The 53859-nt window shown below is 36.4% G+C and overlaps 1 protein-coding gene across 1 annotated transcript; it reads left to right on the top strand.

The window, feature by feature from the left end:
* Positions 1-15121: 15121 nt before the first annotated feature.
* On the top strand, positions 15122-53659 carry LOC140152084 (ATP-binding cassette sub-family C member 9-like). The gene is made up of 32 exons (XM_072174383.1): positions 15122-15309; positions 19844-20502; positions 21434-21718; positions 22317-22490; positions 23459-23617; positions 24943-25098; positions 26093-26227; positions 26537-26699; positions 30059-30099; positions 30581-30811; positions 31368-31535; positions 31740-31818; positions 32042-32153; positions 32693-32809; positions 33011-33176; positions 33345-33482; positions 33591-33840; positions 34391-34596; positions 36456-36619; positions 37109-37178; positions 37552-37709; positions 38389-38481; positions 41210-41312; positions 41877-41993; positions 42403-42514; positions 45084-45211; positions 45501-45579; positions 45715-45823; positions 52149-52252; positions 52743-52876; positions 53293-53355; positions 53522-53659. The coding sequence occupies exons 2-32, from the start codon at positions 19900-19902 to the stop codon at positions 53657-53659; spliced, it is 4755 nt and encodes a 1584-aa protein (XP_072030484.1). The 5' UTR covers positions 15122-15309; positions 19844-19899.
* Positions 53660-53859: the final 200 nt, after the last annotated feature.

The raw sequence follows: 53859 nt of genomic DNA, 5'->3' as shown, positions 1-53859 counted from the left end.
TAGGGCACTCTGGTAGCTTTGCTTTCACCTGCCATTATTTTAACTATTGCTTACTATACACTCTAAATTACAGGGATTTGAATTCAAATCCAAAAGACTTACTTTCAAAACTTTCAAAGACTGTAGTTAGGACCAATCAATATAGGATTAAAATAAGTCTTTACAAAGTTTTATCAATTTCAGTCCCACAGGGATTTAAAAAATAAAACTTTCAGATTAAAAGTTTAAATTTACAAAGAGCAAATGTTAATACTTCAAAGACTTATTTTCAAGTTTAAAGATTTAATTTTTAAATCCAAGGCGGCCTGTAATCAGTGACAAAACCTTTGGATTAAAAAAATAAGACTATCCTTAGACTTAAAATGTCAAATCCTTGAAAGATTAAAAATGCAAGTGACAGCAAGTCCATTGGATTTAATATTCAAGTCCTTTAAGATTTACTTTTAAGCATATCTGGGATTTATTTCAAAATAATATAAATCTTTATGGGGATTTAAATATCGATATTAAATACAAGTCTGTGTGACTTCTTATCAAGTAATACGTCTATTCACAGAAGTAATACCAAGTCAGGACTACTTCTTTCATAAAGTTCAAGCAATAGTCTGCAGTGCCATGATAATTCCAGTGTCACTGCAGTGGTCGAGTGTGATCCTTCATGGAAATAAGCTTACCCATTTATAAATTATATATGTGTATAGGTAAGCTTATACAGCAGAAGCACAGACCCCTTCTGTGCACAACAATGTAAGCTTTTTCATGGAAGATATAGTCACTGACATTGGCAATTACAGCATTTGGGATGCCATTCTGCAAAACAAATTCGTCCATATCACTTCATTCATTCGCTCGCCACCACACAAAATCGCAAAAGAAAGATGGCTGCTGAGCAGTCCAGGAAAACGTTTCGATTTGATCACGTGCACGCACCATCGCGTTGTGATTGGTTTAATGTTTAAGTTTTTCGAAAGATTTAAAAATAGATTTTCATTTCCCGATCCCAAAAGTAAAATTTAAATCCAACCCCGCGTAAAATAAATCTTAAAGACTTAAAAATTTACAAGTCTCAACTAATATTTTAAGTCTTTCTAATTTAGAGTGTACACCAATCACTGTCACTATTATTCAAGTTTTTGCAATAACCTTTCAATTCCCACTGAGCCCTTCCAAAATCATATTAGCCATCAATCCTCTCATACACACATTCCTGGGCTTGGATGACGAACAGATGATAATTGCATTTTGAGAACAGGGTATGAGTTTTTGTACCCATTATTGTCAAAGGTTATTCAATGAATATACAAATATATTGGGGTTCAAGAACTGTGCCCTGATAGATGAGCAAAAGAACATGTGCAATTTCACTTTGTTGTAGTTCGCAACACAAACTTAAACTAGAGGCAAATGGTGGTCATAGACCACAAACCTAGCTGGGGCATGTTAGTATTTTGGAGGTATCTGACCCCTGAAAGATGTTCCAAAAATGTTCCCCTGGTCATGAGGTTTGTTGTCACGAGTTTGAGTCTTGTACTCCTTACAAATGTCCAGAAAATATAATTCTAAGATTTGACCCCAGATAACCTTTGACCTGATCCCTGCACAGTGTTCCAAAGTGTTCCCCTGGTCAGTAAGTTTGTTGTCACATAGTTTGAGCCCCGTACCCCTTACAGATGTCAAGAAAATGCATTTCAAAAATAAATTTGACCTCTGCATGACCTTTGACCTGACCATTGCAAAATGTTCCCCATGGTCATGAGATTTGTTGTCACTGAGTTTGAGCCCCGTACCCTTACAGATATCCAGAAAATGAAATTATAAGATTTGACCCCAGTTAACCTTTGACCTGACCCTGCAAAGTGTTTCAAATGTTCCTTTGATCATTAAGTTTGTTGTCACCAAGTTTGAGCCCGTACCCCTTAAAGTTGTCCAGGAAAAGCATTTCTAAAATTTGACCTCTGTATGACCTTTGACCTGACCGCTGAATTTGAATAACTTATCCTTCCCTTTTAAGCAATTTATGAACAATTTTAAATTTTTACACTTTCGCTGGGATCCATGAATGGGTCTTTAATGACCTTTGACCCCAATTCCGTGTGCAAGTTATGGACACTGGGTAAAGCCGATGCACATGTGTAAGTGACGTCATTGTGCTATGTAATATGTGGCAGAAGGAGCATTTCGAAGGTATTTGGTTATATACCGGAAATGCCCCCTTAATGACCTTTGACCCCAATTCGTCGTCCGTATTCCATAGTGGCGTATAGTGGGGCGCCGCGAATAACCAACTTTTCGAGAAAATCGGGTTTGAAGAAATGCCAATTTAAAATCGAGTTGTGTAAATCAGACATTCATTACATTTTGTAAATGATGTGAAATTTCTGTAGTAAACTAAATAGATTTTATTGTTATATATTTTTCAAAAGAAATAAATACATACTATTGCTGGCAAACTGACAATAAAACTATGCGTCACTATGGAAAACGAACAAAACGCAATACCCTAACCTTACGTTAACCGTACGCCACCTCGGTCGCCGTGTAATCCCTATGGCGTTACTTTTCGTCGTTCGTATTCCATAGTGGCGTATAGGCCCGATACGCGTACGCCACTATGACATACGATTTTTTCATTTTTGCCGATATTTCATAATTATAAAATGTGTATAAAAAGTGGCGTATGGTCGATACGCCACTATGGAATACGGAAAATGTCACTTTGTAACTATACGCCACATTTAATTAATTAATTACTAATTAATTAGCTAATTATGACTGATGAGACTTAGAAAAATGAAAGAGAACATCATTAAAGACATATGTGCCAATTTTCAAAAAAATGACCAAAAATCACTATACGCCACTATGGAATACAGCCGACGAATTCTGTTTGCACCTTATGGGCACTGGATATAGCTGATACATATGTGCAAGATACGTAATTGTAGGGTGTAACCTGAAGCATTTTGAAATTTCCTAGTTTTTGTTGCCAGAAGAAGAAAGCAGAATCGGATAGCATTAGAATACCCCAGCTAGGTAAGGGGTGGTGCAATAATTGTGTGTACCCCGGGGGCTGAATTATAGGGGGGGCAAAGATTTTTGGCAGGCCAAAAGGGGGGGCAAGCATTTTTGGCAGGTCGAAAGGGGGGTCAAGCGATTTTTGGCAGGTTGAAAGGGGGGGCAAGCACTTCTTGGCACAGATATTTTGGGCACCGTTTCTAACGTTACGAACACGTTCAAATATACGCTCGCATTAGATGTTAAGACAATTTAAGGTTTTAAATTCGGGTTCCCCAAAATCTTGCATGTGTAAGGGGGGGGGCAAAGATTTTTTGGCACATCAAAAGGGGGACAAAGGTTTTTGGCACGTCGAAAGGGGGGGGCAAAGGTTTTTGGCACGGCCAAAGGGGGGCAGGCAAGCGATTTTTGGCAGACCATTTTGAGAATTCACCCCCCCGGTACACATAATTATTGCACCACCCTAAAGAAAGAAAGAAAGAAAGAAAGGATCGGATAGAAAAACAGAACCTAGCTTGGGGGTTGTAAACCCCCAGCTAGGTAAAAACCTAAATGTACAGAGCAATGTTGAAATAATTACAGTACAATACATAATATGAAATGGAGCTGCATTAATTAAAACATTTTTTATATCTAAACCACAAAATGTAAAAAGATGCACACATTATGATGGTTGGACTTACAGCACTCATTTTAAATTGTTGAATTGACATATTTATGAATATCGACACGTATTGATCTAATCTAAATTTAAGTCATCCACCCAATATTAGAATTACAAAATTAATACAATGAAATCGATATAATTTTCTTACCTTGTTTGTTGCTCATTCAAGATGACAAAACACAGAAAATACAAATAAGTTTACATCAACTAAATATGTAAACAGTTACCGGTTATAATAGAAAATGCTCAAAGTTCGTGAACCCCTTACTCAAAACATTTCAGATTTGGGATTACATCTATACTGATACTTGAACAGAATACAGCAGAACTAAAACTGGTTACAAAAATTTCACAAAGTAATGTCCTTGTGCAGATGGTATGGTACTGAAACGAGAGTGTTGGTGTAGTTGAAAATGGATATGTGATCCCAATAATCTTCAAAATCTGGTTTCTATTTCAAAACCAATTTCACTGTTGACCCCGTTCTTATCACAAGAGTTTATAAAATGTGGTGTTTTTCTTTCAATCATAAAAAGGATAATTGACCAGACAATTCTTGGGGACCATAAATTTGGTCAGAAATGTTCCTTTTTTTATTTATTGTCTTCGCTCAGAGCAGTAGTGACCCACTAAAAGGCATAATGGGTCGATGAACTGGTATATGCCCCTACGAGTGTACTATATCTGGTATAATTTATTATAATAATGGTTGTAAACTGACATATTTTCTGTACAGAGATGTAAAATAGGGCACTCTGGTAGCTTTGCTTTCACCTGCCATTATTTTAACTATTGCTTACTATACACTCTAAAATTACAGGGATTTGAATTCAAATCCAAAAGACTTCCTTACAAAACTTTCAAAGACTGTAGTTAGGACCAATCAATATAGGATTAAAATAAGTCTTTACAAAGTTTTATCAATTTCAGTCCCACAGGGATTTAAAAAATAAAACTTTCAGATTAAAAGTTTAAATTTACAAAGAGCAAATGTTAATACTTCAAAGACTTATTTTCAAGTTTAAAGATTTAATTTTTAAATCCAAGGCGGACTGTAATCAGTGACAAAACCTTTGGATTAAAATAAGACTATCCTTAGACTTAAAATGTCAAATCCTTGAAAGATTAAAAATGCAAGTGACAGCAAGTCCATTGGATTTAATATTCAAGTCCTTTAAGATTTACTTTTAAGCATATCTGGGATTTATTTCAAAATAATATAAATCTTTATGGGGATTTAAATATCGATATTAATTACAAGTCTGTGCGAATTCTTATCAAGTAATACGTCTATTCACAGAAGTAATACCAAGTCAGGACTACTTCTTTCATAAAGTTCAAGCAATAGTCTGCAGTGCCATGATAATTCCAGTGTCACTGCAGTGGCCGAGTGTGATCCTTCATGGAAATAAGCTTACCCATTTATAAATTATATATGTGTATAGGTAAGCTTATACAGCAGAAGCACAGACTACTACCTTGGCGATTGAAGATAATGTTCACATTGGCCCTTCGTGCACAACAATGTAAGCTTTTTCATGGAAGATATAGTCACTGACATTGGCAATTACAGCATTTGGGATGCCATTCTGCAAAACAAATTCGCCCATATCACTTCATTCATTCGCTCGCCACCACACAAAATCGCAAAAGAAAGATGGCGGCTGAGCAGTCCAGGAAAACGTTTCGATTTGATCACGTGCACGCACCATCGCGTTGTGATTGGTTTAATGTTTAAGTCTTTCGAAAGATTTAAAATAGATTTTCATTTCCCGATCCCAAAAGTAAAATTTAAATCCAACCCCGCGTAAAATAAATCTTTAACTAGAGATAATTTGCGCTCACAGAGCGCAGACAATCGCCAGGCATGTAACCCTTTAATGACCTTTTGATCTGACCTTTAACCTTAATGTTTAACAGGTCACGAGGTTTGTTGTCATCAAAATTGAGCCTCGTACCCATTGCAGATGTCCAAAAAATGCATTTCTAAAATGTGACCTCTGCATGACCTTTGACCTGACCCCTGCAAAATGTTCCCCTGGTCATGAGATCTGTTATCACTGAGTTTGAGCCCCATACCCCTTACAGATGTCCAGAAAAGAAATTATAAGATTTGACCCCAGATAACCTTTAACCTGACCCCTGCAAAGTGTTCCAATATATTCCCTGGTCATCAAGTTTGTTGTCACAGAGTGTGAGTCCTGTACCCTTACAGATGTACAGAAAATGCATTTCTAAAATATGACCTCTGCTGACCTTTGACCTGACCCCTGTAAAATGTTCCCCTGGTCATGATATTTGTTGTTAACGAGTTTGAGCCCCATATCCCTTATGGATGTCGAGATAATGCAATTGTAAGATTTTACCCCCTTAATGACCTTTGACCCCAATTCTTTGTACAACTTTTAGACACTGGCTAAAGGCGATGCAGGTATGCAAGTGACGTCATCGTATTATGTAATTTGTGGAAGAAGCATTTTTAGTGAAAATCACATTTTGGCCATAATGACCTTTGGATGACCTTTGACCTCGAGTTGGTCATGTAACATTTGTGCCCCTACCCAATGGTCCTTGTGACCAAATAAGGTTACATTGGCCTAAAGCATATGGCTACAATGGCTCGTTAAAAGTTTGACAGAAGAAAGAAAGAAAGAAAGAAAGAAAGAAAGAAAGAAGAAAGAAAGAACTGACCAAAAACAGAACACTCGCAAATTGGAAATTTGCGATTGTAAAGACTTAAAAATTTACATGTCTCAACTAATATTTCAAGTCTTTCTAATTTAGAGTGTACACCAATCACTGTCACTATTATTCAAGTTTTTTGCAATAACCTTTCAATTCCCTCTGAGCCCTTCCAAAATCATATTAGCCATCAATCCTCTCATACACACATTCCCTGGGCTTGGATGACGAACAGATGTTAATTGCGGGCAAAACAGACACATCATTTATCGGTATGCCCTATCTATCTACCTATTGTGCAGAGCTACTACGGTATGGGTTCCTCGTACTAACTTTGTTGCCAGCGGAAGAAAACGGGAAGATTACAGTGGTTTGTTGCCAGCGGAAGAACCAAACGATTACAATACCTAGCTGGGGGGTGGAAACCCCCCAGCTAGGTAAAAAAACATGTGCAATTTCACTTAGTTGCCAGCGGAAGAAAACGGGAAGATTACAGTGGTTTGTTTCCAGCAGAAGAACCCGAACGATTACAATACCTAGCTGGGGGGTGTAAACCCCCAGCTAGGTAAATAGTTTGCAATGCCTGAGATGTGTATGCTGGACCATTTTGATTTAGCAAAGTCTACAATAACATTTTGTTGTCAGTATTATTACATATTTTTGCAAACAATTTTGCAAACTAGTTTGACAACACATATTCTTTAAATAACATTATGTTAAAACTTTTAAGAGCTCTTGAACATAATTTTTTAGAAGTGGCTCTATACCTCAAAAAATAGATTTTTCTGATATTTTGTGCAATGATGCATGTTAGGGTGTTGACTACTTGTGTGACTAAAAAAAATTCAAAAATCGGCTTGTTGCCATGGAAACGGCCAAAACCCAGATTCTGTCATTTTGGGCCAAATTGGCAGTGAAATTAGTTAAAAAACATGTTATTTCAAGTGTTCGCTGCAACTAAGCCATATAATGCTGGTACATTACATTAAGTTCTTGTGAAAGGACATCTATTCATCTGATGATCAGCATATTTAGAGGTCAATAAGTTATTCTTAAGGGTACGTGCAGAGCCCATCTGTCAGGTGTATTTTCACTTTTTCATAAAATGTCATTTTAGCACCTAAAATATCATCATGAAAATCAACAACCCGGTGTTGCCAGGATTTTGTCCACTCTAGTGTGGGTAGTACAAGCTAGGTACTTTACATTTTAGTAAAAATCAGCTTGGGCAAATGTTACTTCTAAATACAGTGTTGCCAGAAAAACCGGTATTTTTGCAAATTGACATTTTGTCAAATTCAGCCTTTCTGTCACAATTATGTGCATTTTGACAAATATTTACCTTCAAGGTGAATCCAAACAACACTTTTTCGTCTTTGTAAATATCTAAATACTGAAAATTCAAAATTAGTGTTGCCAGAATTCTTGATAAAACACCCAATATTAGTTTTTTACTGATAGTATGATTTGTTGTTGATGGTTTGGTTGGGAAATGATTATTTCTAATTTCCATACATCGAATGTACATAGTATAGATTGTTATATGAATTTTTAAACACCTGAGCACAAAGTAAGTGTTGCCAGAATTCTTGATAAAACACCCAAAATCATAATGCCACGATCCAGTCCTCTCACGCTAAAGTTGACAACGTCAAAACTTGGTTTACTATCATCAATAGCTTGTCCTAAAAAGCGTTTTCAAATTTTGAAAACCCCACGGTTCTAGTATTATCTAGTGCAAAGTTATAGCCAGGGTAATTATGGGTATTAATTTTGTTCTTTGTTTTCTATTGAATTTTGAACAGGTCACTCAAGCCTTACTGGACTGGATCAATAATAATCAAAAATATTGATATCAATTTCAGCAATAATTAAAAAATATATAAATATCGTTATCAATAATAAACAAAAAATATTATCATCAATATCAAAAATATTAACATCAATAATATCAATAATAATCAAAAATATTAACATCAATATCAAAAATAATGAAAAATATTAATATTAATATCAATAATAGTCAAAAATATTAATATTAATATCAAAAATAATGAAAAATATAAATATCAATTTCAATAATAATCTAGAATATTAATATCAATATCAATAATAATGAGAAATATTAACATCAATATCAATAATAATCAAAAATATTAATATGAATATGAATAATAATCAAAACTATTAATATGAATAATTATCAAAAATATAAATATCAATAATAATCAAAAATATCAATATCAATAATAATTAAAAATATTGATATCAATTTCAGTAATAATTAAAAAATATATAAATATCGTTATCAATAATAATCAAAAATATTATCAATATCAAAAATAAACAAAAATATTAACATCAATAATATCAATAATAATCAAAAATATTAACATCAATATCAATAATTATCAAATATATTAATATTAATATCAAAAATAATCAAAACTATAAATATCAATTTAAATAATAATCAATGTATTGTTGTATGTGCAATATGGAGATACCGAATAAAATCAAATCAAATCAAAATCAAATCAAATATTAATCAAAAATATTTTAATATTTTAATATGTATAATAATCAAAATATTAATATGAATAATAATCACAAATATAAATATCAATATCAATAATAATCAAAAATATTAATATAAATATCAATTTTAAAATATTAAGATAGTTTTGATTATTGTTGATATTGATATTAATATTTTTGGTTATTATTGATATTAATATTTTGCTTATTATTGATATTAATATTGATAGTTTTGATTATTAATGTTATTGGTATTGGTATTAATATTTTTAAATATTATTGATATTGATGTGAATATTTTTGATTATTATCGATATTGATAGTTTTGATTATTAGTGTTATTGATATTAATATTTTTGAATATTATTGATATCGATGTTAATATTTTTGATTATTATTGATATTAACCCTAGAACTACGAAGTACCACCCCAAGATTTCTTATCCGTCATAAAAAAATGCGCGCATTTACGCCCCGACCTAAACTAATCATAGATCCATCCTTTGCGCTCATATTAGTCAGGCGGCATAGGAAGCGCAACACGTGACGTACGAGGCTGGCGAAGATACAGGGCTGACAGCCCCATTCAAAATACACGGTTAACAATTACAAATGGAAAATTAACATACTTGCAGTGTGGTACACGGTCGTACCCCGACGGTTTTAGAGTAAGATAATTTTGCTTTGACACCACATAACAAATTTAGAATTGTTTATGAAAATGTCATGATTATGTGTTAATCCAATGGCGACCTCAAAATTGGCGACATCGCTTCCATCACCGCCTGATATTAGTGTAAAAATGTTTACCAGCACCTTACCGGGGGGTAGGACCGACTGTCAAAGATGACCAGAGGGCCACCAATGGTTTCTACAGTAAACTAAATTATTTTCATTTCGCTTATGTAAAATTATTATAAGCTATTGACTTTTTACTTGTTAGTTTGTAGAATTTTTATCCGAAAATCAATTTTGCCAATACTTTATGACGTTGTTTGTACTTATTGGTATCACTGGGGTAGAGGAGACCCATAGCTATACATTGATTCCAAATATAACGGTATATGACGTTTATAATTGAAAATTAGGGGGTTGCAACCCCCTTCGTAGTCCGTGTTACAAAATATGGCTCAGTAGTTCTAGGGTTGATGTTAATATTTTTGATGATTGTTGATAATGATGTTAATATATTTGATATTATTATTAATATTATTAATGATAGTAAACCAAATTGATGTTAATACTTTTGATTATTATTTATATTGATATTAATATTTTTGATTATTATTGATAATGATGTTAATAGGCCAATAGGCCTACATTGATATTATTATTAATATTGATGATAGTAAAAGAAAATTGACGTTGGTTCGTGGCACATATAAATATATATATGATTTTGGGTGTTTTATCAAGAATTCTGGCAACACTTAATTTGTACTCAGGTGTTTAAACATTCATATAACAATCTATACTATGTACATTCGATGTATGAAAATTAGAAATAAGCATTTCCTAACCAAACCATCAACACAAAATCACTAAAATGCTAATATTGGGTGTTTTATCAAGAATTCTGGCAACACTAATTTTGAATTTTCAGTGTTTAGATATTTACAAAGACGAAAAATTGTTGTTTGGATTCCCCTTGAAGGAAAATATTTGTCAAAATACACATAATTGTGACAAAAAGGCGTAATTTGACAAATTGTCAATTTGCAAAAATACCGGTTTTTCTGGCAACACTGTATTTAGAAGTAACATTTGCCCAAGCTGATTTTTATTAAAATGTAAAGTACCTAGCTTGTACTACCCACACTAGAATGGACAACATCCTGGGAACACCGGGTTGTTGTTTTTCATGATGATATTTTAGGTGCTAAAATGACATTTTATGAAAAAGTGAAAATACACCTAACAGATGGGCTCTGCACGTACCCTTAAGAATAACTTTTTGACCTCTAAATATGCTGATCATCAGATGAATAGATGCCCTTTTACAAGAACTTAATGTAATGTACCAGCATTATATGGCTTAGATGCAGCGAACACTTGAAATAACATGTTTTTAACTAATTTCACTGCCAATTTGGCCCAAAATTACAGAATCTGGATTTTGACCGTTTCCATGGCAACGAGCCAATTTTTGAATTTTTTTTAGTCACACAAGTAGTCAACACCCTAACATGCATCATTGCACAAAATATCAGAAAAATCTATTTTTTGAGGTATAGAGCCACTTCTAAAAAATTATGTTCAAGAGCTCTTATTATTAAAACGTAAATGCCCTTTATATAACCCAACACTTATTTATATTAAGTTTTCTGTTTGCCGGGAGTCTAGTTTTAGCTATAGTTACCTAGCTGGGGGATTTACACCCCCCAGCTAGGTATTGTAATCGGTCGGGTTCTTCCGCTGGCAACAAACCACTGTAATCTTCCCGTTTTCTTCCGCTGGCAACAAAGTTAGTACGAGGAACCCATACCGTAGTAGCTCTGCACAATATGTAGATAGATAGGGCAGCACCAATACGAAAATGTCATACCGATAAATGATGTGTCTGTTTTGCCCGTTAGTTAGTACGAGGAACCCATACCGTAGTAGCTCTGCACAATAGGTAGATAGATAGGGCAGCACCAATACGAAAATGTCATACCGATAAATGATGTGTCTGTTTTGCCTGTTATTTTAAGTTTGTGTTGCGAACTACAACAAAGTGAAATTGCACATGTTCTTTTGCTCATCTATCAGGGCACAGTTCTTGAACCCCAATATATTTGTATATTCATTGAATAACCTTTGACAATAATGGGTACAAAAAACTCATACCCTGTTCTCAAAATGCAATTATCATCTGTTCGTCATCCAAGCCCAGGGAATGTGTGTATGAGAGGATTGATGGCTAATATGATTTTGGAAGGGCTCAGTGGGAATTGAAAGGTTATTGCAAAAACTTGAATAATAGTGACAGTGATTGGTGTACACTCTAAATTAGAAAGACAGAAGCAGTAATGGCATATTTATATAGGTTTTTTAATAGAAATTTGATTTTGATATGAACCATGCAGGTGTGTTAAAGGCACTCCTTAACAGTAATTGTAGTATAAATTTATGGGTTTAATATTATGTTTACTATTAAAAATACTAGTATTAGGCTCTGGCTTATCTTTTGATTTTGATTTTGCACCCATATTTTACAGACTTTGGTGGTATGTTTGGAAACAGGGGATTAATGAGCCAGGCTTTAAAATGTTTAGCATTTATTTCTGTATGGTTATGTCCGACCTCTTTCTTTGTATTAATGAAAGTGTTCTCTGGCCTCTTTCTTTGTAAGGAATGTGTTTTTGGCTTGATTAGTAATTCCAATGTTAGTACCGGTATATAAAACTATCAGATGTGTTTCCTTTGCAGTAGAAACTTTAATTCTTTCAGTGCCATTATCATGGCAGTTAATATCAAACTCTAACTAGCATTTGTTTACAGGCTCTATGTTTTGTTTAAGTAAATGATTGTTGAGGGATTTTCTTGTCTTCTGATGTTAGGGTTTTTTGTTCTATACTTATATCTTAGAGTATGTATCTTATTTTGTTTGATTAAAAACATCTTGCATTAAGTTTTATATTTGAATCCCAGTTCCTAATTTGTGTGGTTTAAAACATTAACAATTGGTGTTCTTGTATTTTACAGGGAAATTAAACATGGTTTAAGATTATGCGCAACACAAAAATAGCTTGCAAATGGAATAGGCCTACAGGAATGCGGGACATGAATTCATATTTATTCATTTGTTTTCCCTACCTTTTTTTTGTTTGTTTATGAAGTTGGGGAAAATAGTATAAAAGCCTTTAAAAGTCTATAGTAATTGGAAACTGTAAAAGAAGTGCAGAAACCTGTTCATGATACCTCCGAGTCCACTGGGTATTATACTGTGCATGCGGCAAGCACTAATGTGGTGCCACATTACATTTGATGTAGTATATATGTCATGGACTGTAACATTTGAGCTGTTTCAGGGGTCAATTGGTCAGGGTATACAAGTAATATTGTAAATCATTTCTATTGCACAACCTTATGCCCTACAACAAGTTAAAACTGCATTTCCAAAAGGTTTCAGTGTTAGATGAATTGGTCAGTGCATCGTGGTATGATAAATGTTTATAAATGTGTAGAGTTAATGGTACCAGTACATTTTATTGTTATCATGGTTATCACCCATTTGCTGTTTTCTGTAATCATGGTGATCTTGAATGAGAAATACTAGCTAGTACTAACAAGGTAAGACTGATCATAGTTTAATTAATTTAATTCTATTTAGTGATAGTTACAGGACTATTCATAGGTATTGGAATAATTCTGGTAGACAATGCGCACAAGTATAACCCTAACCCTAAGCAACCCCAATTATAACCCTAACCCTAATCCTCACCGTTTACAAACCTAACCCTAATCCTAACCCTAATTTAAATTTAAAATATAAGGGGGCTGTCATTTTCTTTGGAAGGGGGGTCATGAATATACTGGGGAGTGGGGGTCATAGAATTTTAGACCAATTATAGGGGTTATAATTTTCAACACCCAAAATAGGGGGTATAGAATTATTAAGGGCTGGTGACTCAAACTTTTCGCGCGCTGTGCATGTATTCTTGCACACAATCTTTCATTATATAATGCAAATATTTTGCGCATATAGCGCGCCTTCTTTACACACACAATTAAATTTTAGCTCACTCCACACACTTTCTTTGCTCTAAAGTTTTGATGCGCTCCTCGCCTTTGTTCCGGCAATGAATAATTTGTCTTGAGTCTGTGTAGGTGGAAGTGGGGGGGATCATAAAATTTTCGACCCAAGATAGGGGGTCTCAAAAAAAATTGTGCCCGCGATAGGAGGGTCATAAAAATTTTTACTCCGGTCACCGACCCCCCCGACGAAGAAAATGACATCCCCTAACCAAACCCTAACCCTAAAACACAAGGTGCACAGGGTGCACAGGGTAAACCAGAATTATACCTGGGTAATAATAATAATTCCTATTCATGTTTTAGTCCAAGACACAATGTTTATCATCACCGTTCAACATCTTTATTAACCACTCCCGTTTACTAACTGCTCCTGTTTACTCTACTAGCTCCCGCTAGTTTTGAATAAAATAAACACACTATCTGTGGTCATCTTGTGACTCCCTACATTTTGGTCATCAAAAGTATTATGCCCACCCCCGTATTTTTCTTTCCGAAAATTTATGACCCCCCTGTATATTTGGGATCCTCCTTCCAACGAAAATGATAGCCCCCTAAGGGGTATTTACGGGGCTCAAACTCAGTGACAACAAACCTCACAACCAGGGGAACATTTTGCAGGGGTCATGTCAAATCTTAGAATTGCTGCATTTTCTGGCAATATGTAGGGGGTACGGAGCTCAAACTCAGTGACAATAAACATGATGAGAAGAGTAACATTTTGGAATATTTTGCATGGATCAGGTCAAAGGTCAGCTGGGGTCAAATCTTCGAATTTCAATATCTAGACATCTGTAAGGGTACGGGGCTCAATCTCGGCGACAACCTCATGACCAGGGGAACATGTTGGAACATTTTGCAGGGAGCAGGTCAAAGGTCAGCTGGGGTCAAATCTTCGAATTTCAATATCTGGACATCTGTAAGGGGTGCGGGGCTCAATCTCGGTGACAACCTCATGACCTGGGGAACATATTGGAACATTTTGCACGGGTCAGCTCAAAATACATCATTCTGGGGCCAAATCTTAGAATTGCGTTATCTGGACATCTGTAAGAGGTACAGGGCTCAAACTCGGTGACAACTCATGACTAGGGGTGAATTATGGAACATCTTGCAGGGGTCTGGTCAAAGGTCATCTGGGTCAAATCTTAGAATTGCATTTTCTGGACATCTGTGAGGAGTACAGGACTCAAGACTCGGTGACAACAAACCTCATGACAGGGGAACATTTTTGGAACATTTTGCAGGGGTCAGATACCTCCACAACACCAACATGCCCCAGCTAGGTTTGTGGTCTATGACCACCATTTGCCTCTAGTTTTGATTTATCTTTCATGCAGTATGACCTTAAGACCTCCAAAGATTGTGTTCCATGTACTCTTGGTCTCATGCAAACAGGGTGTAAAGTTCAGGCTATATATCGGCAACTTGCAACAACCAACGAGTATTTGCTTCTATGAATATTGTATTAAGGTATATTTAAAAAACGTAGAGGACAGCTCAGGACCAGGACCACAACTTCATGTAATTTTCACGTAAGAGGCTATGCCTACGTGTCTGACAGTATAGCATGTGACCATTATTGCTCTTCAACTTTATATAAACTTGATTTAACCAAGCCGTGCGAATCACAAAAGCTCACAAATCTGCAGGAAAGAGTTGAAAGAAACGTGAGTACAAAAACATCATGTTATTAATTCGTTTTTGGCATAATGGTTGTTTATACTGTTTACAATATATAATAGGCTAATATTATATGAAGGCCTATTCTGAATTTCATGTTAATGTTACTGCACGGATGATAGTAACATTTCTAGCAGACCTACACTGTAAGTGTAAACTTCTCAGAACACCACGGACGCGTTTTGTTTGAAGCGTTCAAGATCAAGAGGAAAATTGTCGAATGTGATTTTATCATTATGAAAGCTGAAAGCTCGTAGGATAAACTCCTCTGGATAAAACAGCGGCATTTAATTGAGTACAAATTCGCTTCTTAATTTTATTTCCCCGGTTTATTTTTAAAACTGGGATCTTGAATAAAATATAGCAACATTTGGGTCTTTGAGTGTAACTATTCCTATAAGGGGTAATGCAATAATTATGTGTACCCCGGTGTGGGAAATTATGGCAGTCCAAAAAAGGGGGGGGGGGGCACTTTTTGGCAGGTCGAAGGTGAGGGGTGGTCATGTGATTTTTGGCAGGTCGAAGGGGAAGGGGCAAGCGATTTTTTGCACGGATCATATTTTGGGCAACGTTTCTTTATATTACGCCCTAAAATTAAAGGTATAGGAAAATATTAGGAACACGTTCAAATATGTAAAATTTCCAAGGGATATTATTATAGTGATGTGATGAAGCAAAATGCGTCAGATGTCGCGAATATTATTAAGTTTGAGATATAACCAATAATAGTATGCAACTTCCTTTATAATTTATTGTTCTGAGCAACACTAAAATCACCATGATACGGTTGTCAGCAAATTAAAGCTATGAAAATGCTACATGTAATGAAATTGAAAACTGAATTTTGATTTTGTCACATGTAGTTAAATTGAAAACTGAATTTTGATTTTGATCGACATCACACTCATTTAGCCTGATCGCACAAGAGCGCATAAAATTATGATCTTATTAATCACCTTATGTCCCCTTAATGTAGGCCTACTTAGGGCAATACTCAGATACGTTTTTGTCCACATGGTCAGCCGCTTCAAAGGTTATGTTTGATCAAAAATGATCAAATATAAGCTATATACAAGATTGATAAGCATAATAACGTTGAAATCTTGATATAAATATGATTAAATAGGCGACCGTGAACTTGAACTTTACACAAACCGCATTGTTACAAGTCGTACTTGACCCAAGGCCAAAATCACCTTTTACCCGAACTCACACGAATGCACAACACAACTACACTGGTTGATTAAGCTAACAAAATCTAAGTCTTTAATTGAAAGTAATGTAGGATTGGTACAATATATGACAACAAAATGAACATATAAAATAATCACACAATCACAATAATGTTTTAAGTTATTGGTAAAACAAGAAGAGTCCTTAAAAAGGACAACGTTCCGCTATGGCCTACTGGTATTGAAAATAAATCAAAATCTACTCTTTCTTGACTCATGGAAACGATTAACATTGATATAATTTAGCTGAACTACTTGCATGGGGGTGTAGAAACACGCAATAAAGCAGTTGTTAAATGGCATGTTGTGGGACCGGTGCACTGGCGTAACAAACAAGTGGTAGAATCCATTAGTTGCTATGACAACGTACCTAGCCCAGTTCGGACAACGACCTTATGAACTTGAGGAGGTCTTTTTAGCTGAATGCATATACAGTAGAGAGAACCAGAGGGAGAACTGTTCATTAGCTGGTATCATGCCCTAATTATAAAGTATAAAACATCACAACGCAGGTTATTAAATTTTTCCAACAGGTCTTTGAGACTATGTCGCCAATATTGTTCACAGATACGTTACCATATTTCTAATGGATAGCAATCTGTCAAAATAACTAGCTATATGAATGTTCTCATATGTGATGGATCAAGCAGGCTCCATAGTTATATTATATATGTGGTACATAACACAATGGTTTCAAAGTAAAAAAAATCAGGTCTATTAACGGCAAAAAATCCCGACGTTACGTTCATGTCGTCACAGATACGTTACCTAAATTCTACTCCCCTCGGAAAAAACGCTGTGATAAATGAAGCCAAATACCATACCAGACTTAAGTACTTTGGGTGATGACTGATCAAGTATGAGTATTAAGTCGGTAAGTTTTACACTTGCACGATTAAGACAAAAGTGTGAAAAGGCTTCACAGATACGTTACCACTGATACGTTACCACCAATGCGTACAAGTAATATTGCTCAAAAATTAAGTATTGTTGAAAAATCACCCATGCATTGTTTTGTGCTCTGAAACTATTAAAGTTTACGATTCTGAATGATTTTCATGAATTCTTCGTGGTTGGAATTTTGCAATTTGCGAGACCAAACTTGGACGCTTTATCGGAGAATGGGCCTAATACAGATTAAGAGTCAATGAACTGAGAACTCGGCCATTGTGATGTAAAACAGCAGAACCAATGAGATGCCTTGTTACATACTAAACTGAGGTGATTGTCTCTGCTGCATCTCCTGGCCTCCGTGCACTTTCATGACTATTAAACCAAGCAACTATTTGACAACCTAGTGTACGAGAGGCAGCATTTTTACCTCTTTACAGTCTCTTTCTCATACATATAATTCACGCTTCAAGTAAGTTTTACAAACAGGATATGATGATAACTGGTACTGGGTGTTTTGATCAATCTGAGCATATCGTTCCTGCGGAACAAAAATAGCCAGCATTCTTCTTCTTGAAGATAACAGAGTTCTTGCAATGTTCTGGACGGCTGATGTATATATCCTTAATCACTTGTCCTGCGAAAATCAGCGAAGTCCGTTGTACACCTGCATTTATAAATCCTTGCATATAAAATCCACACACGAAAATGGTGCTGCTTTCTCCCAAATACTAACTTAACTCCTTGCGTCGTTCTCCAAACACGTTTATAACTCCTTGCGCAGTTCTCCAAATACTAAACTCCTTGCGCAGTTCTCCAAATCTCTTTAATCCTTGCGCCGTTCTCCAATACTAAACTTGGTGCTATTTCCACCTTTCACACAATATCTTCGGGAAGCAGGACTGCGATGCAGTTGTCCCCACTTATTTTGACAGTTGTGTTGCTCCTTTAACCAGACTTCATCAAATCGGCAGAAGAATATATTCCTTTCTTGTAAGAAGTACGTTCTTTGACGTATTCTAGATCTTCTCCGACAACACCGGCAGGTAGTAGTGCATTGACTACTTAAATTAATTCTGGTTAGCAATTTCCTTTCTTTGAAGGAATTGGACTGTAAGCATATTAGCTAGCCAGCCCAGATCAACACTATAAACTGTGACAATAATTGTGTTTACATTTTCTTATATATCAAGCAATGGGAAATCCCAAGTATTAATAGCCAAATGTGATCTTGGGAATTCCCAAGCCTTAATTATAACATTAACCTTTCTCATTACATCACTTCCTTACGGGAATTCCATTACATCATTTTCACTTTACAACCTCATGGGGTTTCCAAATATTCCAAATTAGATATGATTCAACTTGTTTTGCTCAATTTGAGAGGGGAATTCCCCCAAAATGTCATCACTCATGTAACTTTGTAAACAAAGATAAATCATCAAATTAAATTACTGAGGGCACATCACAGCATGTATGTTGAAACAGTTCCTAAAACGAGTTGCAAACCAGCACGAAAGTGTCCATCATCGAAGGTCGCCGGTTCGAATCCGGCCTGATGAGCTTTTTGGGGGGAGGGTCAACGTTTATGTGCGCTGGCTGCTCTGGGGGAAAATTAAAATTTGGTCAATGTCACATGATGCGTGAATGTATGGATGGGTGAAACAGGTTGGCAGTATTAATATTTTACTTCTGGAGTCACTTGCACAGAAGGTTGTACACCCGGGTTCTTCCTCAAACGTTCGAAATTTGTAGTTACCACAACTGAGTCGTTTCATACATTAGCATTACACCTTTAACCTATCTTGCTTGTATTAATATAATAATATTGCAATGTACTTCCTACAGGACAACAAAGCAGTGTCGGACTAAAAAGTACTAACAGTAACAAAACGACTTTCCTGTATAATTGGAGAGCACCGTGGTAATTTGTGTCATTTGTTTCACCTTTGGTCGGTTTGAATATTGAACAACGAACATTGTTGTGTGTTATTCGCTGTTACTATCTTACCATTTGAAAGCAAAACAATTAATTTATATCGTATCAAACTGATCAAAGAGCGTTTCAATTTGAACAAACCTTATCATGCAATTTGTATCTTTGTTGCAGACAGTGAAATACCAGACTACCTTTGGTGGCTCTTAGGAAAGAGTTATGGTCCTCAAAAGTAATACCATGGATATTTAAAAATCCTTCAAATTTGTTTTAAAAAACACATCAAAGTATTCCTCAAATAATCATCCAAAAATCACAGGCATGGACGAAAAATACAAGGCTCATAACAACCGGCGAACCTTACACAAATATTGTACAGTTGCACTAACACTGAACTCCCTCGACGTTTTATGATACAACTTTCATTAATAATAATAATAATAATATAACTTCCTTTTTCAGATGTACCATTCCTAGGAGTACATCAATGAGGCTATCGTAATCAACAGTATTTTGCAATGGCGACTGAAGATGACAACAGGTGGTCCTGGTTTTGTCACAAAACCAACATCTCATCTGAAGCAGGAGACGATGGGGCATACATGAGTGAATGCACAGTCAATTTTGCCGCCTTTTTGCTTCATCTTCTATTTGTGATCATTGCATGTCTTGTTCTTATATGGAGAAGATGGTGCTGTGTTTTCCGTAACGTGACATCACCATATCTTATCAAATGGCCAGGGCATAACGCAAGATGGGTTCTGTCATTTATGTTGATGGTACTAGCTTCCGCTTCATTCGGAGAAGGATTTTTAACCGAGATGGCAAGAAAAGAACCAAGTCCTCAACTGCAATTTTATCTTCCAGCATGTTTACTTCTTATTGCAACTATTATATCAATGTTATATTACCAACTGGCTGAAAACTGGAAATCACCAGGACTACTGTGCTTACTTCTTGCATATTGGTTTTTCTGCATCATTATAAATGTTGTGAGAATAACACATCTCATTCAAGAAAATGTTGCTGGTAGTGATGCAGCTATCCTATGGATCGCAGTTTTGATATTGGTATTATACATATTGTTACTAGTATTGGAACTTTATTTAGTCACTCTTACGGTATGTATCATTATAATGCCGGAATATTAATAAGACACATGAGAATCTCATGGCCATTCCTAAAAATGACTTAATAACTGTTATGTTACGCCATTGTCATAATCTTCGGGGATTCCTTTTTTGTGATGAAGGCACCAGCCGAAATGTCCGTATTCCAGAATGTATGAACATAACTCTGTACTCCCCGGGGAGATGATGTATTTTGCGACACTCATACCCCCTGGAATAGTGCATGATGGGAAAGAGGGAAAAATGTCTATACAGATTTGGTAGGTCGGAAACGGTTAAAAACTGAATGTAACCGTGGTTGGATAATGTGCATAAAAATGTTTTTAAGATGCAGTTGGTCACCTGTTTACTCAGGATAAATATGTTGTTCATATTTGAGCTCCCTGACATGGGACTTCAAAACAAAATAGAATATGTTTTAGATGAGAAGACAATATCGAAGGGTTCAAAAGACACTCAAATGTTAGTGATATTGCCCAGATTTCGACTAAGCCACGTTAATAAGGGTAATCCGTAATGACGTCCTTATTTTAAGCAATAGATGCATCTTGACGTGGAAATAAGATCATCAGTTTGTTAATTACCCTATACGAATGTATACTTACAAAACACAAAAACTGTGCATATGACTTATTCGATTTTAACTTATGAAGCAACAAGTGCTCACCTGATCGAAGTCAACAACCTATGGAAAAGGGTAAATATTTAAGATATTCTGAACATGTATGGGTTTTGTTGTGCAAAAGACACGATACCCAGTAAATCTGCAAGTAGTAGATATTGATTGAATTAGCGACGGGTGGCTTTTTGTGCGCAAATTTGGGTCACCGAGCCTTTAAAAGTATCCGCGGTATCAAATAAATTTGGAGTCATTTCTAAGCTTATTTACTAATCTTTACAGCCAAATTAAAAATCTCAAGAGTTTAGCGGAAATGGGTCACAAATGAACTTTCTCATTATGTTTCAGATATGTCGAATACGCGGGAAACAGTATGATGCCCCCAGTAGCGAATCAAACAACGATGATATGTGGTACACAGAATTCTACGTGTCTTTTCTCTATTATATTACATTTTGGTGGATGAATTGGCTCTTCAAGCTGGGTTTTCAACGGCCTCTCGAAATCAAAGATCTTGGAAGTTTACCTAAGAATCACAGAGCAGAGCACCTGTATGAGATTTTTAAAGTAGACTTCCAGAAAGAATTGGTATGCAGTACTAGTATTATCTTTGTTGTCAAGTTTGTGAATCAATATTGTTGTTTAGTGTTACCATGGTTACTGGTCATGCTAGTGTTGTTTGTTGATGTTATTGTTATTGTTAATTATTGTTTGTTATTGTTGTTGTTGATGTTGATGTTGTACTACTTAAGTCGGTCGTTTACAAAGCACTGTGATTGTGCATGGATTAAAGTAGCTGTTGTTGCTGTTAATGATGATGACATGGGTTTCGCTGGGAGATATTCATAGCGAAAACTTTTGCGGTGACCTATTATTTGTAATAATTTAATAACTGTAATACATATGGAAATATAATATAAATATGACCAGTGGCTTTCCTGAATCATTTGCTATAAGATCAATATATTACTCCGCAGAAATAAACTGTATTATTTACGACCTTATTAATGGTATGTTTTTTGGGAAATTGTTTTAAAAACATTCAATGGTGGGACATCTGCTGCCTTATTTATATTGTATTAATCTTAATATTGTAACTGTTTAAAAACATCTATTCATTGTATTTAATGTTTTATTGCTAGTATAGTAATTGATTGACTTTGTTGTTTTTGACAACTATACACAGGAATACACAACATCAATCGGTAAAAGTCCATCAGTATGGAAAGTGTTCTTGCGAGTGTTCAAGGATGAAATCTTCTGGGCTGGAATTACTCGTCTCATTTACGACCTCATGTGTCTTGTTGGACCACTGGCTCTTAATGGCGTCGTTGCATATGCTATTGCATATGGGGAAGAGGTAAGTGGAACCTTGTATTCTCCCTTTGAACTCTTTGGTATGTCAGCTTTTTCAAACTGTAGCTTTTCAGAAATTGAATATTCACATTTTCTACAAATCGTCACGGTAACTATAGTTTTATAATCGCAAAATTGAAACCTTTAAGAAGTACTTAGAAGTACTGAGGCAAATTTTTTAACATGGACTACGAATGGGGGTGTTGTAACTACCCCCCCATCTGTTAATGTTCAATTATAAACGTTATATACCGTTATATTTGGGACCTTTGTGGATCTCCTCTATCTAGTGAAACCAAAATAAGTACCCCCATCCCCACATTCCCCACATAATGTCACTATAACGTCAAAATATGAGGGCGCCCACCAATGCAAATTTTGGTAATTCTGACTACTACGCCAACATCCGATTTTCACCGATTGTTTCCTACATATAAAGGCATGGCGATGTCTATATCAACCTAATTAAAAAGTCAGTTTTACAGGAGCGAAATGAAAGCGCCCCCTCTATGGTCATCTTTGTGTAAACTGACATGAGCGCAAAGGATGCATGTACGATTAGCTTAGCGGCTTTTTTTTGTAACAAATAAAAAATCTTAGGGGAGTTTGTATCCCCCCCCCCCCTTCGTAGTTCTAGGGTTAAACGGTGCAATACATGGACAGTGAAAACAAAACAAAAAAACATACTCATCCTGGGGAATTCGTACAAGTTGTGGAATTATTTGCAAATTCAACTTACGCAGGAAGTAATTTTAGAAGGAATCAGGTAACTAATTCAGACTAGACTAATTCAGATTGTACGAATTCATATGAATGAATGTGACATTCTTTGTTCTTTTTTAATCTCTTGTACAATACCGAATGGTAAGTGTTAACTTATTTTGTCTCAAACAAGTAAAGTTTTATGCTTCTCTTTGACGTTTCAATAATATAAACAATTAATATATTCGATACATTTCTTTGTTTTGGTAGATAGAAACCCATTACTATATTACAGTCAAAGAGTTTTTCTCCAACGGCTACATTTTGATCGGTGTTATCGTTCTCGCCAATATTTGTCAGTATTTTATGTGGCAACAAAATCTATACTTGAGTAATGTTATAGGAGTGCACATACGGACTTCCCTCCAGGTATGTATCAACTCATCATTCTGATAGTATACTCTTGTTATTTTTTTACTCCTGCATTTTACGTATAGCCTGCAGGTGTTCCATTTTAACTCAGATTATTTTAAGAAAAACATATCGTGGCTATGTTTTGATGGGATTGTCTCACAATATATGCGTACGCGCATTCATAAACATAGGTACTCACACCTCCGATCATCGAAACTCCCCTTACACCTAAATACACCCCTACATCCCCACCCCCACCCACTCCCCCACACATTAAAATGCCCTGAGATGGTATAACTATGTTGACGTCAACATGTTTTGGTATTGTTTTCTAGGTACAGGATTTCCCCCCCAAAATAATTTTGGCTATTTATCAGACGCTTATCAGACCACGACGCACGGACTGAAGCACCCAACACCTATACACATCTAAATATTAACCAATCACTCACAAAGCATAGTCAACCAATACCAAAACTATGCGCTCAGGTGGTACAACAATGTGCCAATGTACTTTGACCAAATACAGGATTTTCTACAAAATATACTTCTTACCAATTTACGAGACGCTCATCCGCGGAAATCCCCGCCCGTACGCAAACCTCGCACTATATTGTGCACCACAAGCACACATGGAAGCACCTACACACAACATACATCCGGACAAACGACAGCGCTATTAGAAAGAACTGAACCAGCATATCTGACACCATTGACTTTCAATGATAGTTTCGATTAAACCACCACATACCCACCCCACATACGAGGGGGTATCCAAAAGTTTTTGACATCACCCAGAAGGAAAAGAGCTATATTGATGAAATTTTATCAGTGTGATCACTGGTCCTTATGTACATTATGGTCCAAAAATGGTCTCATAAGTATGTTTAATAAAGTTTGGAAATTCCTTTTTCAAAAAGCAACAGTACCATATGATGGGCAATCATCACCGTAGATGGCTTTCATTTCATCATAGATTTTCTGAGCATTGTAGGCCTAACCCTCCAAATGCAGGAACTTAATCACGCTGCGTGCCTCAATTTTCACCATCATGCAGGTTATGCGCCTACTGCCCATCTAGCGCCACCTGTAAAGAAAGTAAACATACTTAGGAGACCATTTTTGGACCATAATGTACATAAGGACCAGTGATTACACTGACAAAATTTCATCAATATAGCTCTTTTCCTTCTGGGTGATGTAAAAAACTTTTGGATACCCCCTCGTACACATACCACCATGTACCACCACATACCCCGCATATTCGAGTGTTTGCCCGATATTTGCAAAAGTCGTTAAGTATTATTATTATTAATAGATGTAAAAAATTCTTTTTCTAGACGATGGTATACGACAAAGCGCTACGCCTATCAAGTTATAGCATTTCCGGAGGGAGTATGACAGTTGGAGAGATCACCAATCACATGTCTACAGATGCTTTCAACGTGTTCTACTTTTGTCAAAGATTACACTATCTGTGGGCAGTTCCATTCAGAGTATGTGATATTTTGATGGTCTTTCTTGTTTTTGTTATAATACTAGGATTTAGTGAAAAAATCTACAAACTTAAAGTTGAACATTCATCTAATATCTTTTCGATTTCACAAAACATATTAGAGTGCAATGTTCTTTGCATGAAATAAGTAAGATCAGGCTAATCAATGGAATGAAAGATGTCACGTTTGAAGATATCATGTGCGTATTGCAGTGCGTACAATGGCAGGATAATGGAAATCCGTTTGAACGCAGAGACAAGGAAACTTAAGTTCACAAAATGTCCAGATGCCTTCAAGATTGATTTCTTCAAGGTATCAGGGGAATGGTTACAGAAGAATTTTGCACGGAAGTGGTGCTTGGGTGAAAATAACAGTTAACGATGTCGACGTCTTGCAAGGGCTGGGGACTCATGAGTTTTTATTGCAATGGTAATATGTTCAAGCGGTTGCTCCATAATGATATAATGTCATTTGACTTTTGATGCGATTCAAGGTCATTCGTTGCCTTATAGGACTACTTACATGTCATTTCCTTCTGCGTCGAATAGATTTCGGTATTTCCACCATGTAAGCTATGCAACACGCCCATTTTACCAACACAGCGGACACCTTCCATTCCATTTACTTAGTTTGATCCTACTTATTTTATGCAAAGACCATGTAAGCTATGCAACACGCCCATTTTACCAACACAGCGGGCACCTTACTTAGTTTGATCCTACTTATTTTATGCAAAGAACGTTTCTATCTAATGCGTAATTGGAAATGTACAGGATATTGGACGAATTCTGCTTATTTTTTCAGCGATGTTGTTATACTTTTGGCCAGTGTATGCATAATATAGCAATAGTATAATTCCCATATTATTTTTATTATTATTATCATTATTATTATTAGTGTTATTATTATTATTATTATTATTATTATTATTATTATTATTATTATTATTATTATTATTACAAACAGTAGTCGTTTTAATTATTTATATATCCAGCTTATTACAGTAACCGCTATGCTATATCTTCAAGTTGACCTGGCATCATTTCTAGCTCTTGGTACAATTCTGATCGCCGTTCCTATACAGCTTATAACAGCACGTATACAAACCAAGAAGCAAGAACTTGTCATGGTAAGACTAATTCAAATCAGTGTATTTCCAGAACGCTATAACTTCATCAAAATGAGTATATAAATTGTGGCAATCGTGACCGAATTAAAGCAACCTAATGACTTAAGATGACATTTAACATAAAGGTAAAATGAAAAGTGCGACTTTGCAACACTGTGAACTGGAGCTAATTGACTATTTCATTGGGGCAGAAATGAAAAGAAATGAGAAAGGGGGAGATTAAATAAGAGGACAGCAGGAGAGCATTTATGTGACTGAGCAAGACTGAAATCATGTAATCCTAAATGACTTTTTATTATTTTATTACAGGAAAATTCAGATGAGCGTCTCAAACAATCTAACGAGATGTTACTAGGAATCAAGCTTCTTAAGATGTACGGATGGGAGGAAATGTTTTGTAAGGCGATTGAAGCTGTACGATATCTAGAAATGTCGTCTATTTTCAGTTACAATGGCTGCTACAGCTTTAATGGTAAGCTTTGTGTCCCTGTTTGATGCTGAATTTATACTTGATCACTGAGCAACGACATTGTATCGGGTTCCTAAATAGCAAAACGCACTGACCTTTTTATTAGAAAATTATCAAAATGTAGACATTTTGTGATTTGGACCTGTTTATTGTTAATCTTGTTCATTCCCTTCATTGGTTGGAAGATCAATCTTCATACCACTGAACCAATATCATCTGTATCATCCAATATCATCTGTTTCTGTTCGGTCGCTCCCGCAGCAGGCTGTTCTTGATCAATGTCTAAGCTCTAATACCTTTATCTTGACCTACTTTGACCTAAGGCGTCGGCACGGATGCTGATGCACTCTGCCTTGCCATCTGATCCATGGTGATTCCATGCCATGCCACTCGGTCTTTGGCCAGCCTTCCTGCTGCTGCTACGGAGGTGATGTTTCGAGCTAGGCAGTCTGATTTAATAGTGTCCATCCATCTTTTGGGAGGTCTTCCACGTGGTCTTTTTCCATGTACATTGCCCTCTAGCAAAATTTTGGGGTATCTGTCGTTGCCCATTCACTGTACGTGGCCAAAGACTCTGATCCTTTCTTGTGTGGTTTTATCGATGACTGTGTGCTTCAGCCCAAGTGTGTGTCCCGTATTATGGTGTTTCGTATTTTGTCCAGACGTGATACGCCCATGATCTTCCTCAAGCACATCATTTCAAAGACTAGGAGGCGATTTTCATCTTCTTTCTTAATGGTCCAGGTCTCAGCTCCATACATTAGGATGGAAAGTACTAGGACCCTGTACAGGCTGAGCCAAAAAGAAGTAAACTCTTGTTTGAATGCCTGTAACTAGAGATCTATAAAGAATCTGCTAACAATGAAAATATCATTGGAAAGAACACATTCTACACATCTAATTTAAAAAAAGAATTGTTGGAATTACTCGCAGCAAACTTAAGTTATACTCATTTGAATACAACCACCCATTTTTTGTAGCTGCACACGGTTTCACTTCCCAAGTACCTATTACATTGTTTGGTAAGGCGCGATATTCAAATGCAAATAAAGTTCTGTGGCCGGTGTGGTTTCGATCAATAATTCCCTCATGTTTGGGTTCTTTTCAATATGAATCTTACCTCATTGCACTACATTATTATGAAACGGGCCAATTGACAACATGGCACTACAATTTACCGCACAAGATCGCACGTTTCTATCGACGAAATATCATGAAACTAAGAGTCCCACTGAAGTTCAGCGTCTTTTTCGTCTCCAGTCTTCCACAGCTAATCGGATTCCATGTAAGGGAGCAGTATATAAGAATGTGAACAAGTACAATGTGCATGGGACACTAAAACAGACATCCGGCCGGAAGCTTCACGCAGACCACGAACTGCTAGATCACAAGATTGCTAGAGTTAGACATGCGTTACAGCAAGACCCAAAGATCAGTTCAAGACAAAATCCTTTACCCAACATTCCCCAGTCAAGCTTCTGCCAGATCGTTCGTAAAGACTTGAATTGGTATCCATACAAACTACAGTACCGTCATGGACTTCATCCTGGGGACGCCGTTTGTAATTAATTAAAAGCAAAAGTTATCAATTCAACAATAAATCCTGTTAGTACTTTGTTGATTCGAAATTGAAATGGATGAAAATCAATCGGCCGTGTGCAGCTACAAAAATAGGTGGTTGTATTCAAATGAGTATAACTTTAGTTTGCTGTGCGCAATTACAACAATTCATTTTCAGCAGATTCTTTACAGATCTCTAGTTACAGCCCTTCAAACAAGAGTTTACTTCTTTTTGACTCAGCCTGTATAGCTCGATCTTGGTGGCCCTTTGAATGTCCTTGGCATTCCATATACTGTGAAGTCTTTGGACTAATGCTTTCCCTATTCTGTGTTTGATGTCTTCTCTGCTTGTCCCCTTTTGAGATATGGTGCCTCCCAGGTACACAAACTCATCCACTTGTTTAAGCAGATTGCCATTGATGTTGATGTTAAGGTCGACCTTTTGGCTGCTGATTACTTGTACTTCGGTTTTACCAATGTTAATCTTTAGTCCGAGGTTCGAGCTACTGCGGAAGACGTTGTCCACTGCAGTCTGTAGGGTACTAGCAGAATCAGCCAGCAAGACAATGTCATCAGCGAAGCGGAGATTTGAGATCAGTTGTCCCTGGATCGTTATTCCTATGTCAGTGTCATGGGTTGCATAGAGCATGACAAGTTCAAGAATGATGTTGAATTAAGTTCAAGAATTATGTTGATACCTTTATCATTCATGTGCAATTATACATGCGACCTCATAGCATAGTGTAGTAAAATGATAAGCAGTACCTCCAATGGCCACTAGAATTGTTGTCAGTCAGTGATATAATTTTTATGTGAAACTTTGCAAAAGGGCAATTAAAGTGGTGTGTCAGGTCAATGAAAGTGAGGGGCTATTTTCTTGCATCTTGAAAAGAGTGCTTAAAATTCACTGAAAAATACTAAGCTGTATAGCCAAAAATGTGAAATTTCAGAGTAACATGCAGAAATGACACGTTTTCTACCATTATTTCACCGTTTGGATGAACCCCCTCCCCCCAAAAAAACATCCCTTGCACATCGATTTTCTTACACAGGCGGTGTGCTCCTATCTAGTTCAAAAAGAAGGGTGCACTGTAAAATCGTAGTCTTTACACTTCAGTGGTTTAAAACAAAAAAGTCTCAAGTCATCATATATTGAATCTTTGGTCATTTGGACATTCAACTTTCTACTTTTTGATATGAGAAATTTGATCTTGAATTACCTATTTTCCATTGTAAACTGTGTTTTAGAGAATCAAAATACATGGTCATTCATGCTATTTTATGATATATGTTACAATCATGACAATAGGTTTAAGGTCTCGATCACCCACCTTTGAACAGAGCGCATCAGACACACCAAATTGTATTTTGAATAAGAGCTTTTTTAAAAGTCCTTCTGATATCAAATAATTTTGATTTTTTGATATTCGCTTTAAATACAAATTTTATGGCAAATAAAAACTTGACATTTTTGGCATTAAGTAAACTTTATAAATCTGATATGTACTTAACATGTATTTAGCTGGGACGAAAAGCCGACCATCATAAAAGTTTCAGAATGCAATTTGGTGTGTGTTCTCTCAGGTCCCATCCCTTAAGGAAGCGTTAATTATTTTAGAGATATTAAGGAGCTTTCCGACTAAATGCCGTTATAAGTATGCATAGTCATGTTTGGTTTATTGTCTATTAACAATTATTCCAGTAGTTGCTTTATGAGGGCTTAGTTAACAAGCTTTTAAGGTCGTGTTTGCTTACATAATATTCGAATTTAATAATGTTTTAATATTGTTGTTATCTTCCAGTATTTGTCGTCCAATGTACGCCTATACTGATGAACCTAGTAGTAAGTAGCTCTTTTACCGTTCAATTACTTTACGATAAGTAAAATCTATAACAACAGGAGTATATCCTTTAAGGTTATTCATTATTTAAACTGTTGTGATTTGGTAGTTCACGGCATCTTACGAATGGTAGTGAGCTTTGGCAAAAACTGCTTTGCTCGATTCATAGCGAGCGTGTAGAAGAATTAAAATATCACAGATATACTTTTATAGGTGATGCGGTTCTTGAGTTACGTTGTAAAGAGGGCTGAAACAACAACACTTTTGTAAAACTTACATAACTCATTAACAACAATAAATTAAGCAAGTGTGCAAAGTATACGACTTGTAGAATGAACTTTTGCAAAACATCAAGGTGTTAATTTTCAATAATATATTGATCTAGATAATGCAAATCGATTTTTAGGTTGCTTCGACCAACAATACCTCGTCTACCCTTAATATGCAATTTTCTTGAAAACAAACATTTTTCTTTTATCTCAGGTATATACCTCTTACCCCTACATTACCGGTAAAACCTTGGAACCAAATACAACATTTGCCGCTCTTTCTTTGATGAACTTACTCTTAGAACCGATGTATTTTGTGCCAATGGTCACCTCATTATTAGTGAATGCATATGTTGGTGTACGTAGATTTGAGGCTTTCTTTGCGGCTCCAGAAACAGAAAGGTCTCATGAAATCCACTGGACAGAGTATTTTAGCAAAGATAAGGTAATTCTTTCCCTGGGATAGTCGTTATAGTTTACAAGCACTACATTTCGTTGAGCAGGCTGTCTCAAAATTTGAACGTTTCGTTTATAAGCTTGGGGGAAGTAAGTGTGAGTTTATGAAAATTGCTTGCTGGGTCTTGTCGTATATTACAAGGTTCTCTCATTAATGTTAAGACATAATTATGATGTTGTTCTTATATACATGAACTATATAGAACAGACGCCATCCGAAGATGCGATTAGGATTATCATGGTTATAGACTAATCATTAAGGTTGTATTAAGAGATAGTTGTTACATTTAGGGTTATGGTTGACGTAGCAGCTACTATTTTAAAGTTTCTCTGGGTTTGTGAGTAGGGGAAGATAAGGATTAGGAGTTAGGGTTAGAAGTACAATATCAGGGTTAGGTTGTGTATTATGGTTGCGATGGTTACCAACATAATGAACTTGCGCAAAACTTATTTATGTGTGGTTATTCCATTTATAGTTTGGGCGCCAGTGTACAATACCCTATGTATCAATAACAGTAGTAAATGTAAACTTGTTCTTGCTTCAGAAAAAGCCTACTGATAGTGTGCACCAAAGGAATCAGCAGAACCACTGTGCCAACGAGAAAACTCCCATTCTCCATGCTAATGGTACCGATTATGAGAGTGTTTTGTCCCAAACTGACCAAGAAGCAACCCGGTTAACACGAGGATTAAAGTGTAATTACGCGCTTAAGGTATGTTGAAATCAAAATCAGATAGCTAAAAAAACAACAGGAGATCAGTGAATGAAATTAGTTTTTGGTCAATTTGTTAATCTATCTCTTCCAATGTTCAGTTACCACTTTAGTCCAATGAAGTTGTTCGTACTTCATAGCACCAGAAATATCGGTCTGTTTATTTTGATTCGTAAGCATTTGTGTACTCGTACTTGATTTCAGATTGTAAATGGAGATTTCACGTGGGGAAGTGACAGTTCTGCACCAGTTCTCAAAGACATCAATTTGGAGATACCTTATGGTAAGCGTCGAATGCCAATTTAAGTACAAACACTAGTCTAAAAAAACATTAATACATGAACACCTATTTCAGAATGTTGAAGCTGCTGCCATGTTCTATAATTACCTTGCACAATATATGTTGCATTCTTTACTATATTCCTAACTCATGATTTGGAACGATCTGTGAGGTTTGGGTAGTGTTACATAATCATTATCTTTATTTTGCTTTGAAACTACGGTAGGCGAGCTAACGATGGTTGTAGGAGGTGTTGGTAGTGGTAAATCGTCTTTACTCTCTGCCATTCTTGGTGAAATGACAACTCTTAAAGGATCCATAACATTTGGTACAAGAGAGTAAGTTTTTCATCCCAAAAATGTGTATGACTCATTGGATCTCGGAACCCTTCCATCATGTAAAATATCTTACATCGTTCTTTATTTAGATTTAATCAATACGGTAAGAGTTCTACTTATTTGGAAAATGCAAGCAATGGTTTGTTATAAAACAGATCACTGTAACATATGTCAATTTTCACCAGGCGGTCATACTATCCATGCACACCATTGGTAACAGGGATTACAGAAACTCTTACTTACCCCATATAGAAATAACCAATAATGTCGGATGGAAAGTCGAATTGCGTTCATTGCAAAAATGATTAGAATATAGGAATTGGGGAGAAAACAAAATGCTTACCATGTATTACGAATACCAACTATAAAACTTCACATTCATAGATGCAATGTGTTCAATCGGTGTCCGTCCCCGTATCCGTCATATTAATATTCAAAGCGTCTACGTCCATTTGTCTACAGAACTATGCGTGTTTAATTCACACACTGGGCTAGTAAGATTCTATGTCACGTTATTTTGTGTGACTTTTGTGTTTCAGAAATGAAACTGCTTCGCCGTCCTCTACGGGTATTGCTTATGGAGCACAGAAAGCCTGGCTAATGAACGCAACATTAAGAAATAATGTGTTATTTGGAATTCCCTATAATCAAGGAAGGTTTGTATGCGGTAAATTATTGTCAAAATCATAGAATATATTACCGATCATAATTATCAGGAGAAATATACCGTCCTCTTTCGTGTGCAAATTTTCTGCCTTGTCTATTCTCTCTACTGTGGAGTAAACAGGCCTAGACGAGCCATTGAGGAAGAAATGCAAATTTTTTAATTATTTCATTGTTTATCATATTTTGATCAGATATCGTAAGGTAATAGACTCTTGCGCTCTTAAACCGGACATCGACATTTTACCGGGTGGTGATATGACAGAAATTGGGGAAAAGGGAATTAACTTGAGTGGTGGCCAAAAACAACGCGTCAGTGTTGCTAGAACATTGTACTCTAACAAACCTATTGTGTTACTGGTAAGTTAATTGCGTGAAAAGTTTGCAAATATAGGGATGAAAGATGACGCAAAATTATAGGAGCAGCAATTGTAGTATAGAATCCGTCTTGATGGTTAAACAGTCATATGAACAGTAGAGACAAGTACATTGTATACCTGTTTATTTGGTCTTTCTACATGTTTATAGGATGATCCGTTGTCAGCATTAGACGTAAATGTAGGAGGTCATTTGTTTCGTGAAGGCATCATGGGAAGGCTACGAAAAGCAAATCGGACTGTGGTTCTTGTGACTCATCAGCTGCAATATCTTCAGAAAGCTGAGAAGGTACGTACTGGTTCCATGGTAGTTGTATTTAGATTGGTAAATTGGACGTGTTTTGTAAAGAGTTTAAAGCAATGCAAAAGTGTTATGAATCTTGAAACTGATTTACAGATCATTATAATGAAAGAAGGCCAAATTACCTTCCAAGGAAACTTTGAAGACATGGCGCGTTCAGATCCGGGGCTTTACAAAAGATGGAAAGAAGATGTCGTTGCAGCCACTGATTCGGAATTATCGGATGCCTTGTCTGGAGAGGAGTCGGCGGCAGACGAAAGAGCTCTGCTGCGGAGACAGGTCGCTGAGTCTCTGATGAAAAGTCACAATGAACAAAGTATGAACAAATCTACCTTGGCTATGGAAGGTAATGTATAGAAAATTATACAATTTTGCAACTATTCTGCGTAAAAAATAATCGTAATAAACTGGTCTGACGATCAAAACAAATGAGGATGATGTTTGAAATCTAGACTACAAATAGTTGAGCATAATTATCTAGCATTTTAATATTTTAAAGAGCAAATTAATATTCAAATCATAAATAACCAGTTTTCAATATTGATTGCAATGTGTTTTCTGGTAAGCCTGTTGGTAATGTTTCCTTTAAACTGGTGTTAGAGTAATTAAATCAAGGAAAAAGACAAGTAGTGGGCTTTATCCACCCAGGTGGGCAGAAAGTCGTGATGGAAGGGAGGGAAGGGCAAAATGAGGAGGAGGAAGAAGATGAAAGTCCTTGGCGATTGCGCAATAGCGCAACATCTAGAGAAGATGTTATACATTTGATACACTGATGCGCTCTCTTAAGGCTGTGACCTTTATGGTGATTGGGTTAAGATGGATCAATTTAGAATTTTGTCAAAATATTGTAATAAAATATACAATATCTATAATTATATATTATACCAAATCCACAGAATCAGCAAAAGGCAAGCTCATTGAAACAGAAGAGTTGGCTCGTGGTTCCGTTTCTGCAAATACTTACTGGTATTATATTCGCAACATGGGCATGTTTTGGGCGATTTCGTTCCCATCTGCACGTCTGTTGCAAGAAGTCTTCAACATAACAAGAAATTTCTGGCTGTCGGATTGGGCTGAAGCTGGACTTGACCCAAACAGAACGGTCAGTAAAAAAAGATATGCGGCACGATTTAGGATTAGAATATTTTGCTCTGTTTTGAAACAGAGCGAAAAACAGAGCAGAACATGAAAATCTGTGGCTATATTTTAAAAACAGAGTGAATACACAGGAGAATATTCGAGGGCTCAAATAATATTTATACCAAAACTGGCTATGTCAGTTTTTTTATACCACAACTGGCCGGCTATGTCCAGACCAAAACTGTTATGTCCAGTTAAACGCACTTTTTTCGGGCAAAAGTAGCTATGTCCATCGTGATATGTTACACTCTTCGTACTACAATGGTCTGTAGTAGGGGATAGTAAAAACAGCGAAAAACAGAGCAGCATATTAAATATGTGGCTATATGTCATAAACAGAGCGAAAAACAGAGCAGAATATAAATCCGTGGCTATATTTCAAAAAATAGTGCGATAAACAGAGCAGAATATGAAATCTGTGGCTATATTACAAAAACAGAGCAGCATATGAAATGTATGGCTATATTGCAAAAACAGAGCAGCATATGAAATCTGGGGCTATATTTTATAAACAGAGCCAAAAACAGAGCAGAGTATAAATCCGTGGCTATATTTCAAAAATAGTGCGAAAAACAGAGCAGAATATGAAATATGTTGCTATATCTCATATTGCAAAAACAGAGCGAAAAACAGACCAGCATATGAAATATGTGGCTTTATTTTATAAACAGAGCGAAAAACAGAGAAGAATATGAATCCGTGACTATATTTCAAAATTAGAGCGAAAAACAGAGAAGAATATGTGGCTATATTTCGAAAACAGTGCGAAAAACCGACCAGCATATGAAATCTAGGGATATGTTTTATAAAAAAAAACAGCGAAAAACAGAGCAGAATATAAATCCGTGGCTATATTTAAAAAAATAGTGCGATAAACAGAGCAGAATATGAAATCTGTGGCTATATTACAAAAACAGAGCAGCATATGAAATGTATGGCTATATTGCAAAAACAGAGCAGCATATGAAATCTGGGGCTATATTTTATAAACAGAGCCAAAAACAGAGCAGAGTATAAATCCGTGGCTATATTTCAAAAATAGTGCGAAAAACAGAGCAGAATATGAAATATGTTGCTATATCTCATATTGCAAAAACAGAGCGAAAAACAGAGCAGCATATGAAATATGTGGCTTTATTTTATAAACAGAGCGAAAAACAGAGAAGAATATGAATCCGTGACTATATTTCAAAAATAGAGCGAAAAACAGAGAAGAATATGTGGCTATATTTCGAAAACAGAGCGAAAAACCGACCAGCATATGAAATCTAGGGATATGTTTTATAAAAAAAACAGCGAAAAACAGAGCAGAATATGAATTTAAATGTTATTAATACGTTTTGAAAAAAAAAAAAATTTAACATAATGTTACAAAACGCCTTAAAATGTTTTCATGACCTTTTTATAACCCGACATTTTAATGTTAAAGCGTTTTTACCTAAACCAAAAGCCAAAATATGACTTATTTAATATGTTTTTTTGCTCCGTGTCTTTAATATTTGTTTGTGTCAGGTAGAAACCAAAGGTAAAAAGGAAAAGGTCCTATGTTTGGCTAATTGGTCCAATGGCCTCAGCAGTCTAGTTGCTTCGAGAAAACCGACCAAAATATTACCTTCGTGTATTTTTAGAACATATCATGTGTCGTTTGTAATGTATTCAATAATTTTATACTGCACTAAACATCTTCAGGATCACAAACAATTTACGTAATCTTTTGTTTTAAATAATTTGGTCATTCATCTGTTGGAGGGTACTGGAATTTATTTAAAAATATTAAAATGTTTGTATTCAATTGTTATTTTCATGTGGGTGTTTTATAAGGTGGAAGATATCAACAAAGAATTTGTAGGACCGTATATAGGTTTTGCAAGTGCATGTTTCGTGATGGCGATGGTCATGGCTATCAGTATGCTGTTTTCTACATGGAATGCTGCAAAAGATGTGTACCTGCAAATGCTGAGAAATATTACAAAGGCACCGAACAGGTACAGTCGCTTGATAGCCTCTCGCAGTCCATAACAGAAAACTGGGTGCGACCTGCTTGCAGACTGACTCGTACCGCCATCAAGCCGGGGTTCCGGGGATAAATGCGTGTAATTTTAATGATCAAATGGGCCAAAATGATGGTTAATGCTAACCCCTAACACTTGAGCAAAGGAAGATGCACATTAAAAAGATTACCCTCTGCCGGCTTGAAGGATTAAGATTGATACTTGTACCGTAACGTCATGAGTCCAGTTTGAAATAACCTACGCTCTCGAATCACGATATAAATGGTTCCCTTTCAGTTACCAGCTTTGCAATTATTCTTAAAAGTAACCTAGAACAAATAAGCAAGAAAAGTCGCAACATGTAGTCTATATGCGTGTTTAAATATCGTAAGATATATAGGGGTGTGCGTGTGGGGGTTTGAGTAGGACTGCGCTTGCTTCTATCCTACGTAATGTGTTCTATTACTTTGCCGTTTTCCATAGATTTTTCGACACGACACCAATCGGTAGAATACTAAACAGGTTTTCAAGTGACACACAGATTATAGATACAGTAAGCCACTATTAATTTTTTTGTTCCATTGAATTTTAGTTGTCTGTCTCACAGCATAAGAATGTCTGTATTTGTAACTGGTTCAGTAATTTTCATTGTTTATAGCAATTGTGTTAAATGAAAAAAAAAGGCATGATCATAGGTCAAAACCGAGGTAAAGTTAATAGCAACTATAGTACCGGTATTTCTTGTACTCAGAGCTGCTAGCAATTTAGTTCTCAATAAAGATCCAGTATGTTGACCAGTTATATTCATTGGCTACCTTTCCGACTAGCTACATAGTGCCAGAAAAGTACAAGCCTGCAATTCGATCCCTCGTCGAATGGACTGACAAAAGGTATTGTTAAACCTGTACCTTGTTTTTTTCTTACAGAAATTAATTCTTACACTCGGGTCGGTAGTTCACTTCTTTTGGACCTTCGTTTTTGCAATCATCGTCAATTCTATCATAACGCCTATATTTATCGCCGAGGTCATCCCTATTATTGCAATTTATGTCGTCTTAGCTATGTTCTTCATTCGAAGCTCTAGGTTTGTATTTTAGACGGAAACTCAGTAAGCTAATCATTTCAATTTAATTTAACATACACATAAAAATACAAATAAATTTGCAAACTCTCTCACCCCACCTGCGTAAGGTCCTTTCTAAGAGCATAATCTTACTTTAGTGCAAAATCAGCACTATGAAAATTTGCACTGTATGGTGTCATATCCTTGTTTGTTACCAAACTATTTTAAAGACTATCTTAATGTGTTACATTTTGTGGCATCCTGTAGTTTATTACAACCCAGTAAATATTCTGATAACATTTTATGATTAAAAAGCCAACAACACCAACAACCAGATGCTGGAAGCACCGGCAGATACAGCTGGCAAAAATGCCAGTTGCTCGATCCTGTATCACCGGCTACTATTTTTCACTGCTACTTATATACAAAAAAACACGATATGCTTTAGATACATAAACATTAATTGGCAAAGTGTGAGAGTTTTAAATTACCTTTTTTCGAAGCTTCGCGCTGAGACAGATTCTCCTTCGGCATGTTCGGTGCGTCACTACTCTTCTTGAAACACCAGCGGTTACTAGTTTTCTTTCTATAATTACACAAGTATGGGACATCCCTGCATACGACATACATAACGTATTTGATAATACATACTAAATAACGATTCACGATATACTAAGATGACTTTTGTTCTTTAACCTAGAGAGCTTCAGCGATTAGACAGTGTTACCAGATCACCAGTATTTGCCCATTTCTCTGAGTCTTTAGGCGGACTAACAACATTACGGGCGTACAGGTAAATTATAAAAAAAAACGCTGTATTCATGTTAAGAACATCAGAACTAAATCTCAGCATGTTAAAGTTATCTTTTGTTTAGGCTTCAGACTTGTAGTACCCGTACTCGTACCCGTACCCGTACTCGAGTCCCAATTTCCGTACCCGTACCCATACCCATGGCTCCGGACCCGTACCCGTACCCGTCATGCCCTATTTTGGCTTCGGACCCGTACCCCCTGTACTCATGGACTGGGGGACCCGTACCCGTACCCGTACTCATGGCCCGGGACCCGTACCCGTACCCGTGGACACGGGTACCATGGGTACGGGTACCATACCATACAGTGCCTGCCTACATGCATGTAAGAAAGTGAGAGTAGATCTACTCTCACTTCTCACAAGCCTGTTAACTCCACTCATGCACTGAGTCCACTGATCATAGACATAATCAAAACAATAGGTTACATGGATGGGGTTAGGTAGGGAGTAACACATGCATGGATCCAGATAGCAAGTGCCCTAAATTGTAGCCTGGCCCAGGGCCCTGAAAAAGGTAAATCTAGTCCTGGCTACACAAAATGTACATGTATGCTACACACAGGGTAGATACCTACATTGTCATGATTGTGACAGCCTCCAGCCTATGCACACTGTATGCCACTCATACATGTATACTACATGTAGCATTCACACTCTGACTGATACAGAAAAAAATAGCAAACTGGAAGTAAAACATTTCAAGAAATTGTTGTTTGTGGTGAATTTCAAGTTATCATGTTTTGATATCATTATTATAGCATTATTTTATTCATCATTTTAATATTCCCCATCCAAATACACTCCCCTAGCACAAGTGCACACATAAAAACTACCTTTTCCCATCAAATGTACTTGGGCAGTGTGTGCATTTGAGTCAAATGATACAGAGTTCCTTTGCCATACCATGTTTACAGAAATTTATGATTTATTGGAGCTTATAGGCAAAATATTAATAATTATCCAGATGTGCATAATTAATGATAATAATTATATTAAGCTAATGGATAATCTGGTGGATGTGTGCTGGGTTGTGTGGATGTGCATGAACGGCTTCACTAAATTTGATATTGACAATTAAGTCTACAAATTTTGGATCAAATTTGAAATCCAGTTGATGTTTTGAGGTGAATAATAACTTGAATGCTATATCACTGCTAAATGTATGTTGAAATTAGTATTGTACAGTCTATGTGTCAATACACAGACATAGTTTACATGATTTTTGCATCCCAACATATTTAAGCTAGATTCACTACTAGCTAGATTCCACAAAACCAGTTCTACAATTTTCTGTAAATGGAAGTACTTCTTAGCAAATAGAAATGTCTCAGCAACTCATGGCACACAAAACAAATTAAAATGTTGTATATGCTTATGACAAAATTAATTTCTCTAATTCTGTTGGTGCGAAATGTAGTTTAATTCATTTGTTGTGGTATAAATGACATCAAAGAGTGTATTTACAGCAAGGTATAATAGCCAATAAATTAATGTCAATAATCAATAACAATAGCTTTGTTTATACCCATGTACCCATAATGGGACTCATACAATGTTTCTAGTCCCAATATATGTACCCGTACCCATGGCCCGTACCCGTACCCATACTGGGACCCGTACCCGTACCCGTACTCGAGTCCCAATTTCCGTACCCGTACCCGTACCTGTACTCATGGCTCCGGACCCGTACCCGTACCCGCACCCTATTTTGGGTTCGGACCCGTACCCGTACTTATGGCTTCGGACCCGTACCCGTACCCATGGCCTGGGACCCGTACCCGTACCCGTACCCGTACCCATGGTCTGGGACCCGTACCCGTACCCGTACTCATGGCTCGGACCCGTACCCGTACTCATGACGGGTCCCAATACTACAAGTCTGTTAGGCTTCATGATGGAATTGTGACGAGGGTCAACACATTTACTAGACGATGAGTGGACATTTGACAGGAGTCCACACATTTAGTAGTAAATCAGGGGAGTCGCAGAAACCAACCATATGGGCCAATTTATATTCCATATTTGACTCCGAACATTCTATACAAAAAGTCATTTGTGTCTTCTTACATGTCTAACACAAAGCTTGGTAATTGGTCGGTGACGCATCGTCACCCAAAACGTAAATTACATTTGCAGTAACCATACGCGTTAAAATTTCTTTTCTTTTTCATCGTTGTATTCTGAGAATTATAAGTTGGAACAATATGCGCTATTCTTAAACACTTGAGAACGTTCTTGCAATCTCATTGGTTCTTACCCGTGTGATATGACACGATATCACACGGGTCGGCGCGTGTGCATCAACGCGATACTCGTGCTCGCTATTTGAACCAATCGGAGGCGCATAGCAACAACGGGACTGATCGATTTTAAGCCCTAGGTAGTTCCTTGTAAAATGTAGGATTTAATTTGATTAAAATTACTTATGATATTTCTATTTGAATTGAAGTGTTTAAGAATGAAAATAAAGGTATTGGTTTTAGCCACTGTCGTGCATCTATCGTCTTATATAACACGGGCGACATCATTATTTTGGCGTAAAACAACTCGGCTTCGTCTCGTTGTTTTACTTAAAATAATGATGTCGCCAGTGTTATATGAGACGATAGATGCACTCCAGTGGCTAAACCCAATACCTTTATTCTCTAATTACTAAGCTGACGCCTTCATATCCGATTTCTTTTCATTATATTCCCATATACTTCAGTGAACAGAAGAAGTTTTTTGGCACTTTGCTCAAGAGAATCGATACAAACAATACAGCTTTTCTGTATCTACAAGCTGGCTATGGATGGCTCGGACTGCAAATGGTAAAAATAAAACTACAAATTAAGATTTTTGTTCACTTACGTGTACTTTCGACACGACTACTGTGTGTATTTTTCAAACTGAATTGTCACATGACGAGCTGGTGATGTCATGTGCCAGAACAATTTGCATTGTATCTTTTCTGTTCTCGGTATTGACCAAAATGTCATATGACTTTTGTATTCGGCAGTCCTAAATGAAATAAACTTAATCTGATTTACAATGGAATGCTGTTTTTGAAGGAACAAAAAACATAATTATAAGAAAGTAATCTTATGTAACTTTTGAATATTGCATATCCGTATTTTTGTAAATCAGTCAAAATCGGTATACGGTAGTTAATTTGTTGCAAATGTTAATAATGACGACAAATATTCAATACAATCGTGTTTTCATGTTTTTTGTCACAATTCTATTCAACCAAAACGATCCGTTCCCTCAAAATGCTTTATCACCGAGACATTATTTGTCTTGGAAACAAATCATAATCTTCTCTTTAAAATGACCTATAAAATGGAACATATCTTCGATATTTAACATATTTATCTAACGTAATGCATTTTCAGAGTATATGCGGTGGGTTAGTTGTACTGGTGGTAGGTTTGACAACTCTACTTCAAGCGACAACATTTGGAAGTCTGGATTCCAGTTCAGTTGGATTAGCTCTAACTTACGTGCTTATGGTATGTAGCACGCTTGTTAAAAATCACTTAACTGGATTCGTTCTAAAAGATCTCCACAAAAGAAAAAGTAACGTATGCGTTAAGTATGAGAAAAGCACCGACCATGGTCATACAAAACTGGACTGCTATATTCCTAGCAGTGTGCTCCGTTGATCATTAGAGTTAATACTCAGCTGAAACTAGATATTGTTATAAGTGCCACATATTTTTAAGGTATTGCCTACATAAATGGTTCCCAGGATAGCGGGGATTATACTAATATTTTAATGACAAACACAAATTTCTATATATTTAACTCTATTGAAATATTATGAAACTAATCCATTTTTGTAATGAATGAGAAAACAGGTCCTTTCTTAAACTTCTTTTTTAAATGTTCTTAGAAGTTAACATGTATTTTGTTTTGCAGGTATCAGTACAATTGTTCAACTTAGTGCGATTTGCCGCAGACACTGAGATGCAAATGAACCCCGTTGAACGTGTACAATACTATGCAGGTGTGCCTACAGAGCATTACGGAGGTTGGTTTAGCAGTTTTCTTTAAATCTAAGGATGTTCGTACAATCATCTTTTGCAGGTATCATCCAGGTCAATTTAATTGTGATTTGCCGCTGACATTAAAAATGCAAATGAATCGTGTACAATGATGTAAATGTGCGACAGAGCTTTATGGACTTTTGGTTTGGCAAATAGTGCATGGTAAATGGTTATGGTACTCTCGGGTTCAATTCCCCAGGAGGCGACTTGTTGAGTATTGGCTGGGGAGGCAGAATTTAAGTGGCAACATATAAACTCTGATTTCCACTCTCCCAGTGGTACATTTTAGATTGAGTATAAAATGAATCATGGGAGTATTCCGTCCTTCGAAGGTGAACTTAAGTCGTCGAGCCCAGTCCGTGTACAGAGGGACATACATCCGTCCAATGATGTTTGGATATTTGTAGCGCGCAACTGAGACGTTGTGCACTGCAAGGTTGCCGGCCTATAAACTAAATTGATTCTTACCCGTATAAACAGCAGCGATATGGATGGCGGAAACCTTCAAAATACGTCTAAGAATACGCCTAAGAATACGCCTAACCTTAGACGTCTAAGATGCAATCTTAGACGTCTAAGATGCAATCTTAGGCGTCTAAGAAATTCGCGGTAGACAAATCAACGAATCACAGGACCAGAAATCCCAAACAACCAATCATCTTAGGCGTATTCAATTATTGACCAATGAAATCTTAGACGCCTAAGATTTTACACGCCTAAGAATTCTTACACGTCTAAGATTGATATTTTAGTGATGGACGGTATCACCAATGTGATTTTCTCTGAGGACTTGCACAGCAAAATTGATTAATCGGTTTGATTTTGATATGATATGATGATGATGATGATGATTATGATGATGATGATGATGAAAATTAATACACAAACAACAAAGAGGAACAAACATGCCTAGCATATATTTATATACCTCCATGATTCTATTTTTAACATAGAAAATTTGACCTCTTGTCTTCTTGCACTTTGCAGACTGAAATTATGCATATCTGATCTCTTCAATTATAAAAGACGATTTGGCCTTGGCCCGGGGCCTTTGGTGGAAAATATGTCACACGCTGTTCGAATTATAAAGACATAGTTGGTTGACCTTAAATGTGTGTGCAGTAATAACTTGACCTCTGAACGTATTGGATATAAACGCATCATACCGTACACCGTCAGGTTAACTTTCTTGTTGAATGGAGGTATCGGGGTTTCTTAACTGTGTATTTTGGCTCAGTCATAGCATACGTGTTAAGAAAAAACATACGTGAAAAGTGAGCAGGGTGACACCATAGACACGTGCTCTTTGTTTAAACATTACAAGTAACATGAGTGACAAACATTAATGTTTCATATTGCTTGCAACCCCCCTCCCCAATCAATGTTGGAGCCAATACTAGTCCGTTCCTATCTTAGTATCAAAACAACATTGACTGGGTGGGTGCGGGGGGGTGACAATTTCATACTAAATTTAATCCCTCATCACTGCCATCATCAGCACCACCACGACTCTAATAATCATCTGACATCATTTGTATTATCCATCATCATCATCATCATCATCATCATCATCATCATCATCATCAACAACAACAACAACAACAACAACAACACCATCATCATTATCATCATCATTTACACTATGATAGCCACACAAATAGAAATCTTACATTAACTGCAAGTCATCAGAAAAACAAAATATTTAAAACAAATTAAAGTTTTATCAGTTTGCAACAACAACATCAACTGCTAGATTATGTTCAAATGAAAAAAAAAGCCTATTCTATAAAAATACATTGTTCCGCCTGAATTGTCAAAAAGTGGCTGTAAAGAACAAAACAATGGGCCATTGTGCCGAAAGGTGGGAGAACATGTACCCTATCCCCTCCCACCCCATCACCCATTTCTCTTTGGGATTGACGCGGGTGGCTATGAAGAGAAAAGGAGTTTTTAAAAACACACCATCCAGCCATTGTTCGAAATATTCTCTAACGCACAGCGTCCGTTGTACGTTTTGATCGAATTTGCGATACCGTCCATCACTAGTCACGGTCAAATGGTCAATCTTAGACGTGTAAGAATTCTTAGGCGTGTAAAATCTTAGGCGTCTAAGATTTCATTGGTCAATAATTGAATACGCCTAAGATGGTTGGTTGTTTGGGATTTCTAGTCCTGTGATTCGTTGATTTAAGTCTACCGCGAATTTCTTAGACGCCTAAGATTGCATCTTAGACGCCTAAGAATGCATCTTAGACGTCTAAGATTGCATCTTAGGCGTCTAAGGTTACGCGTATTCTTAGGCGTATTCTTAGGCGTATTTTGAAGGTTTCCGCCATCCATACAGCGATGTGATTTTAATGAATATCGCTTTAAAAACGGGTATTATGTAATCGTATCGGTACTGTTCAATTTATGATTGTTTGTGTTCACTGAAAGAATTTTGTTTAAAAAACAACAACAAAGCAACACCAAAATACAAACAAATAAAAGAAATTGTATTGAGTACTAGTCAATTTATGTTTGTTTGTTCGTTCGTTTATTTGTTGTGTGAAGGCAGTGAACCTCCATCTGATTGGCCTAGTCTTGGTGCAATTCAGATCGAGCACGTATCAGTACGTTATGATAAAACTCTGCCACCAGTGTTGCAAGATGTCACTGTATATGTACAACCAGGAGAAAAGGTAAGTATTGAAAAATGTTATTTCAAAGAAAATTTGGTTTCATTGAGGTATATTTACTAACTGAATACCGTGTACTCCTAAAATTGATCTATTTAAATTTTCCGGAAGTAAACGTGTCATATAATGCTTTTAATAACCAATAAAAAGATATCAGCTATATTATGTGAACCACCCTAAACTTGGGCGTATGTTGCAATTATGCTGGAATAACTTTTCGATATATCTTTAGCATGTATTATGTATGTTTGATATATTGTAAGCATGTCCCCTCTTGAAATTTGTGAATCAGGTCGGAATATGTGGCCGAACTGGAAGCGGGAAATCTTCACTAACGCTGTCGTTGTTGCGAATTATTGAGACATTCAAAGGTAAGTGGTTCAAATATCTAATGCTGTTATTGTTACATTTAAATATTCGTAAAATAAAGAAGTTTATAAATTACATCTTTAGATATAATGTTAATTACCAGAAAGAATGCTTTCTTTTTTGTTGCTTTCACGCAGGTAAAATAATCATCGATGGTGAAAACATAGCTTTAATGCCTCTGACGACTCTAAGACAGAGAATGTCAATTATACCACAAGATCCGATACTATTTACAGGAACAATAAGGTAGTATAATAAGTCCCTTTTGTATTGTTCTTGCTACAGAGGGCGTCTGATTTTTTCAGTGAAAACTGTTTTTGCCTTGCACATTGTCGCCACTCGCGTCTACAATTCGCGTTCAATTTTTAACAGTATAGATAGGGACGATACTCTGTTATTAAGCATAATGCAAAAATCACGATCATTAGTCTTTCTTTCTCCCCGTTTATTCTTGATTGTAGCTGGCACCGATTCAAACTTGAAACTTTCTTGCGCATGGTGTCATTTTGGCTTAACAGCCCGCGGGATTGGGTTGATTTTAGTCCGGATCCCATCAAATTCTAATTTGTTGTAAATGTGAAAGTCAGTTTTAGGGTGTCATAATAAGGGGGAAATTGTTATGAAACTCTTCATATAAAGTCTCGTAAGGGGAAGAAAATTGTGTTCTTTATGTGATCTCTACTTCCGATTCCGTACCTAAGACAGATAGTCCATACAGGACCAACGCAATATTTAGCACCATAATCAACGCCGTCAGGCGTTGGTCCTTATAGATCCGACATATCCTCCCTTGGAAAGTCAAGGGAAATGTCAAACTGACTAACCACGCCTACTGACAGCTACCGACGATTTTTAGCCAATCAGATTAGACTTGCCTTCCACCTGCCAACTACTAGCTTCCAGCTTTGGATTAACACCACTATTGCGTAACAATATCGATAATTATATCCATTCATTCATTCAATTTATTTATATCCACTCCGATTGCGATCAATATTCATCATCCACTAATGAGCTTTGATCTGATTTTACTTCTTCACATGGTTACCAAACCCGTGAGTTTGTAGCCAATTGGGCAACTTTTAAAGATTTTCCCCGCGACTTTTGACAATACCTGTCCCATAGAAACCAATGGTTAAGAAAACAATTGGGCAACTTTTCAACATTGGCTCCCGCAACTTCGGTAGTTTACTGTCCGGCATAGAAATCAATGGTTAAAGACCCATCCAGTTGACCAGGCAAACTTACAAGGGCAACCCAATTAAGTAGGCTTAAAATATAATCAAGTCAATGTTCACCTCTACACCACCAAACTTTACACAACTCCCAACTTAATATGTTTTCCAGATATTTGGAACAGCCTTTAAGATAAAAATTGGGCGACTTTTCGATTATTTGACCCGCGGTTCGGGCTGAATTGTTCTTTTTCAAGTTCTTCACTTTGAAGGTCGTGCATATTATACAGGTCTTTTGGTTTGGCCATCGTTTCATTTTATCATTAGGCATCAGTTATTATTATTTTTACAATAATTTTACAATAAACAGTGTGCACAGCGCAAAATTCTTTAACTGAGTAATAGCAGAGTAACAGGTAGAGCTCAGTAACAGTTAGATGACTCAGTTTGCCATTTTGCCCTCTTTTTTGCTGGCATGTGTTTCACAAATTGTCATCAAAATCGAAACTTATTACCTTCGTTATTATAACCATAGATAGTCTCCTTCACTATCTATGTTATAACATCCAAAAGGCAGGACAACAATGACACGATAATTCCGCAAAAATATGCATCTTCGACCCTCCTTTTCTAAAATTGTCTGACTGATTCGACCCCGGAGAATCAGAGTTAAAATCTATAGACAAAAAGGCCCGTAGGTGAAGAAGGGGGGGGGGGATTTGATGCAAAAAGTGGTCTACATCCACCTGAAAAATGATTGAACAGTTGAGCAAAAAAAGTGGTCCATTTGTTAATTTCAAAAGTGGTCTACATCCACCTGCAAAAATGATTGAACATTTGAGCAAAAAAAGTGGTCCATTTGTTCATTTTTTTTACATTGGACCTTGTATATTTTTCATCCAAGAAGTCAGTGCACTTTTTGTCGATGGGGGAAGGGGGGTTGCGTCGCACCACCCGCATCACTGAAACACAAAATGTTCACTGTAAAAACTGTGTTTAGCGATTAAACACTTTTCTAAACACAATTTTGCCACCACTTTGTAAACAAAAGCTAAACATCGTGTGTCAAATTTCTCAACATTGGTCAATGATGATGTTTAATTTCTAAACATATGACATCCATATTCTAAACATAACGTTTCTAAACACATTCTTGCCACCACTTTCTAAACACTGTTTTTACAGTGTATACAACATATAGTGTGTTATGTTAATAATATGCTGAATCATTGCTCTATTTACACACTACAAGGCCTATCGTGCTTAAATATAAACATTTTGATCTAGTGTCTGGTCTTTTGGTGGATTTGAGCCTCGCCTCACACACCGACATCGCCCGGTTAATTACATTATACAGCAAGATACACTGAAATGAATACACGGGATCGATACACGTGGATGTGCTATGCACGATTGGTATTCAGACGATAAATCTTTGGATACCGGGTTTGAAAATGATGAATATCTCCCGTAAATGATTTCGTATAAAGAAACCAGATGTGGTTCCTTGCACTTGAATATATATTTTTAACAGATATGATAGTCGCTGGCTTGCGCTTTGAGATACTAGCTTGCGTCTTGAGTCAAAAACTGACAATAATTTTGCTTTATATGTGCCGAATTATATAGCGCAGTGTATAGGCCAATCGTGAAGGTAGTCTAAAACCATATGACCTATGGTGTACCATGCTTGACTAACACACAGCGAGGACAGTAACCGGGCTAATCGGGGCTATTGTCAGTAGCCTTAGTCAGATGCATACTGCAGTTACTGTCCGTTTTCCTATACACAATACACAGTGCTCTTTCCCATTGACGCGTGACCTTTACAAATAGCCCTACGTTAACAGTATGGGGATATGACTAGTTAACGTTGCTGTGTGAAAAATAACCGGCCAATATTAAAAGTACTCTTCTAAAGTTCTAGAAAATATAGTTTTTAACATGTCCTAAATTTTTAGCTAATTTAGATGTTTGGAAATATTCGTACTTTGGTGTTTTAGTTAATGTTATAGGTAATAGTACATTGCCTAGTTAACGTCGCTGTGTGAAAAATAACCGGCCAATATTAAAAGTACTCTTCTAAAATTCTAGACAATATAGTTTTGTAACATGTCCTAAATTTTTAGCTAATTTAGGTGTTTGGAGAGGGTCGTACTTCTGTGTTTTAGGAAGGACATGTAAACGACAGATAACACCAAAAATATGAAGAAATTATTTCCAAACCATGTTAAGTCAAAAATCATTATGTTGCTCATTTTCAAGAATGCTGGTTTACAAAAAGCACGCCATTGTCTGGTTTCGTGAACAAAGCCACACATAACATTGTTTCCTTTCGTTTCCTTTATAATCGGTTACCCAACTGAAGCTATGAATACCAGCTTTATTGCGATATCGCACATGAAAACAGTCACTTGTGCACAACCAGAGAAGATCCGATTTAATCAGTTGAGCTGTTTCAATGAGTGTTATCTTGGTTTAATAGCTTTTAATGGGGTTAAGTCCTGCAAAGGTCGAGATGAATTCTACTGTAGACATGACTGCATCATGGTCCTTCGGCTCTTATGCGACACAAAACTATTAAACAGGTCGATATAAAATGGCTATGCGTGGCGGTGGATTTAACCTACCATGGCGATTTCTGCCATGAAGATATCGGGGCGATGACACTGTGCCTCATACAGACAGACGGCTGCCAAAAATTGATAAGCGAGGAAAGAATCGCAATTTCAACAGAGGCCATCTTAACTTTTGTCTTGTCTTTCCTTGTCTTGTCTTGTTTGTAACTTTGAAATAAAAACAAAGACCAGGAAAGTATTGCAACGAAGAGCCGCACACCGACACCGCCTGGCTAATAATTATTTGGTGGAGCAGGGACACTAAAATGAATACATGGGATCGATACACGTGAATTGCTATGCACGATTTTGATATCAGACGAAAATCTTCGAATACTGGGTTAGAAATTGATGAATATCTCCCGCAAATGAATTTTCTCAAGAAACCAGATGTGGTCTCGTACACACGAAAATACGTGTTGAACAGATATGATAGTCGCTAGAATGCGCTTTGAAAATTGGCCGTGCGCTTTGAAGTCAAAATCTGACCATTTTATATTGCGTTGGTCCTGTAATACCCTGTGTGGACTACAGCGTGTAGTACAGCTGCACTCACTGTAGGCAGTATAAAAGTCGATGACCATTGACCTCAATGGGGTATACAAGCTTATTCACGCACAACCAAGATCAATTACCCGGCTATTGTGAGTAGCCTTAGTTATGTCCCTCGACTAATTATTAGTTCTAAAGAGCTTTAAAGGTTTGAACCAAATGGCTAATCGTGGCTGTGGATTCAACCTACCATGGCGATTCCTGCCATGAAGATATATAGGGTCGATGACACTGTGAACCGTTGCCACGGCTCCGTTAATGCCCCTCGGTTAAAACGTGAACACCGTGTTGATTTTTACATACATAGGCCTACTATACTACATACATACTACAACATTTATAAAGCGCCTTTTCAAGAAAGTTTCAAAGCGCTGGTAAGCAAAACACAAAAGATCAAAAATATAAACATTAAGCAATAATTGAATATAACAATGGTTATTTTACTCACTTGGTTATTTCCAGTTGGATTTTAATAAATCAAATTTCGGTTCCAAATAAACGGTGTATATAGCAACAGTGGCGTAGCTAGGGGTTGTGGCGCCCAGGGCTATGGATGCATAATGGCGCCCTAACCAATTCTTGAAAATTTTGCACAAATCATAGGGCATATCACTCATTAATTTTGGTTAGGGCTATAATGAAGTTGAATATCGGTCTTAAATTGATCTTTCCAATGATTTTGTGCTGAAATGCGCGCAAATTTGGCCTTTCGTCGCTATGAGGGGGCAGAATCGATGCTGAATAAGTCAATTCGGCGCCCCTAAGGGTTGCGCCCAGGGCACGTGCCCCCTCCGCCCCTCCTCCCCCCTCGCTACGCCAATCTTCCAAATTAAAATAATGTTATTTTGGTTTTAATAATGTTATCATGGCTAGTGACCATGGTAAAAAAAAAAAGGTAAGAAAAAGGAAAAAGAAAACAAACCTAGAATCATACAAATGACTTTTTATGAACACCGATAGGCCTATAGCAAAAAATTAAACTCGATAGCTCGATTTACACTGGTGAGCGACCTCAAAAGTTTGTATTGCTTTGATCTTGCTTCTCAAAATCAATCGATTGAGATACCTAGCACTTGAGATGGCTTGAGAGTCCCAGTTATATAATAGATGTGGTTAAATGATGGCCCAAATTATGGGCGGGGCAATTTTCCATATTCGGATTCATGACGTGGCTCATCAACTGGTTTCGTGTGGTCACTGTTTATTATAATGAGAGTGCACTGCTGGGGGTAGCGCACGGATCTATAAGGACCAACGCCTGACGGCGTTGATAATAGTGCTAATTATTGCTTTGGTCCTGTATGGACTAAAGACAGATAATACTAATGTACTAATGTTTCCTGTTTGCCAAGTAATTAACATACCTCAATCCTTATCCTTTGGTTAGACTAAACTGGGAATGGTAAAGGCCAAATATAAATATTTGACAATTGCTAGGAAATAAGAGTTACATTCGGTTCGTCCCATTTGCTTTTCGCAAAGTAGGTCTACTTGGAATTTCATAGCCTTTTGATGTATTATTGTGTGAGCTTTTACAGCATGGAATCATGTGAAATGTATATTGTAGCAATTAGTGGTAGGTTATTTCATAGTTTGACTAGACTGTCATGGGTATGGGACCAAGACCTATAAGAACGATATATACCGCAGTTACGTCGACTTCTACATGTTTCATGCAATGACAATTACCCAAACATATAGACTGTCCATATTATGTTTTCTATAGTACTCATTTTGATTTAAGGCCATATTATAGCATTTTCTGAGGATGAGGAGAACGCCCACAATATTTTTTCAAAATTCTGTTTTTTACATGATTATATTGTACTTTATTCAACTAACATACCCTGCAAAAACCAAGACTCTGGGTGCTGTAGTTTTGTCAAGATCTGAGATTTTGAATAAAACGCTGGAACCGTCGTTTTATTATTACGATGGAAATATTAGTCGAACGCGTACATGATGTTGATAACACTGAGTACGTACATGGCGTGCGGGACGGATATGCACATCAAAGGATAGTACCGTAACATAACCGATGGAGTGATACACATTGGCAACATCAGCGCTGGTAGTAAATTTGAATTTTCTTTGCTTTACCTCAGTTGTTCGGCTCAAAATTATAAAGGGACATATCTGATAAAAAAAAGCTAACATTTTATGGCAAAGAAATACTAATATAGTTTGTATGGAAATGTTATATTATGGCTTTAACTTTCTACACAGGACAAATTTGGACCCAAATAGTAGCAAATCGGATAAGGAATTATGGAATGCACTAGAAATAGCACAACTCAAGCCTATCGTTTCTGAATTCGACCTTGGCCTGGGTAAGGCTCTAAATTGACCATTAAATGTCTTCCTGCATTATTCCAAAAATAGTTTTATTTGCGTTCAAAACAGTAGTATCAAGATTTTACGCAACACATTTCATAATTATAATTATTTGGATAGACCTAAACTGGTAATACATTGTAAGATTGAAATTTTAATATTTTGAAACTTACTTGGAAAAGGGCACAAAAGAATACAATTGGGTATTTTTATATGATGTGACAATTAACTAATACTTAATATCAGCATAAGTTTAATATCAGCATTTGCACTCTGGATTTAGCAAACACTTTTTTTTTCTATTTTAAATTTAACATAGAATATAGTAAGATAAAGAGTCAATACTCACAATGAAAAGTGGCGAAAGTGCATTTTAATATTTGACCAACATTCTAGAAATAGCCAGTGTGAGTAGAATATCTGTTTCTGGAAAGAAATATTTCACTTTTAATTTAAGAATGATACACTTAAATTTTATATTTCTAGACACTCCCGTATCAGAAGGTGGTGAAAATTTCAGCGTTGGTCAACGTCAACTATTTTGTTTAGCTCGAGCTTTTCTCCGGAATTCCCGCGTACTTATCATGGACGAAGCCACGGCCTCCATTGACTACAACACGGTATTATAAATGCGGGGTTTCTTTTAAATATATTTTTGGCATAAAATAATTCACATGACCTAGAGACCCAGAGAAGATCTTCTATGCCTGACCATGTAGTTATGATTTTGGCAGAATGCCGAGGAACGATTTGTGTGTTTGATAAACTCATGTTAGGCATGAATTATTTTGAATTAGAGATCAGGGATTAGACGGTGCGGTACTATACCAAATCACTACGCAAAAGGTGCTAATGGTAATGAGTTCAGGTTAAAAGTAAGACAATGTGGTGTCCTTAGGGACTGCTAGCATCTTAACCACTAAAAAAGAAATTATACAAATCAATTTCACATGAAAGCAAGTTTTAAAGTTCACTAAAATGGTGGATAATTAAATAAATTATTATATTGTTATTCTTTTCAATTCAATTAATTCAGGAGAAGTTACTGCAAGAAGTTGTTGCCTCCGCTTTCGAGGACAAAACTGTGCTGACAATTGCTGTAAGTTTGGCAAGAATTGTCGTGCCACTAGGGTAACCCCCTAGAAACCTAGTTATTATTATTAAAATATTATTATTATTATTATTATTATTATTATTATTATTATTATTATTATTATTATTATTATTATTATTATTATTATTATTATTATTCGTTTTTCTTTCAGCACCGAGTGTCCACCATACGCGAATCAGACACAATATGGGTTTTAAGTAATGGTGAGCTCATTGAATGCGACAGCCCTGGAAATTTACTTGCGAGAGAAAGTTCCGAGTTCTACTCCATGGTTCAAGCTAATAAATAAGCTTATGATATAGTCTATGTGTTGGTTAATGTTAATCTTGCAGTGTTCGTACTTAAGGGGTGGGGTATGAACGTTTGGACAGTATTTATTGTGGGACATAAGAGCACATCAGACATATCGAATTGCATTCTGAATACGAAGAATGTCCTTCTAATATCAAATAATTTTGATTTTTTGAAATTCGCAATGTAATACACATT

The sequence above is a fragment of the Amphiura filiformis genome, chromosome 5 (genome assembly GCF_039555335.1).
Source record: "Amphiura filiformis chromosome 5, Afil_fr2py, whole genome shotgun sequence".
Lineage (NCBI taxonomy): Eukaryota > Metazoa > Echinodermata > Ophiuroidea > Amphilepidida > Amphiuridae > Amphiura > Amphiura filiformis.
The sequence above is the reverse complement of the archived record's forward strand: the minus strand, read 5'-3'. Positions and strand labels throughout refer to the sequence as shown.

Coding starts and splice junctions, on each gene's coding strand:
- LOC140152084 (XM_072174383.1), top strand. CDS start 19,900: ATGGCGACTGAAGATGACAACAGGTGGTCCTGGTTTTGTCACAAAACC. Junction 25,099..26,092: donor TGTGGGCAGTTCCATTCAGA/GTATGTGATATT, acceptor TTATATATCCAG/CTTATTACAGTAACCGCTAT. Junction 37,710..38,388: donor TTCTTCATTCGAAGCTCTAG/GTTTGTATTTTA, acceptor TCTTTAACCTAG/AGAGCTTCAGCGATTAGACA.